Below are 72,089 nucleotides of genomic sequence, written 5' to 3'. Positions count from 1 at the left end.
GTCTGGTGCGGTGATTAAGATGCTGCTTGGGATGCCTGCATACCATATTGGGTTGCCTTGTTAGAGTCCTGGCCTTTCTACTTTCCAACTTCCTGCTGATTAATGTGCTCCCTGGGAGGCAGCAGGTGATTGCCCAAGTACTTGGATCTCTGCCAACCATGTAGGAGACCCAGATTAAGTTCCTCATTTCTGGTTTTGACCTGGTCCAGCTCAGCTTTGTGGGCATCTGAGGAATGAACCAGTAGATGAAAGATCTCTTTATCTTTTAAATACAATTAAAATAAAGTAGGTTAAAACATACCAACAACATATGTCTGGAGTTAGCACTATGTGTGTGTGTGTGTGTGTATGTATGTGTTAAAGATTTATTTATTTGAAAGAGTCACACAGAGAAGGAGAGGCAGAGAGAAAGAGGTCTTCCATCTGCTGGTTCATTCCCCAGTTGGCCGCAATGGCCGGAGCTGCACCAATCCGGAGCCAGGAGCTTCCTCTGGGTCTCCCACATGGGTCTTTGGACCATCTTCTGCTTTCCCAGGCCATAGCAGAGAGCTGGGTTGGAAGTGGAGCAGCCAGGACTCAAACTAGCGTCTGTATTGGATGCTGGCTCTGCAAGTGGTGGCTTTATCTGCTACGCCACAGTGCCGGCCCAGCACTGTGTTCAAATGTTGGCTGCTTCTTTGCATTTGTGACTTTGGAAAGTTAGTAAACTTAAGTTTGTTGTGCTTGTGTGCTCATTCTTGTTCGTGCTCTCGCTTATTTGAGAGTGACAGAGGAAGTTACACAGAAGGAAAGGTCTTCCAATGACTGGCTCACTCCTCAAATGGATGGGCTGGGTCAAAGCCAGGAGCCTGGAACTCCATCAGGGTCTTGCATGTGGGTGGCAGGGACCCAAGCACTTGGGCCATCTTTTCCTGCTTTCCTAGATGCATTAGCAGAGAACTGGATTGGAAGTGCAGCAGCTGGGACTCGAACTGGTGCTCTGATATGGAATGCTGGTGTATAATAATCTGTTGAACCACAACCCCAGCCCCAACTTTCTGATTTCTAAAAAGATGATGACAAAGAACTCTTCTGATAGACTCATAATTAGGGAGTGACTGAATATGTGTGAAACTCTTAACACCATTCTTGGCTTTTAGAAAGTTCTCAGTAAATGTTAGTCCTGGTTATTTCCCCATGTTACTACGTTTTTTAATGTATCATATGTCTGTGTAATAACCTGTCCTGTACTTGAACTCTGGTTTGCATAACCATTACCCTTCTGTTGAACATCCAGGCAGAATCCTATTTTTCTCTCAATACAAAATGTTATAGTTAACATTCTTGTGCAAAAAAAAAAAAAATGACTAATTCTATAATTCTTTAGGCTAGAATCCCAGAAATAGAATTATTAGGTCAAAGGGTAGGCTGTTGATTCTGTATATATCTTATTGTAAATCCAATTTTTATATTCAAAGTTTTATTTAATTATAGTAAAGGTTATGAAATATTACTAGTTAATTTGTTGCATATGGTTCTTAAAAGCGTAATAAAATATTTTGCCTTAATTTTGTGGAAGTACCTTGGGATGGTATTGTGGTGCTGTGAATTAAGCTACCATGTGTGGGACCATATCGCATACTTGGAGCACCAGTTGGAATCTGAGGTGGTTTTTCTTCTGATCCAGCTGCCTGCTGGCGAGTCTGAGAAAGCAGCAAAAGATGATCCAAGTGGTTGGATCCCTGCTATTCACGGGAGAGATCAGGATGGAGTTTTAGGCTCCTAGCTTAGCTCTTTGTGGCCATTTGGGGAGTGAACCAGTGGATGGAAGATTTCTTTGTCATTCTGCCTTTCAAATACACAAAATGAAAATTTTTTTTTTGAGGCAGAGTGGACAGTGAGAGAGAGAGAGAGAGAGAGGTCTTCCTTTAATGTTGATTCACCCTCCAATGGCCTCTGCGGCAGCATGCTGTGGCTGGCGCACCGCCCTGATCCGAAGTCAGGAGCCAGGTGCTTCTCCTGGTCTCCCATGGGGTGCAGGGCCCAAGGACTTGGGCCATCCTCCACTGCACTCCCTGGCCACAGCAGAGAGCTGGCCTGGAAGAGGGGCAACCGGGACAGAATCCGGTGCCCCAACTGGGACTAGAACCCGGTGTGCCAGGGCCGCAAGGCGGAGGATTAGCCTATTGAGCCGTGGTGCCAGCCCACAAAATGAAATTTTAAAAAATGTTTCTACTGTTGATTGGCTTGAACTTCAGAATACAATTTTTAGATAGTAATGTCTAACACACTTAGGTTCATTCATCCGGGTATTTCCCCAGTAGTTTACATCAACTTACACCAAGCAGCACTGAACTGAGAGCAAAGGTACCTGAATGCTGGTCCCACACCATCATTTTTAGCTGAATGCCTTGGAGCAAGACATTGGCTATATCTCTGGCTCTGCTTTCTCTCTTTTCTTTCCTCTTAGATTTATTTTGTTCTCATTTGAAAGGCAGAGTTTGGGAGAGACAGAGCAAGATCTTTCATCTGCTAGTTCACTCCCCAAATAGCTGCAATGGCTGGGCTGGGCCAGGCTGAAGCCTGGAGCCAGGAATTCTTCCTGGTCTTCCATGTGGGTGCAGGAGCCCAAGCCCTTGGGCCAGCATCTGATGTTTTCCCAGGCACATTAGCAGGGAGCTAGTTTGGAAGTGGAAGGGCCAGGACTCAAACTAGTGCAGTTATGGGCCATGGCTTAACTTGCTCCATCACAGTACTGGCCTGGCTCTGCTTTCTTAAAAATAAAAGGATTGGATGAGATCAATGGTTCTCATGCTTTTTCAGAGGCAGAAACATTTTATCCATCCAAATGACAAAGATGATAAAACATGATTAATCATTCATTAGAAATTAGTTTTGCCCTTTAGTTGAAATAATCACTATTACAAAGAGCTTTTGGGGCTGGTATCATGGGTAAAGCTACTGCCTGCAATGTCAGCACCCATATGGGTGCTAGTTTGTGTCCTGGCTGCTCTACTTCAGATCTAGCTCCCTGCTAATGGCCTTGGAAAGCAATGGAGGATGGCTCAAGAATTTGGGTCCCTGCTACTCAGAAGGAAGACCTGGAAGAAGCTCCTAGCTTTGGTCTAGCACAGCGCAGGTTACTGCGGCCATCCAGGAAATGAGCCAGTGGATGGCAGCTCTCTCTCTCTCTCTCTCTCTCTCTCTCGGATCATCTTCCATTGCTTTTCCCAGGCTTTACCTGCTATGTCACAACACCAGCCCCTTAAAGTCTTTAAAGATTTACTTTATTTGGGCCTGGCACTGTGGCACAGCGGCACAGCGGCACAGCGGGTAAAGCCACTGCCTTCAGTGCCGGCATCCCATATGGGCACCAGTCCTGGCTGCTCCACTTCCAATCCAGCTCTCTGCTATGGCCTGGGAAAGCAGTAGAAGATGGCCCAAGTCCTTGGCCCCTGCACCTGCACGGGAGACCCGGAAGAAGCTCCTGGCTTTAGATCGGCGCAGCTCTGGCCATTGCGGCCATCTGGGGAGTGAACCAGTGGATGGAAGACCTCTCTCTCTCTCTCTGCCTCTCCTCTCTCTGTGTAACTCTGACTTTCAAGTAAAATAAATAAATCTTTAAAAAAAGATTTACTTTATTTGAAAAGCAGACTGAAAGAAGGATAGAGAGAAAGATCTTGTACTGCTGGTTCACTTCCCAAATGGTCACGATGGCCGGGGTTGGGCCACAAACCAGCAGTTTGCTGTGGGATGCTGGCATGGCAGGCAGCAGCTTATCCTCCCACTCACAGCTCTGGCTCCCTCAGTGTACTTTAAATCCCTTGTTAGATGCATATATTGGGAATTTTGCCCCCCGATTCTTGTCTGCTGTCTTCATTTCCTGAATGTTTTCAAAACTTTTTTCTATCTACGTCTTATTTGAAAGGCAGAGAAGCAGAGTGGCAGAAATCTTCCATTGCTGATTCTCAGTGCAAATGCCCACAATGGCCAGAATTGGCTTAGGCTGAAACCAAGAGCCAAGAACTCCTTGTGGGTCTCCCACGTGGGTGAAAGGGGCCCTAGAGCTTGAGCCATCACTAACGCCTCCAAGGATGCATATTAGCAGGAAGCTGCATCAAAAGTGAAGCAACTGTGACTTGAACAAACACTCTGATATTATATGCAGGTATTTGAAGCAGTGAATTAACTGCTACACTAAACACTTACCCCCGAATGTTATCTCTTGATGAGATGTTTAAACATTTTTTAAAGACTTATTTGAAAGAATTAGAGGGGACACACACACACACACACACACACACTGTGAGGGGGGATCTTCCAACTGCTGGTTCATTTCCCAGATGGCAACAATGGCCAGGGCTGGGCCAAGCCAAAGCCAGTAGCTTCATCCAGGTCTCCAATGTGAGTGCAGAGGCCCAAGTACTTGGGTCATCTTCTGCTTTCCCAGGCATTTTAGCGGGGAGCTGGATTAGAATTGGGGCAGTCAGAACTGGAACCAGCACACGTGTGGGATGCTGGTGAGGTGGGCAGTAAACTAACCCACTATACCACAGCCCCAGACCCACAGAAATTTTAAATTTGAAAAAGACTGATTTATTTGAAAGCAGAGAAGTGTATCTTCCACTTGCTGATTCACTCCTCAAATGCCCGCAATGGCTGGGGCTGGTCCAGGCTGAAGCTGGGAGCCACAAACTCGAGTGAGGTCTTCCACATGGGTACAGGGGCCCAAGGACTTGGACCATCATCTGTTGCTTTTGCAGGTGCATTAGCAGAGAGCTGGATTGGAAGGAGAACAGCCAGGACTCAGGTTGTTTTGGGAGGTGGGTCTTGCAAGTTGCAGCTTAACCTGCTGCACTTTAACCTGCTACATCACAACACTGACCTGTTCTGCCTCTGATTCAGCTAATGCATCCTGGCTCATGGCTTCAGCCTGGCCCAGCCATGGATGTTGCAGGCATTCAGAGAGTGAACCAGCAGATGGAAAATCTGTCATTCTGCCTTGCAAGTACATAAAAATAAATATGAACACTAAAAAAATTCCATTTTTATTTTCCAACCTGTACGCCTTTTTTGGTTTTAATAAAAAGTTTGAATATAATATTGAGTCAGTGTGGTAAGAGTTGACAGCTGTCTCGTTCTCTGCTCCTAGAGGGAAAACATGCAGTGTTTCACCATCATGTATGACAGTAGCTGTAAGTTTTGTCATAGGAGCTCTTTATCCTATTTTCCTGGGCATTGTTATATCATACATGGTTATTGAATTTTGCCAAATTCTTTATCTGCATCTGTTGAAATAACTATATAATATTTTCTCTTTGTTACTATAGTGACTTAGTAACTTATGAGATTTTGAATGCTGAAATCTTGTACTGCCAAGATGATGTATTATATGCATTTAATGTGCTCATCTTTAAAGAAGGTACTTGTGATCTTCAAGGTTTTTTTTGTACAAGACCACATCATTTTTTTTCCTTTTTTAAAAAACTTATTTATTTGAAAGGCAAAGTTACAGAGAAACAGAAGGGGAGAGAGAAGAAAAAGAGACAGACATCTTTCATTCACTGGTTCACTCCCCAGAGGGCTGCAACAGCCAGAGCTGGGATTTTATTCTTTATTGTATGTACATCACAATTTCTTTGCTCATCTATCCATCCACAGTGCCGGCCCCAATATTTCTATTTTTTAAGAGCACGAGGGAGAGCTCTTTGATCTGCTGGTTCACTCCCCAGATGGATGCAACAACTGGGGCTGGGCCAGGCTGAAGCCAGGAACTTTTTCTGGGTCTCCCACATGGATGCAGGGGCCTGAACACTTGGGTCATTCGCTGCTGCTTTCCCAGGCACATTAGCAGGGCACTGGATCAGAAGTGGAATGGCCAGAACTAGAACCGGCACCCACATGGGATATGGGCACTGAACCTTAACCTTCAATGCCATAGTGCCAGGCTTGGCATAAATATTTTTATTGTAGTGCTTATTTTCCTCTAGTATTTAGCTTTTTAATACTGACCCAGTAATGCTGATACTGATAATAATTTGTGTTTCATCTCTCCCATCCCGCTGTGCTCAATCTGGCTACATATTTATCAGTTCTATTTATCTTTCAGCCATTGTGTTAGACCTAAATGCCAATCTTTTCCTCCGCCCAGCAGGACTTGTAGTCCTGGCCTCCCTTCACTGTGCTAGTCTAGATAGTGCCTCTAGGCAGAATGTTGGGCCAATCCTGGCCCTTAATGCAATGGTTTCTCTTCTCTATGATTACTCTCTGGCATTGCCCATTAATCAATGCCTGAAAACATCATTTCAAATGGTTTGTATGGGTTAGCAGTTGTTTATTGTGAAGGTTTATGCAATAGCAGTCATTCTATCAGGGCTGCAAGTGGAAATAGATGAATTAACATTTTTATGGACAAAAATCTATAGCTGGCATGCCCCACTTTTCAATTTACTGCATACTGTATCTTGACATGGTGAGGGTACATTATCCATTGCTGTGTTGACTACACCCGAAAATGTTGATTGAAACTTACACATTAAAAAAAAAAAAACTCACAGTAATTGTGAGTAAGGAATTCATGATTGGCTTAGGCGGGGGTGGGGGTTCTGGCTCAGGGTCTCTCCTGTGGCTGTAATGGAGTGTAGTGAGTGCCAGCAGGTGCTGTCATCTGAATGCCTGGCTGAGGGGTGAGGTATATTTCCAAAATGACTTGCTTATATAAGCTTATTGGCAGGACACCCCAGTGTGCGCAGTCCCAAAGAGGGAAGAGGCAGCTGCCCTCCAAAGTCACTCCAGCAACCGCAGGAGTCTGAAGCTGGGCGGTTCCACTGACCTCGGCTGGCTTCCTGCGTGTGCCGCAGGATGGCTTTATTTAACCAGGGTCCACCTGCTAAAATCCTCTGGAATAACTCCCCATACCTAGTTAGCTGTGATTTGAAATTTATATCACCAGTACATGATCACTATTTTAAATAATATATTACTGAAAACATATGATCAGACTAAATGTATCAAAATTGTCACTCATCTCAGAATTAAATGATTTCATTGGCTGGCGCTGTGGCATAGTGGTTAAGCTGCCGCCTGCAGTGCTGGCATCCCATATGGGGGCCAGTTCAAGACCTGACTGCTCCACTTCTGATCTAGCTCTCTGCTGTGGCCTGGGAAAGCAGTAGAAGATGGCCCAAGTCCTTGGGCCCCTGCAGCTGCATGGGAGATCGGGAAGAAGCTCCTGGCTTCTGGCTTCAGATTAGTGCGACTCTGGCCATTGCAACCAGCTGGAGTGGGCCAGCGGATGGAAGACCTCTCTCTCTCTGAGCCTCTCCTTCCCTCTCTGTGTAACTCTGACCTTCAAATAAATAAATCTTTAAAAAATTAAGTGATTTCATATGTGACTTATAAAATCAGTTCTGTCCACATTTAAAGTCTTCCTTCAATGGGATTATGCTGGTGATAGGTGGTGTTTTATGTGACTAATCCACATATATCCCATTTTCTAGTATATATTTACAACCAATCTGAATATATTCATTGCTAGGGCTTAATATTTTTTGTTAAGTATATATTTTTTGCATCACATTCAATTTATGTATGCCTTTTCCATATCCTCTATTTAAATTTGTTTTCATTGATAGTTTGAAAAATATCACTCAGGAATCAGTTTGAATCCAAAATTCACTGAATTATTACAGGAATGGCTTTATTTTCCTACATTGTCGGATTTTGTTATGGCAAACATAGAACTTGTTAGTTTTATTCAATTTAAAAATACTGGTGAAATGCTATGTTACTTTATTGTTTTAAATAACTAGTTGAATTGAATGAGGCATGCAAAATGTAACACCCATATCACAAGGATCAACATATGTCACTGTTTGTTCTTTAGGTCCCTGGCTTCCCTCCTCCTCACAGCACAGTCCTTAGGAACGCAGCTGCTAGGTGTCTACCAGCAGGTTTCTAATTGTGCCTCCTCATCTTTAGCTGTATGCGTTGTTGGTCAAGTTCTTTATCTATCCATACCTCAGTTATCTCGTCTGTAAAGTGGGAATAACAAGATTACTTACTTCGGTGTTTTGATGAACAAATGAGATAATTTTGTAAAACTGAATGATTGCCATACAATAGGTGCTTAATAATTCTCAATACAACTACTAAATTTGCAAAGTATAAGAAAACAGAGATTTACTTTCTGCAGCAACTCAATTAGCCTATGTATAATTTGGATTAAAAATAACCCAAGGATGGGCATTTGGCACAGCCATTTGGGCACTGCTCAGGTCACCCATATCCCATGTTGCAGGGCTTGGGTCCTGGTCTAGTTCTGTTCCCTGTTCCAGCTTCCTGCTAATGTGCACCGCAGGAGGCAGCTGGTAATGGCACAAGAACCTGGGTCACTGCTATGCAAGTGGGAGACCCTGATGGAGTTCTGGACTCCAGGCTTCTGCCTGACTCAGCCGTGTCTGTTGAGGGCATTTGGGGAGTGAATCATTGGGTAGAAAGATCTGTCTCTTTCTCCTTCCCTTTCTCTTCGTCTCTCTGCCTTACAAATTAAGAATGAACAGTTAGAAATTATCAGAAAAATTTTCATAGTGAAGATGGAACACAAATGTTAACTTTTTCCCAAGAGATTCAGTAGACATAAATAATTGTCAAATTGCTATAAGTTTCTCAATTTCTTAGTTTGTCATAGATGAGCATTAACGAATAGTTGATAGTTTGGCTCTGGATTTAGGTAACCTCTTATAGTTCTAACATATTTAGGAAAATCTTCACCTATATATGAACTAAACAAACATTATTAAACATAGACTCATTTACAATCTGTCATACAGACTAAAAACCTGCTATATATGGAGTTCAATTATAGGGGCGGGTTTGGCACAGGGATTAAGATATCACTTCAGACACCCATATCCCTTGCTGGAGTTGCTGGGTTTGAATCTCAGCTGCACTTCCCATGCAACTTCCTGCTAACACACACTCAGGGAGATAGAAGGTGATGGCTCAAGTACTTGGGTCCCTGCCACCTGACTGCAGGCTTGGCTGGCCTGGCCCTGGCTGTTGTGTGCATTTAGTGAATGAACCAGTAGGTGGAAGATCTCTTGTTGGCCTTGGTTTCTTTGCCTTTTTTAAAAAGATTTATTTATTTATTTGAAAGACAGAGTTACAGAGAGAGGTAGAGCCAGAGAGAGGTCTTCCATCCAGTGGTTCACTCCTCATGTGGCTGCAATGACCAGAGCTGAGATGACCAGGAGCCAGGAGCTTCTTCTGGGTCCTGTGTGGGTGCAGGGGCCCAAGGAGTTGGGCCATCTTCTACTGCGTTCCCAGGCCATAGCAGAGAGCTGGATCAGAAGTAGAGCAGCCAGGACTCAAACTGCACCCATATGGGATGTTGGCGCTGCAGGCCTAGGGCTTTAACCTACTGTGCTACAGCGCCGTGCCCCTCTTTTTTTTTTTTTTTTTTTTTTAAGTTTTATTTTATTTGAAAGGCAAAGTTGAAGATCTTCCACCCCTTGGTTCTCTCCCCAGATGTCCAGAAAAGCCAGGGCTGGGCCAGGCCAAAGCCAGGAGCTTAATCTAGGTTGTGAGTGCAGGGGCCCAAGCACTTGGGCCATCCTCTGCTGCTTTCCCAGACACTTTAGCAGGGAGCTGGATCGAAGCGGAACAGCTGGGACTTGAACTGGCACCCATATGGCAGGTGCTGTAGGTGGTAACTTTCCCTCCTATACTACAGTGCCAGCCCCCACTTATCCCTTTGTAAAACTATGTGTTTGCTGAAGGAACCTGGTCATTTGTCTTGGAGAATCTTCCACATTCTGGATTTAGCTGGTGTCATTGAAAGGGCTCCTTGATTCCTGCACGTTGCTAATAATGGGGTCTCTGGGTTTGATTTGCTTCTGGTTCAGTCATTATTGCTTTCATGGACAAGAATATATGAAAGTATGTCAAAATGCTTATAGAATATGGAATTAAAATACAGTTTCTTGTGGTGCAAAACATTCTGGAAATCCACACGTAATTTTTCAACAAATACATTTTGCAGAAGCTTTCTGAAGACCTCCCCAGAGGTGGGCCGAGCTCCTTCCCGTTGCATCTCGTCTAGACGCAGGGAGTGCAGCCGTCCACTGATCTGCGTCTCTCAGCGAGTCTCAGAGCTGCAGTTACAGGTTTCTGTGTCCCGTTCTGGGAGGCTGGGGGCTGGGCTGGTGGACAAAGGGGATTCACAGGAGCATGCTGCCTCACATTCTCCCTGCCTCTGGGACCAGGCGAACGCTGTCACTGGGCCAAGCTGACGTCTGACCTTTGAGAGGGTCCCTTGAGAGGCAGAGTTTCCCAGGAAGCTTTTTCAGGCCCAGAGGCGAGTGCCCCGCTGCCCTGTCCGAGGAAGCTGAGCGCTTGAGTGAAGCCAGGAAAGTTGGGAGAGTTGCCGAGACAAGTGGTATTAGATTTCTTTAGTAAGAATGCTTGTCATTTTTTGCTACTTCCAAGTGGAAAAAATTCCACTGATTGTGTCTTTAAAAAAATGCAAAATAAAATGGAGAATCAAGCCCTTTTCACACAGCTGTGAAGCAATGGAGACTTAATGCTGAGCAACAGGAGTGCTTTTCTTTGGCTTTATGGCCTTGAGTTATACAACTTGCCCTTTGAACCCGGCCATTTGAGTGTTCAGTCAGCTTCCTTGGGCCATTTAGATCTGCCCCCCTGGATTCCTGCAACCCTCCCACCCTTGGATAAGAAGATGATTGTGCCAGCTTTAGGGTTGCGAATTACAGTAGAACTTGGATGACTGTAGGCTTTCTACAGAGGCAAGCGTTTTATGCAGGCCCGTCGGTGAGTATGGTAATTTGAATTCTGATTCATTTGACTCAATGGATAAAGACCGTTCAGCTTCAAACACTAAGACCTAACTCTTTTCACTTTGTATGTGAGTTTTTGCACATGTTCTGCCGCCCTTGCTCTCTTACTAGCTTGTGTTTTGAATGTTTCCTTCCATGTCTTCCTGGGACCTGGTTCTGGGTCGGGTGATAGCCTGACCTCCTAGCTTCATTTCTACATTCATGAAGGGTTCTTCTTGTTTTCCACAAAACATATTTCGTTCATAGATAATACTAAAGTATTGATGTATTATGATACATTTTACATATTTTTGTACATTAGCTTATAAAGCTGGGTTCTCATTTACTCTACCTTGGGCCTTTTCTGTTTTTCTTATTCATGGAAAGCCTTTTGGGGAACTCGGTCTTTTTTTTTGTTTTCTTTGAAGGGCAGAATTAGAGAGATCCTCTATCTGCTGGCTCATTCCCCAAATGGTTGCAACAGCCAGGGCCTGAACTTCTTCAGGTCCTCCACATGGGTAGAAAGGACCCAAGCACTTGGGCCATCCTCTGTTACTTTCCCAGGCTCATTAATAGGGAGCTGGATTGGAAGTGGAGCAACCAGGACTTGAACTTGTGCTTAAACTGCTGATCCACAATGTCAGCCCCTGGGTCTTTGCCTTAGACATTGTTTCCCCAACAGTTAGGCTAGTGCCCGGTCTATGGCATGTTCCCAGTGAATATTACTGAAGGAGTTAGTGAAAATGAACTTGGGAGTTTTCCTCCTTCATTGCAACCCCATATTCCACAAATAGGGCATCCTTTGTACTGTTATTAAGTATTCTGAATGTTGATTATAATATATTTTTCTCAAGCAAGGGCTCAGCTAGATTTAAATCACTAACTCCAATTTATAGGTCAAATTAAAATCAAGCTGGAACATTCTGGCCAGGGACTATGGCTTAAAAAAAGGAAAAGCCTGGGGGCTAGTGCCATGTTGCAGTAGGTTAATTCTCCGCTTGCGGTGCCTGCATTCCATATGGGCGCCAGTTCTAGTCCTGGCTGCTCCTCTTTTGATCCAGCTCTCTGTTGTGGCCTGGAAAAGCAGAAGATGGCCCAAGTGTTTGGGCCCTGCACCCGCATGGGAGACCAGGAAGAAGCACCTGGCTCCTGGCTTCGGATCGGTGCAGCTCCGGTGTTGAGGCCATTTGGGGACTGAACCAACAGAAGGAAGACCTTTCTCTGCCTCTTCCTCTCACTGTCTGTAACTCTACCTCTCAAATAAATAAATAAAATCTTAAAAAAAAGTCAAAGCCTAAAGTTAGTGCCACTGTTATTAATTTCCTGTGGCTGCCTTAACAAATTCTCTTACGACTGCACAAATTTATTCTCTCAGCATTCTGGAGGCTAGAAGTCCAAAGTCAGCCTCACTAGGCTGGAAGTCAAGGTGCTGAGGCTCTCGGGCATCATCCATTTTCTCCTCTCTCGACTTCTGGTGGCTGCTGGTATTGCTTGGTTGGTGCAACTGAATTATTTATCAGTCCTGTTTTGAAAGTATGTGCACAGAAAATAATGCAATATTGAAAGTTTTTAGTTACAAGAACAAGAGGCCTCTCATCCATTGGTTTATTCCTCAAACACCCACAGTAGCTATGGTTATGTCATAGCCCGTGCCAGGAGTTGGCATCTTAATCTGGGTTTCCCACTTGAGAAGTCAGTTCTACAAAGGTGAGAAGCTGGAATTATGAGTTGCTGCTGGGAATCAAATCCAGCTGCTCTAATATGGGACATGGGCATCTCTGTCGGTGTCTTAACTGCTAGGCCAAAGGCCTGCACTGGAGTGTGTGAATGTTAAGATAGAAATATGCCTTAAAAACGGGTCTTTGTAGCAGGAACTGTATCAACCTCTGCCTTTGTCCAGTGTGTACACGCTGTCCATGAGGGTCGGCAGTAAAGGCCAGATAGGCTATTACACTCAGGCTCTTCTGTAGCAGGCGGGGCTAGCTGTGTAAGTCTCATGGCTGGGTTGTGATTCAAAGTGAGATATGACTTTCTCATCACTTTCTTAAAGAGAAATAGCTGCTGCTCCTTTTCTATTCCTTTGGGAAGGGATACAGACACATGGGGGGACCAGTCGACCAGGTAAAGATACCACTTGCTGGAATTTGGTTTAAATAGGACATTTCCCCCAGAACTCATACAGAAAGTTAAATCTCAAAATCTATTTTTTTTTTTTTACAGGCAGAGTGGACAGTGAGAGAGAGAGAGACAGAGAGAAAGTCTTCCTTTTGCCATTGGTTCACCCTCCAATGGCTGCCGCGGCCGACGCAGCGCGCTGATCCGATGGCAGGAGCCAAGTACTTATCCTGGTCTCCCATGGGGTGCAGGGCCCAAGGACTTGGGCCATCCTCCACTGCACTTCCTGGCCACAGCAGAGAGCTGGCCTGGAAGAGGGGCAACTGGGCCAGAATCCAGCGCCCCAACCGGGACTAGAACCTGGTGTGCCGGTGCCGCAAGGCGGAGGATTAGCCTATTTAGCCATGGCGCCGGCTTGATGTCTTGGTTTTAACTACTCTTGTTTGTCTACTTAGTAAGACCTGTTGGATGATGGATATTAACACTACTTTGTATTGTTAGGTAGTTTTTAAAAAATTCTTCAATATTGTCTAAAATATAATAGCTTAAGTTGAGTCCTTGCAAGCTGATTATTTTTGCCTCCTCTACATTGCACTCACTTTGCATGCTTAGGAAGCCTTGTTTTACTGAGTGACTAGAGCAAGCCCATCATTAGTGTGAACAGATATCTGTGTCCTGCAGCAGTTGGTAGGGGGAAGTACTGAATTAATGCCTGCTGAGTGTGTGTAATTTGTAAAAATTACCTCTGGGGGCTGGTGCCTGCAGCACCAGCATCCCACATGGGCACCAGTTCAAGTCCCAACTGCTCCCCTTACCATCTAGCTCTGTGTTTATGGCCTTGGAAAGCAGTGGAGGATGTGCTTAGGCCCCTGCACCCACATGGAAGACCCAGATAGATACCAGGTTCTAGTCCCGGTCGGGGCACCAGATTCTGTCCCGGTTGCCCCTCTTCCAGGCCAGCTCTCTGCTGTGGCCAGGGAGTGCAGTGGAGGATGGCCTAAATGCTTGGACCCTGCACCCCATGGGAGACCAGGATAAGTACCTGGCTCCTGCCATTGGATCAGCGCGGTGCGCTGGCCGCAGCGTGCCAGCCGCAGCGGCGGCCATTGTAGGGTGAACCAACGGCAAAGGAAGACCTTTCTCTCTGTCTCTCTCACTGTCCACTCTGCCTGTCCAAAAAAAAAAAAAAAAAAAAAAAAAACAAAAAACAAAAACAAAAAAACAACAACAAAAACAAAACAAAAAACAGATAGAGCTCCAGGTTCCTGACTTTGATCTGGCCCAGCCCTGGCCATTGTGGCCATTTGGGGGAGTGACCCAGCAGATGGAAGAGTGCACCCTTTCTGCCTCTGCCTCTCTCTCTGCCTCTCTCTCTATGTCTCTGCCCCCCAACCTCTCTGTCCCACCTGCCTCTCTGTCTGTCTGTCTCTGCCTCTCTCTCTGTCTCTGCCCCTCTCTCTGTCTGCCTCCCCCTTTGCTTCTCTCTCTCTCTCTCTCTCTGCTTCTCTCTCTCTTCCTCTGTCTGCTTCTCTCTCTACCTCTCACCCTTTCTCCCTCTCTCTCTCTGCCTTTCAGACTTTTTTTTTTAAATGGGATGCCTCTGGTGCTGGCATCCCATATGGGCACCGGTTCAAGTCTTGGCCACTTGACTTCCAATCTAGCTCTCTGCTATGGGCTGGGAAAACAGTGGAAGATGGCCAAGTTCCTGGGCCCCTGCCCTTGCGTACAAGATCCAGAAGAAGCTCCTGGCTTTGGATTGGTCCAGTTCTGGCCACTGCGAGTGGCCAGTGGATGGAAGACCTTTCTGTCTCTCTCTTCCTCTTTAACTCTGCTTCTCAAATGAATAAAATCTTAAAAAAAAAAAAAATAGAAAAATCCGGGCCGGCGCCGCGGCTCACTAGGCTAATCCTCCGCCTTGCGGCGCCGGCACACCGGGTTCTAGTCCCGGTCCGGGCGCTGGATTCTGTCCCGGTTGCCCCTCTTCCAGGCCAGCTCTCTGCTGTGGCCAGAGAGTACAGTGGAGGATGGCCCAGGTGCTTGGGCCCTGCACCCCATGGGAGACCAGGAAAAGCACCTGGCTCCTGGCTCCTGCCATCGGATCAGCGTGGTGCGCCGGCCGCGGCGGCCATTGGAGGGTGAACCAATGGCAAAGGAAGACCTTTCTCTCTGTCTCTCTCTCTCACTGTCCACTCTGCCTGTCAAAAAAAAAAAAAAAAAAAAAAAAGAAAAAAAAAAAGAAAAATCCAACCTCTGGCACACTGGCTGTCAGAAATCTCTCCTAAATCATATTGAAAATGTATAAAATTTTTGAGTACTTTTTATTTCATAAAATAAAAACTTATTTGAAAGGCAGGATGACATAGAGAGGGACAGAGAGCTTCCATTTGCTGATTCACTCTCCAGATGGCTGCAATGGCCAGAGCTGGACCAAGCTGAAGCCAAGAGCTTTCGAGTCTCCTATTTGGGTGGCAGGGACCTGAGTACTTTGGCCATCTTCCACTGCTTTCCCAGGAGCATTAGCAGGGGGCTGGTTCAGAAATGGAACACTGCGATTTGAACTGGCATTCACGAGATGGCAGCACTGCAGGCAGTGCCTTAACCCACTGTGCCACAACGCCAGCCCCAAGGTTATATTTTGCAAAACCAATTCATCTCAGTTATTGACACACTGAAAGTGAAAAGAAGAAAAAAGCTTTAAAAACTTACTATCTAGTTAGTGACTTGTCATTTATCCAATGAATTATTTTTCTATGAATATATGCATGTTTATTAAAATCCAACTGCATCATATGTAGTTTTATAACTTCTCCCTTAAAAGAAAAAAAAAACAAGCCATTTGGTAAATAATCTGAATTCTGACTGACTATAGTATGCTTGGAAGGTGTAGGAGACAGATGGGATGGTCTTAGGGAAGTGGGTATCATACTGGGTGAATTGGGGCTTAATGCATAACGCATACTCTGCACATCTCTTAGTGGTGTGAGGTAGGGAAGAAGGAACAGCATTGACTGGTATCTTCTGTAGCAACTTTCTTAATATTTACAAGCCTGAGGATTTGCTTAGGTAATTTTATGACCCTATTCAACTCTGAATTACAGGCTGTTTATTTTTTTCTCTCTTTGATGGCAGTGATGAGAGAATTGTTTGTGTAGGGCAGTCAAAGTAAGAATCCAACTGCTCTTTTGCTTACAGCTGTTCTTTGGAAAAGGCAAGAGGACTGGAGTGCTGAGCTCTTACATGGCCAGGCATTATTTTAAGCAAATTCCTGTGGGGTAGACACTGCTAGCTCCTTAGTCTAATTTTTCATGTTAGAAATGGAGCCTGTGAGAGATTAGGCAATTTTTCCTAGTTATTAGAGCTAGTCAGTGTCAGAGTTGAAATTTAAACCCAGTCTGAGTTCTAAGCCTGCCTTTTAATCACTGTGCTTATTGTCTTCCAGAATGAAACTAATTTACATTTAAAAAACATACTTTTTAAAATTGACAAATCAAAACTGTATATATTGATTGTGAACAACATGATGTTTTGAAATATTTATACACTGGAATGGCTCATTTGCACTCATTAACATGGTGTATTACCTCACATACTTATTTTTCCTTCTCAAAATCTATTGTGATTTTGAAAATATATTAACTCTAGTCACCATGTTTTACAATAGATGAAACTAATTTGCTTTTGTGTCTTATTCTTCAAATACCCAAATTCCCTGAAATTTGTGCCACTGTGGATTAGAAGACACACCATTATTTTATACGCCAATAACAATGAAAAGTGTAGCTGTTGGTAATTGTAAGGTACATCTTCATTTCCGAGAAGTTATAATGTGAGAAGCATGTAAGCCTTACAATGTACGACATACGATTGTGGGACTAATTGAAGCAAGAGGCTGATGCCACTCGTATGGCGGCGCCGATGATGTGGATTCTTGTTGGTCTAGTACATTCTCAGGGGTGAATTCTAGCAGGCAGGCAGGGCCATACATAATTTTCAACTCGCTTTGCAGAAAGAGTGGTTGTGGAGCTGGATTTGTGGCTGCAGTTGGGTAAGTCATTATTATTCCTGCCGATGGTCCCAGAAGCTTACAAGCACACAGCTGCCCAGAGCTACTAGAAAATAATAATGGAAAAAGGGAATGGGGGAATAACGGATGAGGCGTGTGCAGCACTTTGTATCTGCAACTCCCAGCATTGGACACATACACCTGGCGGTTCTTTGCCTGTGATGATGGATTGAATGGCGGCAGCAGCAACACTGTATGATTTCTAGGAAACATCAGCCACAAAATTATAGCCGAAGAAGGAAATTAAATCAGTTCAGCAGAATTCTTCCAGGAGGGTAGAACAAGACCAGCAGAGGACCGAACACAGGGCCTTGCGAAAGTCCTGCAGTGAGGGGGCAAGGAGGAGAAGCAAGGACAGAAATGCATGAGGGGAGGAGGAGAGAGGACTACATCACAGAAGGCAAAGATGTAAAGGAGAGACTGATCTTCCACCTAATGGTTTACTCCCCAAATGGCTATGACTGTGTCTGGCTAAAGCCAGGAGCTTCATCTGGGTCTCCCACGTGGGTGCAGGGGCCCAAGTACTTGGGTTGTCTTCTGCTTTCCCAGGCACATTAACAGGGAGTTGGATTGGAAGTGGAGCAGCTGATATTCAAACCAGCACCCATATGGGATGCTGGCACTGCAGGCGCTGCAGGCCTGGACTTTAACTCATTGTGCCACAGTACCAGCTCTTTGTATTTTCTAACAGATATATTTATTTGAAAGGGAGAGTTAGATTGATCTTCCATCTGCTAGTTCACTCCCCAAATGGCTCCAATGGCTGGGGCTGGACATACTCAAGATAGGAGCCAGGTACTCCATCTGGGTCTCCCATGGGGGTATCAGGAGCCCAAACACTTGGACCATCATCCTCTGCTTTCCCAGGTGCATTGGCAGGGAGCTAGTTTGGAAGTGGAGCATGTGGGACTTGAACTGGTGCTCTTATGGGACACAGGCCATGGCATCACTTGCTAAGCCACAATGCCAGGGAGAGTTTCTTAAAGGCAGAGGGGTGGTCAGTAGGAATCTAATGATGGCAAGGGCTCTGATGAAAGACTGCTTGCTGGTCAAGGTGTTTCATGGGTCTTGGGTGTAGGAGATGAGAAGGCAATCTGAGAGCAGACTTCTTTCCCTTAGCTGTTTATGCAAGTGTTACAGATCTAATGGTGGTGTCATCTTCCCAATCCCACCGAACAAGCAGTGACATGCTCACTCTTGTCATGCTCTCTCCAGCCCCACAGCTCACTTCTCCCAGCTGATCACCTGTCGCCTTGTGTTTCAGGATTACTGCCTGTGTCTCAGCCTCAGCTTTCACCATCACCTTGACCTCATTCCTCCACTCCATGTACATTCATGGGTGACTTTACTCCTGACTGTATCCTTAGCCCTAATCTTCTCTACCCTCAACATGCTTTTTGGAACAAAAGCTCATTTAAACCTATGGTTTCAAAAATTAACATCTATTTCTTTAAAGATTTATTATTTGAAAGGCAGAGCTACAGAGAGGCAGAGGCAGAGAGAGAGAGAGAAAGCGAAGTCTTCCATCCACTGGTTCACTCCCCAGATGGCGCAATGGCTGGAGCTGTGCCAGTCCAAAGCCAGGAGCTGCCTCTGTGTCTTCCAAGTGGTGCAGGGGCCTAAGGACTTGGGCCATCTTCTACTGCTTTCCCAGGCCATAGCAGAGAGCTGGATTGTAAGTGGAACAACTTGAACTGGCACATCCCACGTGGGATGCTGGCACTGCAGGTGTCAGCTTCACCCACTACACTACTGTGCCGGTCCCCTATTTGTTCTTTTTTTTTTTTTTTTTTTTTTTTTGACAGGTAGAGTTTTAGACAGAGAGAGAGACAGAGAGAAAGGTCTTCCTTCTGTTGGTTCACCCCCCAAATGGCTGCTACGGCCGGCGTGCTATGCCGATCTGAAGCCAGGAGCCGGGTGTTTCCTCCTGGTCTCCCATGCAGGTGCAGGGCCCAAGCACTTGGGCCATCCTCCACTGCACTCCTGGGCCACAGCAGAGAGCTGGACTGGAAGAGAAGCAACCGGGACAGAATCCAGCGCCCTGACCAGGACTAGAACCCGGGGTGCCGGCGCCGCAGGCAGAGGATTAGCCTAGTGAGCAGTGAAGCTGGCCAACCCTATTTGTTCTTTTTTTTTTTTTTTTGACAGGCAGAATGGACAGTGAGAGAGAGAGAGAGACAGAGAGAAAGGTCTTCCTTTGCTGTTGGTTTGCCCTCCAATGGCCGCCGCGGCCGGTGCGCTGGGGCCGGCGCACCGTGCTGATCCGAAGGAAGGAGCCAGGTACTTCTCCTGGTCTCCCATGGGGTGCAGGGCCCAAGCATTTAGGCCATCCTCCACTGCACTTCCGGGCCACAGCAGAGAGCTGGCCTGGAAGAGGGGCAACCGGGACAGAATCCGGTGTGCTGGTGCTGCTAGGCGGAGGATTAGTCTATTGAGCCGCGGTACCGGCCCCTATTTGTTCTTAATACCTAAACACTTCTGTAGTTCAAGCTTCTCACCTCAATTTCTGACTCAGTTTCCCTCTTTTCCCTCCCTCCTTCCTTCTTTCCTTGCTTCCTTCCATTGTGTTTGATAAATATTCTTTTCTAAAGACTTAATTGAAAGGTAGAGTGCCAGGAAGAGAGGGAGAGATGGGTCTTGCATCACTGGTTCACTCCTAAATGCCTGCAAAGGTTGGGCTGAGCATGCTGAAGCCATAGGTCAAGAACTCAGTGCAGATCTCCCACAAAGGGTGACAGGAACCTAAGCGCTTGGGCCATCATCTGCTGCCTCCCAGGTGCAGGAAATTAGATTGGGAGCTGAGTAGCTTGAACTCAAATGAGGCACTCGGAGATGGAATGTAGGTACCCCCAACTGCACATTAACCTGCTGGGCCACAATATTTAGCCCCTGACCAATAAAAATGTTGACTGCCTTTTAAATATTTCATGTGTCTGGCTGTTAAGTCCTCTTACATGTTTAATTCTTTTAAATATGATAATTAAACATGATCATATGGCCAGCTTAACTTTTTAGTGACAATATAATATATAAACTTAGAAAACTTTAAACTTAAAATATTTTTAAAAAAAAGTTGTTTGAAAGGTAGAATGAGGAGAAACAGAGCTCTTCCATCCACTGATTCACTACCCAAATGCCCGCAACAGCTAAAGCTAGGCCAGGCCAAAGCTAGGAACCAAGAATTCCATCAAGGTCTACCATGGGGTGTCAGGAGCTCAACACTTCAGCCATCTTCTACTGCTTCCAAAAAATCAATTGGAAGTGGGGTACCTGAGACTTGAACTTGGATGCAGACATTCCAAGCAATGGCTGAACCTGTTAGACCAGAATGCCTGCCCTTCAACTTAAAATCTTAAGTCTCAATTTCTCAGTTATACATGTTAAGTAGGAATGGCCAGATTGATAAGCAACTCTGACCAAATTCTTTAAAATGTTATCTTAGCTCAGGCTGCTGTAACAAAATACAATAAACTTGGAGGCATGTCTACAATAGAGATCTATATCTGTCAGCTGTAGAGGCTGGAGGTCTGAGATTAAGATACCAGAAGGGTAGGGTTCCAGGGAGAGCACTCCTCTGTTGCCCACTGCCTACTACCTGTGTAGTCTCACATGGTGGGGAGAGGGGAAAATACTGTTTCTTTTATTTATTTTTTAGATTTTTTAAAATTTTTATTTATTTGAAAGAGTTACAGAGAGATAGAGGCAGAGAGAAAGGTCTTCCATCTGCTGGTTCACTCCCCAAATGGCTGCAATGGCCGGAGCTGCACCAATCTGAAGCCAGGAGCCAGCAGCTTCTTCCAGGTCTCCCATGTGGGTTCAGGGTCCCAAGGACTTGGGCCATCTTATTCTGCTTTCCCAGGCCATAGCAGAGAGCTGGATTGGAAGAGGAACAGCTGGGACTAGAACTGGTACCCATATGGGATGCTGGTGCTTCAGGCCAGGGCTTTATCTTGCTGACCACAGCGCTGGACCCTGTTTCTTCTTTTATAAGAGCACCATCTCACTCATGAGAGTAGAGCCCTCATGATTTAATTGCCTTCTAAAAACTCCATTTCCAAATACTACCACATGGGATTAGATTTTAACATGAATCTTAGGGGGCACAGATATACAGTGTGTAACAAGTATTATGAGTACTACACTAGTGTGTATGGATTCCTTAATATCAAGATATTGGTAATAACTATTTTATTATTTTAAACATTTCTGTACTTCATTCTGTATCCTGGGGTAGACACTTAACATAATGGTTAAGACACTAGGATGCCTGTGTATCATATCAAAGTGCCTAGGTTCATGTTCTAGCTCTGTCCCTGATTCCAGCTTCCTGCTAATGCACACTTTGGCACACCTGCAGCAGGCCATGGCTTAAGTAGCTCCATCCCTGCCTTTCACATGGGAAACACAGATTGAGTTCCAGGATCCTGGCTTTAACCTGGGCAGGCCCTGGATATTGTAGGCATTTGGGCAGTGAACCAGTGGGTGGGAGATGTCTGTCTCTCTTTAGTTCTATGCCATTCAAATAAGTTAAATAAGTAAAAATTTATTTAAAGATTTATTTATTCACTTGAAAGAGAGAGAGAGAGAGAGAGAGAGAGAGAGAGAGAGAGAGAGAGAGCCGGCGCCGCGGCTCACTAGGCTAATCCTCCGCCTAGCGGCGCCGGCAGACCGGGTTCTAGTCCCGGTTGGGGCGCCGGATTCTGTCCCGGTTGCCCCTCTTCCAGGCCAGCCCTCTGCTGTGGCCAGGGAGTGCAGTGGAGGATGGCCCAGGTGCTTGGGCCCTGCACCCCATGGGAGACCAGGAAAAGCACCTGGCTCCTGGCTCCTGCCATCGGATCAGCGCGGTGCGCCGGCCGCAGCGCGCCGGCCGCGGCGGCCATTGGAGGGTGAACCAACGGCAAAGGAAGACCTTTCTCTCTGTCTCTCTCTCTCACTGTCCACTCTGCCTGTCAAAAAAAAAAAAAAAAAAAAAAAAGAGAGAGAGAGAGAATATCTTCCACTTTCTGGTTCACTCCTCAGATGGCCACCATGGCTGGAGTTGTGCTAATGTGAAGCCAGGAGCCAGGGCTTCTTCCAGGTCTCCCATGCAGTTGCATGGGAGTTGGACCATCCATGCAGTTGGGCCATCTTCTACTGCTTTCCCAGGTCATAGCAGAGAGCTGGATTGGAAGTGGAGCAGCCAGGACTTGAACTGGCGCCCATTTGGGATGCTGGCACTGTAGGCGGTGCCTTTATCTGCTACGCCACATTTTTACAATACGTAAAAATTTAAGAACTTCGAAGCTGAATCCTCCCAAGAGTAAATACATGTCCACTAAAGAACAATTACATCCAGAGAATGAAGTGGAACCTATGTCTGCAACATAATAATATCCTAAATCTGATCTAATTGCTGTCAGTGACTCTATAGCTTAAAGAAGTGGCTACGCAATTCTGTGTCATTTAGAGTCAAGTTGTATATTCCCATGCCTTCTGTCTCCTTACTCCGTGCATGGAGTCTCACCCATTGATTGGATTTTGCATACTGTTTTTTTGTTGTTGTTGTTGTTGTTGTTCTAAAGGTTCCTGAACTTTGCATAGATTTCCTGTCTAGGAGAACCAAGTAATTCTTAGATACTGAAATTATTTCTGGGGCTGGTGTTGTGGTGCAGCAGGTTAAGGCAGCAGCTGTGTTATGAGCATCCCATATAGTCACTGGGTGAAGTTCCAGCTGTTTCACTTCCCATCTAGCTCCCTCCTAATGTGCCTGGGAAAGCAGCATAGGATGGCCCAAGTACTTGGGCCCCTGCTACCTATGTGGGAGACAGGATGGAGTTCCAGGCTCCTGGCTTTGGCATGGCCAATTGCGGAATGAACCAGTGGATGGAAGATCTGTCTCTCTTCTCTCTCTAACTCTACCTTTCAAATAAATCTTAAAAAAAATTTATTTCCATTGCCTATGTCACCAGCATCCCATATGAATGCCAATTTGAGTTCCAACTGTTCCATTTCCTATCTAGTTCCCTGCTAATGTGCCTGGGAAAGTAGCAGATGATGGCCTAAGTACTTAGGCCCCTGGGACACCAGGATGGAGTTCCAGGCTCCTGGCTTCAGCCTAGCCCAGCCCTGGCCATTGCAGCCATCTGGGGAGTGATACAGGAGAAGGAAGATTCTCTCTCTCTCTCTCTCTCTTAATTCTTCCTTTTAAAGTTTAAATTATTTCTGACTTAATTCTGAGGATTTCTCATGGAACAGTCAAAACTTCCACTCTTGAAAGAAACCTCACAAATATACAATCAATGTTAGGTCCATTAATGGCTTGGCTGAGTGTGCAAATGGGTACCAAGTAACACAAAGGAATTTTCATAACTAGTGCTTACTTTTTCTCTTCAAAGTGTAGCGTAGTGGTTTAAAGCATGGGTATGCATTCAGACAGTCCTGGATTTCTAGTTTCTCACAGTTAACTCTGACACTGAGCTAATTATTAACTTGAGCTGCAGTAACTTGTCCATAAAATGGAATAGCAGCACCATTGTAGAGTTTTTGGATACAAGATTGTATATGTAAATATAGCAAAGTATATGGTGAATATGCGTACATATACTATACATTTGTGTGCTCCACAAATTCATTTTTTGAAGCCCTGTCCCCCAAGACTTAGAGTGTGACTATATTTGGAGATAAAGCCTTTAGCGATCTTTAAGGAGTAGGCATTTAGCCTGGTAGTTGATGTCCACGTCGGGACCAGCGTAGTGACACAGCAGGTTAAGCCGCTGCCGTGGTGCCAGCATTTCCTATTGAAGCACCTGTTTGAGTCCCGCTACTCTGCTTCTGATCTAGTTCACGGCTAATGTGCCTGGGAAAGCAGCAGATTATAATGGCCCAAGTGTTTGAACCCCTGCCACCCATGTGGACCCAGATGGAGTTCTGGCTCCTGGCTTCAGCTTGATTTGCCATCATTTTGGCCATTTGGAGAATGAACCAACAGGTGGAAGATTTGTCTATCCATCTCTCACTCTGCCTGTAAGATGAATGCAACTTTTTTTTTTTTTTTCTTAAAAGGCTGCTAATGTCCCATGTTCAGCTTAGTTGTTAAGATGCCATGCCCTATGTTGAAATACCTGGGTTCTGTTCCTGCCTCTGGCTCCTGACTCAGATTTCTTGCCAATGAAGACCCGAGAGGCATCAGTGATGGATCAAGAACTAGGATGTCATCACTCACGTGGGAGACCCAGGTTGTGTGCCTGGCTTTGAATCCCACAGACACTGCAGTCATCTAGCAGAGTGAACCAGTGGAAAGGAGCTTCTCTTTCTGCCTGTGTCTCTACCTCTCAAATAAAATAATCAGGAGGTAATTAAGTTAAAATTAAGGGTGGGTCCAATCCAAAGGGGCTGGTGTCCTGATAAGAAGAGGAGGTTAGGAACAGACACTGGGGCCTATATGGCACGTAGTGATGGCCCTGGGAAAAGCAGCCAGAGGATGGTCTCACAGGCCAAGGAGAGAAGTCTCAGCATCAAGCAATGCTGCCAGCACCTTGATCTTGCACTTCCAGCCTCCAGAACTACAAGAAAATACATTACTGTTGTTTGAGCCCTCCAGTGCGTGGTGTTTTGCTGTGGTGCTCCAGGAAATTCTGTTATAGATGTAGTCATCACTCAATATCTGGGGGGAACTGGTTCCTATAGCACCTTGGGTGCCCAGAACCACAGATGCTCAAGCCCTTTGTATAAAATGAGTAGGATTTGTGTGTAACCTCCACCTATCTTCCTGTATATTTTAAGTCATCTTTAGATTACTTGCAAAACCTCCTATAAGTATATTCTCTGAAAATAGTTGTTATATACTGTGTTGCTTAGGGAATAATGACAACAAAAAAATTACATGCTTAAGACAGATGCAGTTTCCCCCCAGTATTTTCTTTCTGTAGTTGGGTGAATCCATGTATGCAGAACCAGGGGACTGGAGGGCTCTTGGCCCAGCGTCCCAGCTCAATATAATGGTAGTCTTTATAACTGCTATTCATCTTTCCCATGAAACTGCAAAGAATGATTATCCTGCTCATAACTTGCCACCTGTTCATTGCAGTCCAGGATAAGGCAAGCTGGAGGAAGTCCCTGGCTTGCTGGGCTGCCAGAGTGCCACAGCCGGGCTAGGAGCTGTACCTGAACTTCAGGCAGGTGTCCTGGCTTCTCCTGGGGCTCTGTTCCCAGGTCTGTCATCTTCTATATGATGTGTCTCTCACTGAACTGTGCATTGTGCATCTTCATATCACGGACACCTAGCTGAGAAATAAGTTCCCTGAGAGTTTAGGTTTATTTATCTTGTTAACAACTGCAAAGATAACATTGCAGATTGGGCAGCAGCTTTTGTGTTTAGTCTCAAACCTCTTCCCGGAATCTGTGCCAGGGCTGCCTAGCATTGTGGTCAGCTGGGGCTTTCTTAGCTGCTTCAAAGGGTAAAACACAGTCTGTTTAACTTGCCAGGGATCATATAACACAGAGGCCTGGTTACATCAGAGGCCTGTAGCATGCTTGCTTCACTCACCTGTAAACTGCAAATATCTCTTCTCATGATAAGGTTTCTGATACCTTTGTTCTTTCAGAAACTCAAGCAATTAGCCAAGTAGGGCCTGGCAGTAACCCTTAGCCAGTGGCAAAGGGTCAGATATTACCTGGGTTGTTGTTTCTGTTTATAACAGGATGATACAATTTACTGAGAGAAAAAGGTTTTAACTGTCACTCTAGATTTTATTCCCTTGTGTGTGACTTGGCAGGATGCTGACGCTGTGTCCATCTTGAAGGTCATTGCTGACCACATATGTGCCCCGAACTCTCCAACTAAGTGACAACAGCACAGCTTCTTGGCTATATCTTACTGCTTTTTCACAATGACAGGTTGTAAGCCATTCCTGCATGGAAAAAACTGCAATGCCTTTGGCTTCTTTGGCAACAGTTTACATCTTGACTTTTTTTTTTTTTTCCTTTTTAAAGAGTGATTCAATTTACTTGAAAGAGGGACGGAAAGAAAGATTTTCCATCCATTTATTCACTCCCTAATGACTGCAACAGCCAGGTCTTGGCCAACTTGATGCCAGGAGCCAGGAACTCCATCCTGGTCTCCCATATGGATGGCAGAGGCCAAGCACCTGGACCATCTGCGGCCTTCCTAGGGATATTAGGAGGGAGCTGGATCAGAAGCTGAGGAGCTGGGACTCAAACTAGCACTCTATGTAGTGCTGGTGTTACAGACTGTGGCTTAGCCTGCTGCACCACAACGCTAGATAGCCCCTATATCTTCACCTTTTTTATTTGACAAAATAAAAAATAGAGAAAATAAAAAGTAGAGAATGTTGTTGATGATCTCGCACTGGATGTAGATATTTTATAAAGTAATGTCACACTTTTGTTCTAGTAGGTACCTTTAATGTATTCTAAACAACTTTAGAATATACTAGAAAACTATAAAACTATAAGGAAAAGGAAAGAGAATTATTGCAAGAAAATGTGAAATACCAGGGCAGACTTTTAGCTCAACATTTAAGGTGCCTGCATCCCATATGAGAGTAACTCTTTTCCATTCCTGGCTTGGGCTCCTGATTCTAGCTTCCCACCCGGGCAAACCCTGGGAGGCAGCACTTATGGCTCAAGTAACTGTGCTCCTTCCACCTATGTAGGAGACTTGGGTTGAGTTCCTGGCTCCTGGCTTCTGACCTGGTCCAGCCTTGGTCATGTGGGCCTTTGTGAAATGAAGTAGCCAGGGAGTCTTGCTCTTTCTCTATTTGCCTGCCTCTCAAATAAAAATTTTTAAAGAGAAAATGTAAAATGCCATAATTTCTTTAAGAGAAAAATTTACAATAGAATTAAATGAGTCAATATCAATGTATTGCTTTAGATTTAAACTGTCTTAAATGTTCACATAAAACATTGTTTTATAGCTAGTAATGTGTTTTCAATAGCAGTATAATATAATTTTTTTGTTTTGCTTACATATAATCATATTAACCTCCTACCATTTTGCTTCCTATACTCATACACACTTTTAAAATAATTATCCTAAAAGAAAAGAAAAACATGTCAAATCCTCACACTGCCTGTTAATGTCTATTTATTTCAATATTAACATATCTATAAACAGAACATTCTAACAAAGTAGTGATAATTCTCATTATACATGGAAAACACTTAATTCTTACATCTTTATCACAATTATTTAAACATTAACCTAATCTAGCAATAAACTGGCATTTATTTATTTTTTAAAGATTTATTTGTTTATTTGAAAGGCAGAGTTACAGAGAGGCGGAGGGAAGTCTTCCATCCATTGGTTCACTCCCCAGATAGCCACAATGGCCAGAGCTTCACCAATCCTAAGCCAGGAACCTGGAGCTTCTTCTGGGTCTCCAACGTGGGCCTAAGGAGTTGGGCCATCTTCTATTGTTTCCCCAGGCCGTAGCAGGGAGCTGGATCGGAAGTGGAGCAGCTGGGACTTGAATTGGTGGCCATACGGGATGCGGGCACACAGCTGGTGGCTTTACCCGCTATGTCACAGCGCCATCCCCTGGCACTTCTTTTTTTTTTAAAGTAAACACAGCAAAACAAAACTGTAGATGTTCTCTATAAAAACATGGACCAGGTAAAGAAAGCAGTAGTGGAGCCGACTCATTGCCCACCAGACTTGGTTGTCTCATTCTTCCTTAGTGTTTGAAAGGTCAGGGGAGCTTGGCTACATCTCCAGGGCCGTTTTGCCCTGGCTGAGCACCCCTCTTGTAGCCAAGGTGTGGCTGTGTGACTTGGCTCTCACTGGTAGAAAGCAGGCAGAGATGTTGAGAACAACTCGTGGTTCATTTGAGAGGAAATCTGAGATCCCGGCCACAACTCTTGCCCCTTCCCATGCAGTCTGCTTGGCTGTGACATGGGCAACTTTGGGAGTCACGTGTTAAAGAACTGCCGTTAGTCAGCCTGAGTAGGGACAAACCCACATGAAATTTCTCACACTGGACTGTTAGATGAGCAAAACTTTAAGATTTGTTTATTTGAAAGGCAGAATGTGAGAGAGATTGATCAATCTTCTATGCACTGGTTTACTTCCCCAGTGGGGCCAGGCCAAAGCCCGGAGCCTGGAACTTCATCTGGGTATTACGCATGGGTGACAGGGGTCCAAGCAGTCAGGCCATATTCTGCTGCCTTCCCAGGGACATTAGTAGAGAGCTGGATCAGAAGTGGAGCAGCCAGAACTCTGCAACTGTTACCCATGTGGATGCAGGCGACACAGGCCATGGCTGAACCCGCTGTGCCACAAGGCCAGGCCCCGAAGCTTTCATTTTGTTTGAGCCCTTTTGGGCCTCTGTGTCACTGCCTAACACATGCAGCACACCCTCATGCAAGGCAGTGCCTTTGGGTACCCAGGTGCTCCTCCCTCCTGCTTCCCTGGGCCCTGCCCTTCTCCTATTGGCTTCAGTATCTGTCTGTAAACTCACGTTTCTCCTCCTTGCCCCCGTCTTCCCCCTGTTCCCTTCCTCCCTCCCTCCCTTTCCCCTTTCTGCCTCCTCCTTGCCTTTTTCCCTCTCCCCTTCCCCTCCTCCCAGGAAAAAAGCACTTTCTAGAAAAAGCTCTTCTCCCTGTTGCGCCCGAGACATGCTGCTTCTGTGGCTGTTGCAAAATTTGGGCCTTTACTGACCCCCGTGTCCTCCCCACTTGGGGACGTACACACACACTAGGCAGTCTGAGCAGGACACCCAGAGGACAAGGGCGTGAAGCTGTGAGGCCAATGGAGCCACACCACCACTATGAAGCAGGTGCCGCTTCACCAAGTCATGTCATTCTTCCCCAGGCTCCCCTGGCCTCTTCCCTCCCTCGCTTCTTGTGAGTCCCCATTCACCCCGCCCAGCACATGCCCTCACATTCCTCTGTAGTGAAAATCGAGACCATGGAGAAACGGGTTCCCGCGCGTTACTCTTCTCACCTGCAATTCTATGTGCACTCACAGCCACCCAACTTTCTTTCTTCCAAGCTCAGAGGTTGAAGTCGTTCTCCTTTTGCTAAAGGCCTAGCCCCTGCACATGACAGAATGAAGGGGATAGCAGGCAGCTACCTGAGCAGTAATTATCCCAGGTCTTGCATAATTGTAAGCAGCATCCAGGAACACGATGCTGGTCAGTTCTCTCCTTGAATGTACGCTAGCCCCGCTCTGGCTGAAGTTGACAGCATTCTGGAGACTTAAAAATATCATTCTGGGGCTGGTGCTGTGGTGTAGCAAGTAAAGCCGCTGCCTGCAGTGCCGGCATCCCTTATGGGTGCCGGTTCAAGACCCAGCTGTTCCACTTTCGATTCAGCTCTCTGCTATGGCCTAGGAAAGCAGTGGAAGATGGCCCAAGTCCTTGGGCTTCTGAACCCACGTGGAAGACCCAGAAGAAGCTCCTGGCTTCAGATAGGCCCAGCTCCAGCCATTTGGGAGTGGAAGACCTCCCTCTCTCCCCCTCTCTCTCGCTATCCCCTCCATCCCCGCCTCTGCATCTCTGTAACTCTGCCTTTCAGATAAATCTTAAGAAAAATCCCCAGGGCTCCTCCTATTGCAGCCCTCTTCAGTCAAGCAGTGCTAGAGGGTCTTATGCCTGAGTGCCTTGCCTTTTCACAGTTCTCACTCTGCCTGGGCAATCTCGCTCCATCCCACGGATGTCACCATGTTCTGTGTTTCGTTTTCCCGAGCCTGACATCCATAGTGGCGTAGTTTGCGAAGCACGACTCTCTGAATGCCCATCCCCCGCAGGTTGTTGGGAAGACTTTTCAGTGTTATTTATGGATGAGAAAACCGATTCACAGACTGAGGTAACTGACCCAGCTAGTGCATCGCAGAGCTGAGATCTGACCCTGCCTACAGCCTCACTCTCCTCCCATCAATCAATCGAGTCCCTTGCATTTTTCCTCTCAGAGTACTTTGCCTTTCCTCATTTTCTCTGTGTAGTATTCCCTCATAATACCACTGCCTGACTTCTTTTTTAATCTGGACTCTTGTTAAAGGTTCCTAACTGGTTCCACCTCTTTGGCACCTTTATCTTCAAATTTACCTTCTGGCTAGCAGCTGAGGGAGCCCCTCAGTGTCAGTCAGATGTTGTAACTTCCAAGCTAATAACTGTTGTCCCCTCAGCCTGCAGGTGTGCTAGGTGCTTGGTGTCCTGCCCTCTTCTCCTTCAGTGAGGGCAAATTGCTTCTAGTGAAGTGCTTGTAGGTAAGGAACTGATCTTAAAGAAAAGCCCTGGGGGCCAGCACTGTGACATAGTGGATAAAGCCACTGCCTGCAGTGCCAGCATCCTATATGGGCGCCGGTTCGAGTCCTGGCTTCTCCACTTCCGATGAGGCTCTCTGCTATGGCCTGGGAAAGCAATAGAAGATGGCCCAAGTCCTTGGGGCCATGTACCCACATGGGAGACCTGGAAGAAGCTCCTGGCTTCAGATCGGCACAGCTCCGTAGGATGGGGCCAACTGGAGAGCGAACCAGTGGATGAAAGTCCTCTTGCTTTCTGCCTCTCCTCTCTCTGTATAACTCTGACTTTCAAATAAATTAAACAACAACAACAACAAAACTCTGGCAGGGAGTAGTGTAGAGAAGCTGGTGAAAGGCTGTAAGGGTTCAACGGGAGGATTGGATTCTAGAGATTTGTTGTGCAGTGTGCCGACAACAGTTAGCAACAGCAGACTGTGAAAATAGCTGAAGTAGACTGTAAGTGTTCTCACCACAAAAAAATGTGTGTGAGGCATCTGTCAATCGGCTCAACTGAGCCATTCTACTATGTACACATAATTCAAAATGTCATGTTGTACACATAAATGGGATTTTATTGGCCAATTAAAAGAGAAATGAAAAGCCCTGCCATCATATCATTATACTTCAGCAATTAAAGACCTTAAAGAACTGTAATGCCGTTGTCACACCTAATAAAATTAGTAATAACTTCTTAATATTTTCTACATTAAATCCATTTTCAGATTTTCTGGATAATTCCTAAATTGTATTTTTTTTTAAAATCTTTTTAACTTATTTAATTTTACTTAAGTTATACAAGTTTTATGTGTTACATATATACAGATTCAGTTTTTTTCAAATTAATATCAAAACAAAGACCTCACATTGCATTTGATTTTTGTATCTCTTAAATGCCTTTTTTCCTTCTACCAGTGGTTACTTTGGTTGCTTTGTTGACAAAACCAGTTCATTTGTCTTATCAAATGAAGATACCCTGCCTTTGTCTGGTTTCTTTGTTGTGGTGTCAGTGTCGATTTATTCCTTGGTGTCAGATCTTTTAGCAGCGCTCTGAGTTGGCCTAGAGAGCAGGTTGTGAATTCTGGTTCCGGGCAGGCCACGGAAGTTCTTTATATGGTAATGTTTCCTCCCTGCTGCATGCCTTCATTTTCCTACCCCGAAATAGAGGTGATAATAGTTTGTTCTGTCTTTAGGATGAGTGCATTGAGAATGAGATGAGGTAATTTATGTGGTGTGTATTAGGTTCTTAGGAAGGAGGCACTTAAGAATGGTTAGAAAAACTTTGCTTAGAATGGGAATAAGGCGAATTTAGAAATAGAAAAGCTTTAGAGGGGCAGTGGGGAGAAGGATTCATTGGCTATAGAGATCGATAGTGTTCCTTTCCTGTCTGCATATATATCAAGGTGTCTGGACATAAATGGTAAAGGGGGTGCTAAAAAAGCAATACAATTCAATTAGAAGTGTCACATCACATTAAGCGTATTCTGTTCGTCTTCTTCATTACTACCTCCAATAACTGAGTACCAGGGAGGGATTTAGCTGTTTCTTTTCTCTTGATGGTGTGATAATAGCAAAATGGAATAAAAGAACACCGTGATGTGGAAAACAGCCCTGCAGAGGGGCTGGTATGGCGATGTCTGGGTAGGTGACTGGAGACCTTGTGGTTCATGAAGTGCCATCCAATCTACTGGTGCAGCCTTTTTCCTCTCCTTGCCATCTGATTGCCCACTGTGTTGCTGAACAGCACCCCAAACTAGTTGGAGGTACTGCTGTAGAACCTCTGAAGTGGGTCCATTCACCTGACGTGCAGAAAGCCTATTGCTAACATCAGGGTAGTATACAAAAGTAGGTAATTATTGCAAAGTACAGAGCAAGGAGTTGGGCTACTGTTGCTTAATTTCCAGCTCTCCAAGGGAATTCAGGGGTGAAAGTTCTTCTAGATTGAAATTGGGGATGAGAGGTGTATGCTCAGTTTGTGTCCAAGTTCTTGGCTGGTCTGTGGTGCTCGTGACCTTCCTTGGATTGGTCGGTGGTGCCATGCTCTTTAGGGAATTCATAATGACCAGTGGGCTCTAGCTGGTCTGGGGGTTATGTGAAGGTGACAGATTTCGCTCAAACCTGGAATTGCCCTACACGAACCACCACAGGACAATTCTGGCCATTAATGTTCTTATCTATTGGAGTAGCAAATGACTCCTCAAGTCCAGTGATTACAACCTTGTAGGGCCAGCTGGATCACTCCCTCAAATCAGTGAGCTTTCGATAAAGGATAGGCAAGTACACTTGAGCTAAGGGAGACAAGAGGCTGGGTCCTGCTTTTACATTATAGGCGTTTGGTTTCAATTTCTTTATGAACCAGGATTCCCTAGCTACTCTGGTGCAGGTCTGCCTCTCCTGTTCCTCCAGACCTTAATGTCAGTAGTTCCTGCCCTAAGAGGGTGTGGAAGCTATTGGTTACAAAAAAGTTGCTTGTCAGGCCGGTGCCGTGGCTCACTAGGCTAATCCTCCGCCTAGCGGCGCTGGCACACCGGGTTCTAGTCCCGGTCGGGGCGCCGGATTCTGTCCCGGTTGCCCCTCTTCCAGGCCAGCTCTCTGCTGTGACCCGGGAGTGCAGTGGAGGATGGCCCAGGTCCTTGGGCCCTGCACCCCATGGGAGACCAAGATAAGCACCTGGCTCCCGGCTCCGGATCAGTGTGGCCGCGCTCCGTCCACGGTGGCCATTGGAGGGTGAACCAACGGCAAAGGAAGACCTTTCTCTCTCTCTCTCTCTCACTGTCCACTCTGCCTGTAAAAAAAAAAAAAAAAAAAAAAAAAAAAAAAAAAGTTGCTTGTCACGTACTCTGTTGGAATTTGACACCATAGCAAAATACAAAAGTTGAGGGTATCCTTGTAGATTTGGGGAGACTGAAAAATAGCTGAAACATTGAGAAGTTCAAGAAAAGCAATTTGGACTTGAAGCCTGCCCTGTGTTCTGGCAGGACTGCTTGCACATCTTAGCCATCAGCCCCCAAATAGCACCATGTAAACCTGAAACCCTGGCTCACATCATTAGCATCTGCCAAGGGCCCATCTGAATGGGACATGATATTGGGCAGGAAGCTGTTGACTTGGCACAGTGGGTTGCGTGGTGCCCCTGCTACAGTCTGGGTGTTTAGGAAACTTGATCCCTGAAGTCATATGCTAATGGGATTTGCAGATGGGGCCTTTGGGAAGTAACTAGGATTGGATGGGGTCATGAGGGTGGGCCCTCATAATTGTGTAGGTGGCTTTACAAGAGAAGGAAGTGAGCAAGCTTGCTCTGCCTCACTAGTGAAGTTCTTCACCACTCCAGGACTCTGCAAAGTCTCCCCCAGCAAGAAGGCCTTCAAGCATGTGGCCCCTCCCCTCCTGCCCTGTGATCTCGCTGGGTCCGTGGGAGGAGTTGCCCCCACTGGAAAGTGAGCAAACGTGATGTACGTGTGTTCCTTTGGGACTGAAAATCTCAAGAGTGGGTGTGCTTTCTCTACTGCCTCTCATTCCCCATCCACCAGCAGGATGAGCAGTTGTCCAAGGACCCAGGAGAAGATGCCTACTTAGTCTAGATGGCCCTGAGTCCCTGAATGGCTGCGTGGAGCACAGGTTACTCTTGCCCCAGTCCTCCTTGGAATGTGACATGACAGAGACATATGGCTTTAAGCCAATGAGATTGCAGGGTTAATATCTTCTGCAGCTGTGAACATAACTTACCCTGAGTAATATACTTGGCCGGCATGAAATCGGAGCAAAGGGATTTGGAGAGTCTCCAAGCAGCTCCAACAAGACGGTGGTAAATCTGATGAATTGCTCCTCCCCGCAAATGGAGCCGAGCTTCTCAGACACCAGCCTGTTTGTGTTGTCCCAGCTAGTGCCTCTCTACTTGGACAGTGAGGGGCAGACACCAACAAGTCTTGCTTTTTAGGGCTCCTCTATATCTGGTCTCCGTGATGAGGGTCCTTTTGCTGAAAACATCCTGTCTTCAAACAAGGGTCATTGCAGCGGTCTAGGCTGCAGGTTTCTTGGTTTAAGTTACATCCTGCTATGCTATCTTTGCCTGGTCACCTGCATTAATTTTGGAGATTCTCCTTTTCTTTTTCTTTATTTATTGGAAAGGTAGAGTGACAGGGAGGGAGAGAGAGAGAGAGAAAGATAGAGAGATCTTTCATTGGATGGTTCATTTCAAGTGGTTGCAATAGCAAGGGCTGGGCCAGACGGAAGCAGGTCTCCCATGTGGGTGGCTGAGGCCCAAGTCTTTGGGCCATCTTCTGCTTTCCCAGGCACCTTACTAGGAAGCTGGATTGGAAGCGGAGCACCCGGGACTTGCAACTGGCCCTTGGATATGGGATGTAGTGTGGCAAGTGGTGGCTTAGCCTGTTCCTGCACAGTGCTGGCCCTGTTGAGTCATTTTGAGAAGACTGATTTAAATATTTACATATCATCATATGTATGGCTTCATATTCTCCTTTTTAATTTTAAAATAAATAAATAGTAAAAAAAGGAAAAAGCAAATAATGAAAAGTTAAGTCTCTCCCTCTTCCTCCCCCGTTCCCAGGGATAAATCCCGTTAATAGTCTCTGATTCGTCTTTCTAAAAATTTGAATGCATATACACATACGTGTATGTGTATATGATTTAAAGACCAATGATTTTTCTCTATACACATACACATTTACTTTGCTGTTTGGGCTTTTCATTTAATGATATGCTTGGGGTCAGAGATGTATAACGATGCTGCTTGCCTGTGGGGATGTGTCAGGCAGACAAATTGGTAGCATAAATAAGTACACTATTCTTACTATTTGAGAAGCCCAATGTGCTATGTGGATGCTATAAGGATGAAACAGGGCAAGCAGGTGACACAGCTGGTTATGCTGCTGCTTGGGACACTGGCATCCCATATCGGAGTGATTACTGAGTCCCGGCTACTCTGCTTCCTGTTCAGCTTCCTGCTCATGCACCTGGAAGGCAACAGGTAACGGCCCTAGGACTTGGGTCCCTGCCACCCAGCTGGAAGGAAGGCCCAAAAAGAATTCTGGGCTGTTGGCGTTGGCCTAGTCTAACCCTAGCTGTTGTGGGCATTTGGGAAATGAACCAAGGGATTGAAGATCTCTTAGTCTATCTCACTCTCTTAATCTGTTATTCTCCCATTCAAATGAATGTTTCCTAAAAATATTTTTTTAAAAGAATTATATAAGACTTTGGGGGGAACTTGTGTGAAAACCGTCAGATTCAAAGTGGAGTCGCTGGTTTCAAACTCTGAGAAAAATGGAGCGAGGAGGCAGCCACTGAGGGAGGATGCTTATCCACAAGGTGCCTGTCCTAGAACTGTCCCAGAAGACCCTGCCGGAGCCACAAGCTTGTGCCAGTGTACTGAGAGAGACTTCTGTGAGGACGTCTGTCCAAACATGGACTAGCACCGTCCTTGTTATTGATTGTTGTAGCCAAGGATAAGTAACTCAAAACAATGTATGTAATTTATGTGACCCTCTTCATTTTTGCCTTTAAAAACTTCCCCTGCTGCAGCAACATGGAAGCTGAATGAAGTGAAATAAGCCAGACACACAGAGACAATACCGCACAGGGTTCACTCACACATGGGCTCGAAAAAAGCCCAGTCCGTAGGAGTAGAGGGCAGGTGGCGGTTACCAGAAGGTACAGGTGGGGGCGGGGGAGAGACAGGGATGGGGAGTGCTGGGTAAAGGGCACAGAGTCACAGCCAGCTGGGAGGAGCAGGTTATGGTGTTCCGTTACACAGACAGGGATTATCGTCAACGATTCAGTACTGGATAATTCACGATAGCTAAGGAGGATTTTTGAATGGTTTTATCACAAGGAAATGATACGTTTGAGATGACAGCCTAAATACCCTGAGTTGTTCACTGTATTACTCACAAACACACCAAAACCTCACCGTGAGCTCAGAGTAGAACCATCGCGAGTGAGCACCTGTCAGCCATCCATCTGAGCAGGGCAGCCCTTCCGTGGTTTTGAGAATTGGCAGCTGTACCACCTCTGGCAAGATCCCGACCACCTGTGTGCTTCAGTTTCCTGAAGAAGAGAAAATGGTAGTGTTCCCCAAAGGGGCGTGGTGAAGATTCGGGGAGTCAGATGCTGAACCCTGAAGAGAGTGCCAGGCATGTGGGAAGTGTGGTAAGGTATGGGCCACTGTGGCTGTGACCCAAGGTATCTGCAGATTGGAGAACAGGAAGCAGAACAAATAACAGGGGAGGCAACCCAGCTGCGACCAGAAGAGAAGAGTCCAGCTCCAGTGGGCTTCTAGGCAGCTCTGGTGGAAGGCAGAAGTTAAGGTAGTCGTCTGGAAGGTAAGTGGCAAGTAGGGAACAAGCATCGCCCCACGCCTCCAGCCTGCACCCTCTCTCCCAGGTCCCTGAGGACTGCAGGTGAAGAGAAAGTCAAAGGGTGTACAGCAAGCAGGGGGGCCCTCCTCAGTCTGGGGATCAGACTTGAAGGGCCAGGCTGCTCTGGGCATCATCTGGAAGGTGTGTGATGGGAGCAGGAAGTGCACCACCGGCCTCTCCAAGTCATCAGTGCCTGCAGGGAAGAGGGAGCGTTCACTCCACACACAGATGGACTTCAAGAGTTCACGGGCCGGCGCCGCGGCTCAATAGGCTAATCCTCCGCCTTGTGGCGCCGGCACACCGGGTTCCAGTCCAAGTCGGGGCGCCAGATTCTGTCCCGGTTGCTCCTCTTCCAGGCCAGCTCTCTGCTGTGGCCCAGGAAGGCAGTGGAGGATGGCCCAAGTGCTTGGGCCCTGCACCCACATGGGAGACCAGGAGAAGCACCTGGCTCCTGGCTCCAGATCAGCACGATGCGCTAGCCGCAGCGTGCCGGCCACGGCGGCCATTGGAGGGTGAACCAACGGCAAAGGAAGACCTTTCTCTCTGTCTCTCTCTCTCACTGTCCACTCTGCCTGTCAAAAATAAATAAATAAATAAATAAATAAAGTTCACAGAAGAGGAGAATTAAAAGATAAGCTTGTTTGGGGAAAATAATCCTTTAGTGTTTTTCATGACACATTTTCCCCAACTTTTTGAAGACATCCTCACACATGTGGATGTCAAAATTTTGCACCAAAATGAACTAATCTTTTAATTCTATTTTCTGTGATGCCTTCGAGGAGGTATGGTTGTGTGCTTCCCTATTCCAAATTTCTCCACCATGTTAGACTTGAGGTTGGGTGGGCATTGAAGAGGGTCTCACACAGAAGGTGTCACAATCCTGTGAAGACAGGAGAGTTAGCCTTGTACCACTAAGTGGGGAGGGGGCTGATTTGTGGTGAGACCCCTTAGAATCTACAGTCTTGACAATTTGCAAGTATACAGGACATTGGTAACTACAGGCCTCACGTTGTAGAGATGTGATCCCTTTCAACAGCATCTTGATGAGGAGCTTGCCACAGGAGCTCAGTGGCGAGGGCTGGGTATTGTCTGGCTCATCCCCAAGGGGGCTGAGAATGTTTCATTTCCTTGAAGAAAACTCTTCAGAGTTGAGAGTGGTCCATAGACTCAAGGGCACAGAAAACTAATTTGTCAACCCACAGATTGTGGAGAGTGAAATATTTCCATGGATAAATAAACGTGACTATGGTTTTTCTTAGTTTTAATAAGAATATGCCCTGAATATGGCAGCCTTTGATCAAAAGCAAAGACAGGGTACCCAAGAGGTCCAGTTGTGTAAGAAGTTGCTTATAGGGCTGGTGTTGAGGCATAGCCAGTAAAGCTGTCACCCGTGACACCAGCTATCAGCACCAGTTTGAGTCCCGGCTGCTCCACTTCTGATCCAGCTCCTGCTAATGGCTTGGGAAAGCAGTGGAAGATGGCCCTTGCCACCCACATGGGAGACCCAGAAGAAGCTCCTGGCCATTTTGGCCATCTGAGGAATGATGATGGAAGAGCTCTCTGTTTCTAATTCTTTTTTTTTTTTTTTTTTTTTTGACAGGCAGAGTGGACAGTGAGAGAGAGACAGAAAGAAAGGTCTTCCTTTGCCGCTGGTTCACTCTCCAATGGCTGCGGCGGCCGGCGCACCGGGCTGATCCGATGGCAGGAGCCAGCTACTTCTCCTGGTCTTCCATGGGGTGCAGGGCCCAAGCACTTGGGCCATCCTCCACTGCACTCCCTGGCCACAGCAGAGAGCTGGCCTGGAAGAGGGGCAACCGGGACAGAATCTGGCGTCCCGACTTGGACTAGAACCCGGTGTGCCGGCGCCTCAAGGTGGAGGATTAGCCTATTGAGCCGCGGCGCCGGCCTGTTTCTAATTCTGTAGCTCTGACTTTCAAATGGATGAGTAAATCTTTATTTAAAAAATACTACTGAAATTAAAGTTGCTGAGTGCTCTCAAGAATCAAATAAGGGGAGACAGTTTTTTAATTCAAATGTTTAGTGATGGTAGACTAAGACACTAAGATGCATCCATCTTCACAGTGGCCCATAGCTGCCATCCGGCCCTGCCAGGGTGAGCTGTTGGGGGTGAAGTTAGATTGTGGCTTCTCTCTTGTGCTGAGGAGGGGAGGCCACGGCCCAAGGCTGCCTCTGATGTTGTACTGTTTGCGAAAGTTCCCGCACCTCCCCTCAAGCTTTGGGGTCCAGGAATCGCTATACTCTTTCACAGCAGTGTTTCTTCCAGAGTGAGCTTTTGAACACAGGCAGTAGAGTCACATATGTACACGTGGGCTTGCATGTGTGTGTTGGCTAAAGATGCAGAATTCCAGATCTTGTGTCCTGTGGTCTGAAGGAGTGTGTCTGGGACTGGGACCTATGAGTCTGAGCGTTAAGCCAACGCACCAGTGGGCTCTAACGTATACACAGTTTATTTGTTTTGGGATGGCCCTGTGATCCATCATGAGTTGCTGTTGGAGTGGACCATCTCACATCCAGATGTTTATGGAGACCTTTGGTACCATTGTCATTTTTGCTGTCATCCTTATGACAAAAGGCTAAAAACCTAATTGAGTGTTGTTAAAAGTAAATAGATTCTTGAATAGAGGTAATCCTGTCAATGAATACAGCTATGATTTTGGTGGGCAGAACAGGCAAAATAGTGTGTATAACTCCCCCTTGAATTTTGTCTTAATGGGACTAATTTTTGTCTGATATTTACCCTCAGTCAATATAGTTTCCTAAATTTTTTTTGCAGCTTTATTGAGGTTTAATTGACCAATAAAACTTGTGTGTAATTAGATACACAGTGTGATGATTTGATATATGTACACATTGTGTAATGATTTGCACAAAGTAATTAACACATCCTTCACCATTTGAATGGGTAGTGAGGACTTAATTAACTCTCCTAATAAAGGTCTAGATTCTTTTGAATTTTCATTTTATTTATTGAGAAAGAAAGAGACAAAGGGAGGTCTCTCATCTGCTGGATCACTCCCTGAATGCCTGCAATGAACCCAGAAGCCAGGAGCTCAATCCAGAGGACCCAAATACTTGAACCATCACTGCTGCCTCCTTGCGTATGCATTAACAGGAGGCTGGAATCTGAATTGGAGCTTGCACTCAAACCCAGGCACTCTGAAATGAGATGCAAGCATCCAGCAGAATTTTAAATGCTGTGCTAAATGCCTATCCCAAGATATAAACTCCTGAACTAATGATTAGCATTTCAAATTGTGCTACACACAGGGCTGGTATTTTCTTATTATTAAATGTTAGTGACTATTTGAGGTATGCATAGGAAAGTGCTACTCAAAGGGCTTTTACAAAACTGCTAATAGTTTGCTAAAGCAAGTTTACCCTGTGGGGAGCAACTGTGAGCAACTCGGACTAGACTAAGTTACTGGAATTAAGACTTATTCTATGCATCTGCTTTCCCACAATATGGCGCTGAGAAGGGAAACAGCTTCTACACAGCTGCCTCCAGTTCAACCAATAAACTGTGGGACCTGCTCCTGATTGGAGGAGAGCAGCGTACTCGGCGTGTGGGTAGCAGAGTTGGGATTGGTGGAAGAGGACTATAAAGGAGGAGAGAGACGGCATGCACGAGGAACATCTAAGGGGAACACCTGTGCAGCCCCCCAGAGAACCGGCCGGCGGTGTGCCGCTCCCCTGTGGAAGTGGGGAAAGCAGCCAGGGGGAACTGCCCTTCCACGGAGGTGGAAGGGATGGTAGCCAACCCGGGAAGAACCGGCAGCAAACCTGGGGAGGGCCGAGCAGACGAAAGAACAGCGCAGGGTCCTGTGTCGTTCCTCCACGAAGACGGGGAGCGACATACCCTAACTTGCAGGAGGGGCCATTCAACAGGAACCAAACTTAGGAAACACTGCTCTGGTTTTCATGAGGGTAATGAAGTTTAACACTTGCCTAGAAAGGAGGGGTGGCTTTATCTATAGGCAGGTTTTTTTTTTTTTAAAGATTTATTTACTTATTTGAATGTCAGAGTTAGATATCTTCTATCTGTTGGTTCACTCCCTAGATGGTCACAGCAGCCAGGGCTGAGCCAAGCTGATGCCAGGAGCCAGGAGCTGCTTCTAGGTCTCGCACATGGGTGCAGGGACCCAAATACTTGAGCCATGTTCTGCTTTTCCCAGGCCTTTAGCAGGGAGCAGAATGGGAAGTGGAGCAGCTGGGACTTGAACCTGGGTCCATATGGGATGCCTGCATCGGAGGTGTTGGCTTTACCCACTAATGCCACAACGCCAGCCCCATCGTGGTCTTCCTGACTCAACGTTTGCCCAGTCTCGCAGAGGTAGTAGGCAGGTCCTAACCACCCATTATCACTGCTCCATATATTCAGCCATGGGTCCAGGCATGCAAAGGGTCACGCTGGCTTTTCCTGCTGACATCAGTTCATCCCCAGGCACGTGAAGAAGCATGTATGCTCCATGTACCCTGGTCTTTTCCAACAGGCAACTTTATGTTAGATTGAAACTGAATTGCATAACTAATGAGGATTCCTAGGAAATTCTGCCTGTAACCTGAGAGAAAATGCAGACCCCAGAATGTTCTATTTTTGACCTCATATAAAAATAATGGGACTTCAGAAGGGAGGGAAAAGCATGAGAATTCATTTTCAGGCCAAATAACGTGGAACTTTGCACACTGATTATGTCTGCGGCATAAAAGAAGCAACAAAAAAAAATTGCTGATATTATGTAACTCAGTGAAAATGAAGTCCTAGATTCTGTATTTTGTACAGAAGTTTTTCAGAATCTGTTCCCTTTACAGTGAGTTTTCGGATGCAGATTCTAAGTGTGCTTCCGTATCTGTTAGGTTCAACTGGTGCTTTTTTTTTTTCTTTTTAAAAGATTTACTTTATTTATTCCAAAGGTAGAAAGGCAGAGAGAAAGAGCGAGAGCGAGAGCGAGAGAGAGAGAGAGAGAGAGAAAGAAAGAAAATTTTCATCTACTTGTTCATGTCCCAAATGGCCACAATAGCCATGGCTGGGGCTGGCTTTGTAGCCAGGAGCCAGTAACTCTATCCAGGCCTCCCATGTGGGTAGCAGGGACTCATGTAACATGCAGCATCATCCTCTGCTTTCCCACATGCACTAACGGGAACCTGGATGGGAAGTGGAGCAGCCAGGACTCAAGCCAGCACTCTGATGTGGGATGCCTGTGTCCCAGGTGGTGTCTTACCCCACCCACCAGGCCACATTCTTAAAGCTTATGGCTGTGTTATGGTTGTTCTTTTATGGGAACATGGGGAAGGAAGTCAGACACTGACATCTTCCAGAAAATTCCCTCACCTGATGCTTAATTTCTTATTTCTAATTGATCATCCTGATTCTTCTCAGAGAGTCCTGCCTAATCCCAAGCCTGTAGATTTTCTGGACAAAGAATGACAGCTGACAAAATGTTTGAGATTAATAATTAATTGGAGAGGCAGAGTGGAAGAGAGAGCTCCTATCAACTGGTTTGCTTTCCAGATGCCCACAAATTCAAATATCTGGTCTCCCATATGGGAGCAAAAATCAATTATTTGAGTCATCAAATTATAAAGTTTAGATTTTTTTAAAAAAAGATTTATTTACTTATTTGAAAGAATTACACACAGAGAAAGAGAGGCAGAGAAAGAGAGGCAGAGAAAGAGAGAAGTCTTCTATCCACTGGTTCACTCCCCAGGAGCCAGGAGCTTCTTCCAGGTCTCCTACCTGGGTGCAGGGGCTCAAGGCTTGGGCCATCTTCCGCTGCTTTCCCAGGCCATAGCAGAGAGCTGGATTGGAAGTGGAGCAGCCAAGACTTAAATGGCCTCCATATGGGATTCTGGCACTGCAGGTGGTCGCTTTACCGGCTATGCCACAGCACTGGCCCCGAAGTTTAGATTTTTTTTTTTTTTTGACAGGCAGAGTGGACAGAGAGAGAGAGAGACAGAAAGAAAGGTCTTCCTTTGCCATTGGTTCACCATCCAATGGCCGCCGCTGTTGGTGCGCTGAGGCCGGCGCACCGCGCTGATCTGATGGCAGGAGCCAGGTACTTATCCTGGTCTCCCATGGTGTGCAGGGCCCAAGCACTTGGGCCATCCTCCACTGTACTCTCGGGCCACAGCAGAGAGCTGGCCTGGAAGAGGGGCAACCGGGACAGAATCCGGCACCCCGACCGGGACTAGAACCCAGTGTGCTGGCGCCACAAGGCGGAGGATTAGCCTAGTGAGCCTCGGTGCCGGCCAGAAGTTTAGATTTTTTAAGGTGACTCAAGGAACTTTTGTTTGTCTTCCAGTAGACTCACAGTAGACTATGAGATTTATATTGATTTGATTCATCACTGCAGAAATGCTTTCATGGGTCATTGGATTTCCTTTGAAGTTTTTTTTTTTTTTTTTTACTGATAAATGAATGTTGATGCTTTTTTTAATATTTGGAGAAATATGGTGATAGTTATCCCTCGATTTTTCCACACATAGCCCATACACATTGTAAATTTATTTGTGGCAATTTTTTATAGCATGAGGGTACCTCACAAAGTTTATGGAAAATGGAATCAAAATATGCTAATTTTGTTGCAAAAATTAGAAATCTATGTATAACTTTTTAATATGCATTTCCATGAACTTTTTGAAAACTATGTACCTTGTGGACATTGGTACATACTATTACAGGAATCAACATTTTGGTGCAGCAGGTTAAGCTGATGTTTTCGATGCCAGTATCCTGTATCAGAGCTCTGGTTTGAGTCCCAGCTGCTCCACTTCCAATCCAACTTCCTGCCAGTGCATCTGGGGAAGCAGTGGATGATGGCCCAAGTATTTGGACCACTATCACCCCCATTGGAGACCTGGATGGAGTTCCAAGCTCCTGGCTTTGACCTGGACCAGCCCTGGCTGATGCTGCCATTTGGGGAGCGAACTGGAGGATGGAAGGTCTTTTCCAGGTTTATTAGCAGGGAGCTGGATTGGAAGTAGAGCAGCTGTGACTTGAACTGGTGCCCATATGGGATGCTGGCACTGTAAACAGCAGTTTAACTCATTGTATCATAGCGCCAGCCCTCAGAAGAGCTCTTTCTCACCTTCTCTGTCATGCTGTTTTTCAAATAAGAAAAACAAATCTTTAAGATAGTATTACATTTTCCTTAAAAGAATGTTTAAAGATTAACATATGCCTTCCTTTTCTTGGGATCCTTTTTCAACCTGAGTCTTTGGACTTATGGTTTCTCTCTCTCTCTCAAATCAGACGCACAGTGATGCAGGACGTTCATACCCCTTAGGATAGCTATTATGAAAAACAGAAGAGAACTAGCAAGTGTTGGGAATGTGGAGAAATAGGACCCCTTATATGTTGCTGAGAGAAGTGCCATAGCTGCTGTGGAAAACAATAAGGCACCTCGTCCAAAAAGCAAATACAGGATTACCATGTGGTCCCACCTCTGAGTACCTACCCAGAGAACTGAAGAAGGGTCTTGAAGAGGTAATCGCATACCCATATTTTTCATGATCACTAAAAGACGGAAGCAATCCAAGTGTCCATCAGTGAATGGATGGATAAAGAGCATGGTATAGATATGTAATGGAATACGCTTCAGACTTGAAGAAGATTAGCATACTGCAAAGTGGATGAATCTTGAAGATGTTATCCTGAGTGAAATAAGGCAGTCACAGAGAGGCATTTGTGTCATTCCATTTGTTTGCAGTCTCCAGCTTAGTCAAATTCAGAGACACAGGAAGTAGGCTGGTGGTGGTCAGGTGTCCTGGGGTATGGGCAGGAATGGGAAGTTAGTGTTTAATGGGCACAAACTCCAGTTGGGGGAGATGAAAAAGTTCTGGAGGTGAATGGTGGTGATGGCTGCACAACTATGGTAATATATGTAACACCCCAAAATGGTACATCTGAAAATGGTTAACATGGTAAATCTGTGTTACATACAAATGGACTTCAAAAAGCTGATGGGAAACATGTAAAAGACAAATTCATTTGGGTGCAAAAATTTTCTGAAATCTGTGCATGGTTTTCTTAATACACATCTCATGAACCTTTTGTAGACTGTTCACAAGCTATTTTGTTCCTGGAAATTCAGAGACAAAGAATGGAAAAAAATCAAGTTTTTATTTTTCCATCTCAGCCAGGCCTCAAACTTCTAGTGTTGTTGTCATCTTCTTCTTTTTAAGATTTTATTTATTTATTTGAAGGGCAGAGTGACAGGGAGAGACAGAACTTCCATCTTCTGGTTCACTCCCCAGATTGCATCAACAGCCAGGTCTGGACAGACTGAAACCAGGAGCTGGGAACTCTACCCTGGTCTCCCACATGGGTGCAGGGACCTAAGCACTTGGGCCATCTTCCAGTATCCTCCCAGGTGCATTAGCAGGGGGCTGGGTTGGAAGCACAGCATCCAGGACTTGATTGGCCCTCTGATATGGGATACCAGTGGCACCAGTGGGAGTTTAACCTGCTGTACAACAGCAGTCCCTTCTAGCATCTTTTTTTTTTTTTTAAAGATTTATTTATTTACTTGAAAGAGTTACACAACGAGAAGGAGAGGCAGAGAGAGGTCCTCCATCCGCTGGTTCACTCCCCAGTTGGCCGCAACAGGCGGAGAGATGTGCCGATCAGAATTCAGGAGCCAGGAGCCTCCTCTGGGTTTCCCACATGGGTACAGAGGCCCAAGGACCTGGGCCATCTTCTACTGCCTTCCCAGGGCACAGCAGAGAGCTGGATCAGAAGCGGAGCAGCTGGGTCTCGAACTAGCACCCATATGGGATGCCGGCACTACAGGCTGCGGCTCTACTCGATATGCCGCAGTGCCGGCCCCTTTAGTGTCTTTTGTAAGTGAACGTAGACTCTGGATTACTATTAAGATTTTTCAGTTTTGTTACATTCAAATATTACTTGTTCTGATTGATCCAGCATTTGAGTTTATACTGTTTCTATTTTTTAGGCTGTTTTCCCCCCTATTTTCGATCTACAGAAATTGCCACCTTTTGGGAAAAATTGTTTTCCAGTAAAGACTTGGGTAAATCATTCAGGCTATGCTAGCTTTGCCTTTGGAAAAGTTCCTACTCAAAGTTAATTTTTTTCCTCACATAGCTGTATAGCTTCTCAGTTATTAAAGACACAACTTTTTGTCTGACAGACCAGGCAAACAAATGAATGCATTCACTCAAATAAAAACAGTTTGCTTCTGGGGGTATAGTAACCAGACAGGTGAGCTATGCACCTAAATGTGCATTTAAAAAAATTACCAAATATATTTTCATGTCTCATCAGGTAGTAAATTATATCCCTCAGGAAACCAGGCATCTCAGAGCATGGTCCTTGTCCAGAGCTGGTACCAACTGATAAAATAGATTGTGCTCTTTTGTGCTTTTTGGGTGAATGAGGCAAAAGTTCATAAATTTTCACTTGTATGTTCAATTTCTGGAGCTGTTTATCAGTAACCTACCAAGTGAACAATTAACATTAGTTATGTTAGCTATTAAGCAAATAAATTCATGTCAGTTCTAACATTCACTGGTGATGCTACAGATTGAGCATCCTGATTCTGGGCCTCCAAAATACTCTAAGTCGGGAATGCTCTGGAATCTGAAACACTTGAGTGCTGGCATGAGGCTCAAGAGCTTTCTGATTTTAGATTTTTCTGATTAGGATGTCCAGCCGGAAAAGTCTGTACAATGATATAATGTGCAACTGATGAATTTGTGTTCTTTAGATAACTTGTAAACCACTAACAAGATTGTAAGATTTCTGTGTTACCTTTTAAAAAATCTTAATTAGGGGGGCTGGCACCGTGGCTCACTTGGTTAATCCTCCGCCTGCAGCGCCGGCATCCCATATGGGTGCCGAGTTCTAGTCCTGGTTGCCCCTCTTCCAGTCCAGCTCTCTGCTGTGGCCCAGGGGGGCAGTGGAGGGTGGCCCAAGTGCTTGGGCCCTGCACCCGCATGGGAGACCAGGAGGAAGCACCTGGCTCCTTGGCTTTGGATCAGTGCAGCGTCAGTTTTGCGGCCATTTGGGGAGTGAACCAGCAGAGGGAAGACCTTTCTGTCTGTCTCTCTCTCTCACTGTCTAAGTCTGCCTGTCAAATTAAAAAAAAAAAAATCTTAATTAGAGCAGCAGGAAAAGAGAGAAATGTTTCATTCTCTGGTTTACTCCCTAAGTACTCACACAGCCAGATGTGGGTTGAGGTCAAAGCCAGGGACCAGAAGCTCCATCCGGGTTTCCCATGTGGGTGGAAGAGACCCAAGAGCCATCACTTGCTGCCTCTCGGGTGTACATTAGCAGGAAGCCGGATCAGAATGGAGGTAACCGGGATCTGAACCAGGCGCTCCCATTTGGGATGAAGCCATCCTAGGCAGTGGTTTAATCCACTATACCACAACAGTTGCTTCAAATTGAATTTGTTTATTTTCATTTTATTTGAAAGGCAGAGAGAGAGAGAAGGATCTTCTGGTTCACCCCCTGCATGCCTACAATATCTGGGGCTGGGTCAGGCCAGAACCAGGAGCCTGGAAGTCTATCTGGGTTTCCTATATGGTGACAGGGGTCCAGATATTTGAGCTAACATCTGCTGCCTCCCTGGGTGTGTGTTAACAGGAAGCCGGATCAGAAGCAGAGAAACTGGAATATGAGCCAGGATCTCTGATATGGGATGTGGACATCCCAAGTGGAAGACTTAACTATTGTGCAAAAAAATACCCCTGACTCATCTTTAAAGTACACAACCTCCCTTTAGAGTGTGCAATCATATGTATGTTGCCATTCAGTTCCTGTCCTAGAGCTTTCTTCCTTATAATTGGGGGTGGATGAAGTCGGGTGGGTCTTAAGATCTTTTGCCTGAAAAGGATTTTACTGGGAGCCACTGCTTTTATTTATTTATTTTTAAGCTTTATTTTATTTATTTGAAAGGCAGCGTTACAGAGACAGGCAGGCTACTTTAAATCAAGATTTCTTGGAATAAAATACTTAAATACACTTCTATTCTGAATGACTTTCCTTATAGTTCAGTGGCTCTCAAGCCTGGTTGCACATTAGCATCTCCTGGGAAGTATATTAAAAGTACTGATGCACAGCCCAACTTCAGACCAATTAAATGGAAGTGTCTGAAGGTGGAGCCCAGGCATTGTGAAAGCATCCCAGGTAATGATGAGGCATCGTGCAGTGAGGAGTCCTGTGAGTGAACACCCACTAACTCCCTGGCTCCCTAAAAGAAGCAGTGTGTGCATTGCTGTCAGGGAGCACTCGTCACAGAGATGAAAGCGAAAAGGACGCTGCTTCAGGGGAAATCCTTGGTTAAAAGGGCGCTTGATTGCACAGCAGTCCTGGTGAAAAAGCAAGCCTGTTATACATAAAACCCGCTAGGTGTATCTTTTTACATTGTGGCTTATAGTATCACATGCTCCCTTTAGAGATAGAATAGTTGGGGGAGGTTGGAGAAGAGGACAGGGTAGATGAAGGGGAAGGTAGGAAATGAAACGGGCAGCATAGCATCAGCAGACGTGGGCATCACGGGACAGTGACATTTCCAAGGGCAGGTGGTGAGGATCGTGGACAGTCGGCAACAGGCAGGGTGTGGCCAGCAGGGGAGAGCAGTGGCAGGGGAGTGGGCAGTAGCCCATTGGTGAAGTCTTGCAGTGCATTCGAGGCTGAGGCAGGCTTCAGGGTCTGGACAGAGAGGGAGAGAAGCCAAGACCCCACTGCAGAAGGATCCGGATTCAGGGGCAGGTGGCAACATGACTCCCAGAAGGCAGTGGATCCTCGGCTTCTCAGACTCGATCGCGGGGTATCAGTCCAGACCTCAGCTTAATGAGCAGACCCTGGAGAGGCCCCAGGCCAGCCAAGCAGAGAAATGGAGAAAACTACACCCAGACTCCTTCAGTGTCTACTCACCCAGGACCTGCTTCAGGTCAGAGCCTGCAGGTGTCACGTCGGGAGACTCCTCCTCAGCTTCTGTGAGCACACCCTCCCAGAGCTCAGTCCCACAAAGACAGCTGCCCGGGGAGCAGGGGAGCAGCTGGTCACACCCACTTTCTCCTGCTCCCTCCTGTGTCACTCAGGAGGCATGTGGCCTGTTCACCTTTGCTACCGTCTCCGAGACAGAGAAGGTGCTAGGATTCCTTGGTCTGAATACGTAAATGTTTGCATTTGCCTTCCATCTGCTGACACGTAAGGGAGGAGGAATCAAGGTCACTCACGTGGGAGAGTTCTCAGCTCTGCAGAGTCTCTGGCTGGCTTCAGGATGTCACTCCCCACTGGAATTGGAACAGAAGTCGTAATGATGCTGGCAGTCAGCTGGTGTAACTCCATGAGCCAAATCCTTCCCAATGGGGAGAAAGAGTTGTAGAAAAAGGGGAGGGAACGCTGGTCCACCAGCCAGTCAGTGGGTCAGTTATTCCCCAGCTGGATTGTCTGTTGGATTCACTCAGCACTCAGTTTTTTTTTTTTTTTTAAGAGCACAGTGCCTGCCCTGTGTGATTCTTTTGCAGCTGGAATATTTGGAGACGGAGTAAATCTACTGTTCAGCCGGGATCAGGTGCTGGTGCCAACCACAGCCTGTTGCTTTCTGCCTCAGACAAACTCAGTAGCACAACCTGGCTCCCAGGAGGAGGACTTGCTGGCCATGAGCTGTGCCAGGGTCCCCTGGGGCCCTGCGTGTCACCGTCTTGTTCCAGATCCTTGTACAATGCTGGCTTGCTCTGCTGAGCGAGGCGATGTGGGTTCCTGGGTCAGCCAGCAGAGTCTATCCCTGGCAGGTGCGTGAAACCCTAATCCCGGCGGGCCCTGCCCCACCTGGATCTTTCTTGGCAGCCGCTCAAGAATTCAGGTGGGTGGAGGAGGAGCCTGCTTTCTGTTCTGCATCTAGGCAGGCCCAGCCAATGGAGGGCCCCCAGGGCTAAGAAGGGCTAACAGGAGGTTAGCTGCAGAGGGTAGCCCTGGACCAGAGATGAGGGACTGTCTTAACCCATTAGCACCCATTGACTGGTTGGCATGGACTAATTAGTACTTAAGGAGTACTTATTTCTGGTGGAGCTGACAGGTCTCCAAGGGTCACAAAGAGCCTAGGAAAGGCCCGGTGCTGGATGTCCTGTCTGGAACAAGAGGTGGGAACGGATGGTCTCCAAGCCTTTTCCTGCTCTGGCATTTGTTTGTTCTAGGGATGAATACTTCTCCCTGGCTGTGTGCCAGTCCCTGTTCTCGGCCCCAGAGATACACACAGTGACCAGGCCAGACGAGGCCCAGCTCCTGTGGGATTCACAGCCTGGTGTTTGCGATTGCAGAGGCCTGAGGGAGGTGGTCCTGAGGGCAGGTGGTTCTGGGGGTTGTCCCTGGGTCCTTGAAGAGACCAAGACAGGTTCCCTTGCGTCTCATCACTCCCAGGGCAGATGGCTTCTCTGTCCCACACGTGAGTGCAGCCACTGTTGGCCAGGTCCTGGACAGCAAGCTGGGGGGTGGCTGTCCCTGAATGCCTGCGTGCTTCCAAGTCACCAGCTCTGGGGACCTGTGAGGCCACCTTTGGTGCTAGGCCTCCTATCAAAGGCCAGAGGCTGGAGAGGCGGGGAGAGACGTCCGAGGACCTTGAGTTACTATAAATAAGAAAAAAAGCATAGGGGTTGGGACTGGGTGTGAGTTGACTAGATGGGGAATGCTATGCTAAAGATTTTGGCTTTGGATTTGTGCAAGGTTGGATTCAATAAGGGACTTTGGCTTTTGTGGAAAACTGGATAGGCTTGAAGTAGGCATGCATATAGGTTAAAATCGATTAGGTTTGTGAGCTGGACGACCACGCCTTGGCCACGCCCCTGTGTGACCTCATCCCCCTACCTGGCCACACCTGGGTGCCCACCAGCCAATCAGGTTAATTAACCACTCCCCTTTGGAAGTGGGTTAAAAGTCTGGTACACGGTGTGTCCCGGCCCTTCTCTTCAGCCCTGGCCTCTTGCCAGTAAGGGGCTTGCTGTAGCCCTGTGCCTCCAGGGCGCGTGCCCTAGGCTTGCTGGCCTAGATGCTCCTCCATGTGGCTGGTTACTGGTGCTGGGTGTGAACCCAGATTTACCTTTCTCTCTCTCCTATGCATCTTTCACACTAAATAAAAGCCTAAAATGTACTATGCTGCCTCGTTTATCTGTGCTGGTATTTAGAATTCTTCTCTAAATATTAGGCAAGAACCCTCTCGGACTTATTCATATTGGGGATTTATTAATAAGCATATGGTGAAATCGTATGGCACCCCAAATTCCGGTAGCGTATGTGGCACCCCAGATAGCGCTTCTGGGGAACTTTAAGGGGCCGCATTTTAGTATAAATTTTAGGGGATCATCTCTGATTTCCCTGAGTTGAAGGCAGAAAGGGAACAGACAAAGGACTCAAAGGGAGGCCGGGACACCTGGAAAGAAAACAAAAGCAGGGCCAATTAGTGTGCCTAGGGGGAAGCTCATTTCCACAGCAGAGAGTGAGAGATTCCTACTTTAGGAACCACTAAACTAACCAGAGTTCCTGAAGCTCTTGCAGTTCCTCCTCCCTCTGCCGTGGAAAATTCATCAATTTCTCCTCCGCTTTCTCATTCCCCGCATGCCTTGTCTTTTGCCTCCCCTTGACTCAATTCTGAGAATGCTGCTGAACAAGGGTGTGGACGGGTCCCCGGCTGTGATGTGATCAGAGCCTAGCGTTGTGCAGCCTCCTCTTCTCTGCCTGTGCTAGCAGTACCTGCCCTGCCCGGGCCTGTGGGCCTCTGCCTGGTTAAGCGATCCAGAGGAGAGCCCCGGAGCTCCCTGGACACCTCTGCAGGCCCGTGTCCTCCTTGGTGGACGTTATTTTCTCACTTAAATTGCTTGCGTGGAAGCCGAGGTTCTTTTTGCTTTGCTCTGCCTTCCCCGGATTCCAGCCACAGCTACTCTCCACCCTCCTGGGGCTGTGGCTTTATAAACCTTGCAGGTCACAGTTCCGCGGCCTCTGGGCTTTCTCCGCCTCGCACTAAGAATCCTAGTTGCTTTCCTCATTCCTCATGAGTCCTATTTCCCAGCCCCTTTCACATCTTTATTCTTTGATTGTTCTTGGATTTTTGCAAGATATGCCCCTTTGGAAGGTGTGTTTGAAGGAAAACAGCCTTACAGGTCTTTAGGCTGCTGCTCCTCTCCTCGCCACCAACCTTGCTGTTGCCACTGGTTGAGTGGCTTCTGGGGGTCCCTGGGACCCTCCCTCTATGGGGTGGGGGAAGCTCCTTGAGCTCAGCTGCTGGTTCATCTGAGCTGCTGGCTGTGTTTGACATTGACCTGGCTCTGAATGACTTCTCTGGGACACAATGGGCCATCTAAGCCCTGGTGGCTTATGGGGGGAATTCCTTTTTTAAGGTGGGGAGACAAAATAGATGGTTATGTTGAAACGACTTGTGTGCTTTTCCTTGTTGGGTGGGTAAGGGGCAGAGGAGGCTGAGGGGACTGGGCATCCCAGCACAGGTGCTAAGCCTCAGGGGATGACTGAGGATGCACAAGCATGGAGGCTGGGAGGGCAGTGATGGGGACAGATGTTCACACGGAGACCCAGGAAGCTGCTCCCTGGACTTCAGGGAAGGAGTGGAAAGAAGCAGAAGTAAATGGGAAGTGGGTCGTTAAAGAGAATGGGAGGTATGGGCAAGGTTTTTGGCTTAGCCATGAAGACTCCCACATTAGAGTACCAGGGTTCAGCGCCTGGCTCTGGCTCCAGCTTCCTGGAGGTAGCAGTGATGACTTAAGTAATTGAGTTCCCACTGCCAACATGGGAGGCCTGGATTGGTTTTCCTGCTCCCTGCTTGAACCTTGGACTACTCCTAGCCATTGTGGCCATTTGGGGAGCAAACCAGTAGATGGAAGTGCTTGATCTGTTTGTATGTCTCTTTTTCTCTGCCTTTGCCTCTCAAATAAATGTTGGAAAACGTTTATTTACTTTTATTTATTTGAAGAATAGATTGGCAGGAAAACAGAGATGTAGCTTCCATCTTCTGGTTCACTCCCCCAAAATGCACACAATAGCCAGGGTTGGGTCAGGCTCACACTGGGAGCCAGACACACTCTATCCAGGTCTCCCACGTGGATGCCAAGGATCCAAATACTTGATCCACCATCTCCCTGCTGATCTGTGCTCCCAGGGTGCAGCTTAGCAGGAAGCTGACTCAGAAGAGAGGAAGGACTTGATCCCAGGCACTCTGATATGGGATGCGGGAATCCCAAGCATTGGCTTTAACCAGCTATGCCACAACACTGGTCCCTGATTCTGAGCAACAGCGGCACTGTCATGTGCCATGTAACAATGTTTTGGTCAGTGTGGATTGAATATATGATGGTGGCAGGGGTAGACCGTACATATGCTGGTAGTCCTGTAAGATTGTATTGCCTGGTGACATCATAGCCATTTTGATTGGTGCAAGTTTACTCCATAATGTTTATACAATGATGACATCATCTTACTGCATTCCTCAGAACGTACCCTTGCTGTTAAGCCACAAAGGAAGCACGTGGGAGGCAAGACTGGGAAATAGGTGAATTACCAGGTTGGGAAGTGGTAAAGAAACCTGAGCTAGACAGATGTTAAAATGGTGAAACAGATTTTAATCAGAAACCATTGCAATAGGAGGAGCAAGACCTCAGTGTGGAACTGGGTTCAATTTCAAATGCAGAATGGGAGAGAGGAGATTTATATCCAAGGAACAGGGTGGAGTCAGTGGATGAAAAATTACTCAGAGGAAACATCAGGGATAAGGGAGGATTCTGTTGAAACCAACTTGACAGGCTCCTCACCAGGCAGATCAGAGTAATCAGACAACATCTGGGGGTGTGGGCTATGTCTCAGTCTGTTTTCTGTTACTGTACAAAGTCCTTGAGACCAGATAATTTATACAGAATGGAAGTGCACTTGGCTCACAGTTCTGGAGGCTGGGAAGTCCAAGAGCCGGCACCGGCATCTGCTCAGCACCTGGGGAGGGCCTTGGTGCTGCGTCATAGCGTGGCAGAGGGCGGTACATGGTGAGACAGCACGCCTGCTTGCCTGGTCTCTTACGAAGCCACTAAGGCCATCACGGGGCCCCTACCCTCATGAGCTCATCTAATCCTAATTACCTCTCAAAGGCCTACCTCCAAATACCATTATGAATTTGGAGAATTGCTTTTCAGCACATGAGGGGGGACATTGAAACCACAGTGGGGCAAGGGAGGAGGTATGAGGAATCTGATCAGGTATTGAGGTGGGGATTCTGCATCAACCGACTATTTGTCTTAAGGAATGAATTCTGCGTGAGTAGTGCCAATGACTTCAAAGAAGCACATCCACTCAGCTTTCACTCATGACTTTGATGCATTGGCTTTATGGGAAGCTCCCCGGTAGACACTGACTCTTGTTTCCCAGGCCATACTGGAGACAACATGGTTCATGAACACTTACTCTATTCCTCAAGAATGTACCATTTGTTCATCTTCTCTTATACTCTGAGGACAAAAGAGACAGGCATTGTTGCTGTTTTGATCTGTCACTCAAGAATGTGTGGCGCGATCTTTCCGTCCAAGCTCTCTCTAAAGCGGAATCTGTTTCTTGTTCTACACTTAGCTCCTCAGCCTTCTTTGTCCCAGGCAATCACCCACATAAATTAGCAGAGTTGCTGACTGCACCAGCATTTTTATTGACCCTGTGGGTGAATGCCTACTACATATCCATCAAGGGAGCCCTTCCTACTTTTTGAGCCTATTGTTTTTGCTTAAAATGATTGTTCCCCGCCGGTGCCGCGGCTCACTAGGCTAATCCTCCGCCTAGCGGCGCCGGCACACCGGGTTCTAGTCCCGGTCGGGGCACTGGATTCTGTCCCGGTTGCCCCTCTTCCAGGCCAGCCCTCTGCTGTGGCCAGGGAGTGCAGTGGAGGATGGCCCAGGTGCTTGGGCCCTGCACCCCATGGGAGACCAGGAAAAGCACCTGGCTCCTGGCTCCTGCCATCGGATCAGCGCGGTGCGCCGGCTGCGGCGGCCATTGGAGGGTGAACCAACGGCAAAGGAAGACCTTTCTCTCTGTCTCTCTCTCTCACTGTCCACTCTGCCTGTAAAAAAAAAAAAAAAAAGATTGTTCCAGAATGAATTCCATTTTCCTTCCAAATGTATCATTGGTAGATTAATTTTATGTAGGATATAGTACGCTTTGCACTGAGTGATTTTCTACATATTTATGTAGAAATATATTTCATTAAAATATTTAAAAAATCGGTTACTTTGTTTTTATCTGAGAGGTAGAGACAGAGATCTCCTCTCTGGTAGTTCATACCCCAAATGTCCACAAGAGCCAGGGCTGGGCCAGGCTGAAGTCAGGAGCCAGGAACTCAATCTGGGTCTCCATTGTGGATGCTGAGGTCTTAGTTACTTGAGCCATTATAGCTGCATCCAGAAAGCTAGAACTTGAAGTGCAAATATGGCTTGACTCCAGGGACTCCAATATGGGATGTGGGTATCCCAAACAGTGCCTTAAGCACGCCACCAAATATTTGCCATTAAAATGTATTTTTTTAAGGATTTATTTATTTGGAAGTCAGAGTTACACAGAGGGGGGTAAGAGAGAGAGAAGTCTTCCATCTGTTGGTTCACTTCCCAGATGGCCGCAGCAGCCAGAGATGCGCCGATTCGAAGCCAGGAGCCAGGAGCCAGGAGCTTCTTCCAGGTCTCCCATGTGGGTGCAGGGGCCCAAGGACTTGGGCCATCTTCCACTGCTTTCCCAGGCCATAGCAGAGAGCTGGATCAGAAATGGAGCAGCCGGGACTCAAACCGGTGCCCATCTGGGATGCTGGCACCGCATCCCATATGGTGAATGCCTTTAACCCTAATGGCACTATATCACTGATTTATATCTGCACACATATGTGTGCACACAGAAACATAGACTGTGCATGTATGTGGCCAGCCCCTGCCCCCATATATTTTCCCAATAAGTCTTGTTCTTGGACTGAGAGGTGAAGGGTAAGTATAAGGCAACCAGGAAAGAGAAGGCTGAAAGTGTAGAAACTGTGGTTGGTTGCAGGGGAGGAGACGCCCAGTTGGTGTTGAAGAGGCTGGCAGGTACAGAACTAGTTGAAGCACTTTATATCAATGAATCCATTTGATTCTCAGAACCAATCTAAAAAGTAGGTGTTGCTATTATCTCCTTTTTACTTATGTGGATACTGATCATGCACACACACAACTGATTAGAGACCCAAAATGTTAAATAACTTTCCTAAAGCACTTGTTTAATAAGAATTTTTAGATGAAAAAAGTAAAAAGCATTTTATGATTTTTAGAATTAGGGAAATTTAAAAAAAGATTATTATTTGAAAGGCAGAATTAGAGAAAGAGGCAGAATTTCCATTTGCTGGTTCACTCCCCAAACGGCCACAACAGCTGGGGTTGGGCCAGACCAAAATCACAAGCCCAGAGCTCTAACCAGGTCTCCCCTGTGGGTATCAGGGGCCCAAGCACTTGGGCCATCTTCCATTCCTTTCCCAGGCACATTAACAGAGCTGAATGGGAAGTGGAGCAGCTGGAACTCCAATTGGCTCTCATATGGGATGCCAACATCACACACTATGCCACAGCACCAGCCCTAGAATTTGGGGGGATTTTTATCCCTTAGCATGGGCTGATTTCTGCATCTGTGCATGAATACTTTAAATTACCTTTAAATCCCTTAAAGTTTAACATATTTCTGGTGGAAGTGGTTAACACTTTCATCTTTTGCATCTGTGAGCCGTTGGCATTCCAATAAATTTTTGCTCTTTTACCGCTTTTCTGTAAGCTGATACTGTTAACTTTTAGATTTTGGAAGTAGGGATGCCCTAATTTTCTAAGTCATGATGTCTCAATTGCTACCTCTTTGTGTCTTTAGTAGTAAATCATGGCTCTGTCATCACTCTGGGCCAGTTAAACACTGAGTGCATAAAGAACTGATCAGGTATGACACGGTTAAGCCTCAAGATAAGCAAGATACAGTCACAGACACTCTGTAAGCTGTCAAGACTGGAGCACTTCCCAGGCTCGAGTCAGAGAATTTAGCCATGGCACCCAAAAACTTGCTTTTGTGGGGCAGAATGGGGATTAGTCATGAAACCTGACACCTGTTTGATATGTTTATCTATTTTAAGTGAATATCATTAACGTCCCAAATCTCCTTTTAGATATGGCACCTTGACACCTCCCCCTTCCATATGTCCCACGTCCAGGCCATCATTTAGTTCTATGGTCTTTAACTCCCTCCTGTTTTTGGAGCCCCCCCTGTAGGAGTGGGAGAAGTGTGCTACCTCTCCTCACGGTTCATTAGGGTTGTGCTGACACCCACATAACAAAAGACAGGTTAGCAAGAGAAAAGCCCAACAGTTCTACTCAATCAAAATTTTACATGACACAGGAGCCTTCGGAAGACCCCAAGACTATGGGAAAACTTCTTCTATGCTTAGATTCAGTGGAGAGTGGACAGCTGTGTAGACATGTGATGGCACAAAGGGTGTGATCTAATAGTGGGAGGGACCCCTGGGATCCTTCTCAGCCTCTCTGTGTAGCCTCCTTTCCTCCTGGGTACAGGGCAGGACCCTTGTGGAAGGGGGTCTTAGCACCTCCTGTCCTGTGAACTAGGTGACAGCCAGCTCTTCTCACACAGGAGCGCTGGGGATGGTTAGCGAAGTATTTGTAGGTTTACACTGGCGTTTGGGGGAGAAAGGTTCTCGTTTCTCTGAAGAAGGCTGGCATGGGAAGGTGAGAGAGTCCCCCGGAGGCCCCTCTGGTGCCCTTTGGTTTAAAGCCATTGGCATCATGCCAAGTGTCGTCCTTTACCGTGTCATTTTCCAAGGCCCACATCCCCATCTCTGCCCTCTCTGTCCCACTGATCATCATCTCTCATGCACGCTGCTTCCCCGGCATCCGAGCTCCACCCTTCCCAGTCGGGCTCCCTCACTCTCACAAGCCTACAGTGCACTGTCACTGAGGCTGCCCCCGCGGTGGCTTGCTGCTCCCCTGAGGGTGAGGACCCAGCTCTGGAACCCATCCTGCAGCTCTGGGCTCCCTGGGACTCTGCCCCATCACGCCGGCCTTCCTGGGGCCCTTCTACCATAGTTGCTCCTCACCTGACACCCCCAGGCCTTTGCATCTCAGCACCAAGCCACTTCCTCAGGGCAGCTTTCCCTAAGTCAGCATCCTGTTTTCTTGGAAGTTGGAAGGAGCGAGTGCAGTGGCCCAGGCCTGGCAGCCATTCCGTGGAAGTTAGCAGTACGCTGGTGGAGGGTATGGAAGCTTAGGGGTGCTGCTTGCGGCTGGCCCACTGTGGCAGCTGAGGCATCTGATGGCCATGTCTGTACAGAAAGCTGCTGAACTAGTTTTGGAGAAGCTAAAGATTGAGCCTCGGATGCAGGAGGAGCAAAAGCAGAGGGACATAAAGGCAAGACAGTCTCAAACAGAGGCATTCCCCTAAGGGCAAAGTGGTTAATCTCTGGTGCGGGTAATAACATTGACATTTAAATGGCAAAGGAGAAAAGAGAGGGGTAGGGTGGTGACCCAGGGTCTCAGGTTTACGTGGTCATTGTGGGGTTCTGGGCAGTTTTCTGCAAGGCTGCATGAACACAAAGCCCTTGGCAGGGAGGAGGTCAGAAGACTAATTAAAGTAATAAGAAGTGAGGCTTTTGTAGCAAACAGGTGGAGGTGGATAGGGCTGCAGGTGTATCATATTTCTTTGATCCCATGATGCCCTGGAGAATCATCTACTTATGAGTTGGTTATGGAGGCTTTTTCCTGGGATGCTTTGCTTTTCTGAGATTTGTTTTATTCTTGAACTTTCAAGAAACTCTAGGAAGGGGCCAGTGTGGTGGTGCAGCAGGTTAAGCTGATTGCAATGCTGCATCCCATATCCATTTTAAGTTTTGGCTGCTTTTGTTTTTCTAAAGATCCATTTTATTTATTTGAAAGGCAGAGCTACAGAGGGAGAGCGACCTTTCACCTCCTGGTTCACTCCACAGATGGCTACAATGGCCAGGGCTGGGCCAGGCCGAAGCCAGGAGCCCAGAGCTTCTTTTGGGTCTCCTGCATGGGTACAGGGACCCAAGCACTTGGGTCATCTTCTGCTGCTTTCCCAGATGCATTAGCAGGGAACTGGATCAGAAGTGGAGCATCCAGTTCTGGAACTGGCGCCCATATGGGATGCTGATGTTGCATCTGGTTTTACCTGTTAGGCCATAATGCCAGGCCCTGCTTTCCTTCTGATGCAGCTGCCTGCTAATACACCTAGGCAAATGGGGGTGGGGAGGAGGTGGCTCAGGTGTTTGGGCCCCTACCACTCACGTGGGAGACCAAGAAGGAGTTCCAGGCACCTGGAGGCTTTTGCCTGGCTGTTGGAGTCATTTAGGGGGCTGAACCAGGGAATGGAAAATCTGTCTCTCCCTCTCTCTGTATGGCAGTCTGTCTTCCAAATAAGACAAAATTTTTACTCTCTCTCTCTGTCTTTTTAAAAGATGTATCTATTTATTTGAATGTCAGAGTTGCAGAGAGAGAGAGAGAGAGAGAGTTCTTCCATCTACTGGTTCACTCTCCAGATGGCTGCAGCTGTGCCAATCCAAAGCCAAGAGCTTCTTCTCGGTCTCTCATGTGGGTGCAGGGCCCAAGGACCTGGGCCATCTTCTACTGCTTTCCCAGGCCATAGTAGAGAGCTGGATCAGAAGTGGAGCAGCCGGAACTTGAACCATATGGGATACCGGCACTACAGGCGGTGGCTTTACCCTGTACACCACAGCCCCAGCCCCTTTTTTCTGATATTTTTTTTCTTCTCCCAAAGAAACCTTTTATTTAATGAGTGCAAATTTTGTAAGTACAACTTTAGGAATATAGTGATTTTTCCCACCATACCCATCCCCTACCCCCACTCCCACCCCATCTCCTCCTCCCTCTCCCATTCATAGTCCAATTCTCTATTAAGAAAAAAAAACCCAAACTGTTCAACAATCAAGACAAGAGATGTTCATGTCATTGCTTCTCAAAGTCTCAATTTCAATTCTACTTCCTTTTAGGTGCCTTATTAGTTATCACAGATAAGGGAGAACATATGGTATTTGTCCCTCTGGGACTGGCTTATTTCACTAAGTATGTTTTCCAGATTCATCCATTTTGTTGGGAATGACTGGATTTAATTTTTTATTTTTACTGCTGTGTAGTATTCTATAGTGTACATATCCCATAATTTCTTTATCCAGTCTTCTGTTGACAGGCATATAGGTTGATTACATGTCTCAGCTATTGTGAATTGAGCTATAATAAACATGGGGGTGAAGATAACACTTCTATTTGCTGATTTCATTTCCCTTGGATAAATTCCCAGGAGTAGGATGGCTGGGTCATATGGTAGGTCTATATTCAGATTTCTGAGGTATCTCCAAACTGACTTCCATAGTGGTTTTACCAGTTTACATTCTCACCAACAGTGGATAAGTGTATTTTTTCCCCACATTCTCACCAGCATTTGTTGTTTGTTGATTTCTGTATAAAAGCCATTCTAAGGAGGGTGAGGTGGAACCTCATTGTGGTTTTGATTTGCATTTTCCTGATGGCTAGTGATCCTGAACATTTTTTTGTGTGTTTCTTGGCCATTTGGATTTTCTCTTTTGAAAAATGTCTGTTTAAGTCCTTTGTCTATTTCTTCACTGGGTTGTTTGTGTTGTTGTTGTGGACTTTCTTGATCTCTTTGTAGATTCTGGTTATTAATCCTGTATCAGTTGCATAGTTAGCAAATAATTTCTCCCATTCTGTCAGTTGCCTCTTCACCTTGCTGAGTGTTTCTTTTGCGGTACAGAAACTTCTCAATTTGATGTAATCCCATTTGTTAATTTTGGCTTTGATTGCCTTGTCTCCATGGTTTTTCCAAGAACTCTTTGCCAGTGCCAATATCTTGTAGGGTTTCCCAAATGTTCCCAAATGGTATCAGGTTGTAGATTTAGGTCTTTAATCCATTTTCAATGAATTTTTATGTAAGGTATAAGATAGGGGTCCTGCTTCATACTTCTGCATGTAGAAACCCAGTTTTCTCAGCGCCATTTTTTGAAGAGACTGTCCTTGATCCAGGGAGTGGTTTTGGCTCCTCTGTCAAATATAAGTTGGTTGTGGATGCTTGGATTGATTTTTGGCATTTCTATTCTGTTCCATTGGTTTTTCTGTCTACTTTTGTACAAGTACCAGGCTGTTTTGATAATAACTGCCCTGTAGTATGTCTTGAAATCTGATATTATTATGCCTTTGGCTTTGTTTTTGTTGTATAAGATTGCTTTAGCTATTCAAGCTTTCCTGTGTTTCCATATGAATTTCAGCATTATTTTTTTCTAGATCTGAGAAGAATGTCTTTGGTATTTTGATTGGTATCACATTGAATCTTTTTTTTTTTTAATCTTTTATTTAATGAATATAAATTTCCAAAGTACGACTCATGTGTTACAATGGCTTCCCCCCCATACCGTCCCTCCCACCCACAACCCTCCCCTCACATTGAATCTTAAATTGCTTTTGGAAGAATGGGCATTTTGATGATATTGATTATTCCAATCCATGAGCATGGGAGATTTTTCCAATTTTTGGTATCTCCTCCTAATTCTCATCATAGAGATCTTTGACATCCTTGGTTAAATTTATCCCAAGGTATTTGGTTTATTTTTGCAGCTATTGTGAATGGGATTGATCTTAGAAGTTCTCTCTCAGCCTTGACATTGTCCATATATATAAAGACTGTTGATTTTTGTGTATTGATTTTGTATCCTGCTACTTTACCAATCTCTTCTATGAGTCCCAATAGTTTCTTGGTGGAGTCTTTTGGATTCCTTATATACAGAATCATGTCATTTGCAAATAAGGATAATTTGACTTATTCTTCCCAAATTTGTATTCCTTTGATTTTTTTCTTGCCTAATAGCTCTGGTTAAAACTTCCAGGACTATATTGAATAGCAATGGAAATAATGGGCATCTTTGGTTCTGGATCTCAGTGGGAATGCTTCCAAATTTTCCCCATTCAATAGGACACTGATGGGTTTGTCATAAATTGCCTTGATTGTGTTGAGGAATGCTCCTTCTATACCCAGTTTGCTTAGAGTTTTCATCATGAAACGGTGTTGTATTTTATCAAATGCTTTCTTCGCATCTATTGAGATAATTGTATGGTTTTTGTTCTTCAGTTTGTTAATGTGATGTATCACGTTGATTGATTTGTGAATGTTGAACCATCCTTGCATACAAGGGAAAAATACCACTTGGTCCCCAGTGAATGAGCTTTCTGATGTGTTATTGGACTTGATTAGAGAGAATTTTGTTGAGGATTTTTGGGTCTATCTTCTTTAGGGAAATTGGTTTGTAGTTCTCTTTCTCTGTTGCCCCTTTCCCGAGTTTAGGAGTTAAGGTGATGCTGGCTTCATAGAAAGAATTTGGGAGGATTCCCTCCATTTCAATTGCTATAAATAACTTAATAATTGGAGTTAGTTCTTCTTTAAATGTCTGGTAGAATTCAACGGTGAAGCCATCTGGTCCTGGGCCTTTCTTTGTTGGGAGGGTCATTATTACTGATTCAATTTCCATCTTGGTGATGGGTCTGTTTAGGTTTTCTGCATCTTTATGGCTCAATTTAGGTAAGCTGTATGTGTTCAGGAGTTTATCCATTTCTTCTAGGCTTCCCAGTTTGTTGGCATACAGCTCTTTGTAGTAATTTCTGATTCTTTTTTGTTTGTTTCTGTGGTGTCTGTTGTTACATTCCCTTTTTCATCTCTGATTTTATTGATTTAGGTCTTCTCTCTCCTTTTTTTGGTTAGTTGGGCCAAAGGTGTGTCAATTTTGTTTACTTTTTCAAAAAAACAGCTCTTCATTTTGCTGATCCTTTTTTTTGCATTAAATTTTGCTGATTTCTTGTCTAATTTTAATTATTTCTTTTCTCATAATAGTTTTGGATTTGGGTTGCTGTTGTTTTTCTAGATTCTTGAGATGATTAATAGCTCATTTATTTGATGCCTTTCCAATTTCTTGATGTAGGCACCAATTGCCATAAACTTTACTCTTAACACTGCTTTTGCTGTATCCCATAAGTTTTGATATGTTGTATTGTCATCTTCATTTGTTTCCAGAAATTTTTTGATTTTTCCTATGACCCACTGTTCATTTAGGAGCAAGTTGTTCAGTCTCCATGTGTTTGCATATGTTCTAGAGATTCCTGAGTTGCTGATTTCCAACTTCATTCCACTGTGGTTTGAGAAGATGCATGGAATGATTTTGATTTTATTTTTGAATGTGCTGAGACTTGCTTTATAGCCTAGCATGTGGTCAATCCTAGAGAAGGTTCCATGCACTGGTGAGAAGAATGTGTATTCTGTAACTGTAGCATGTAAAGTTCTGTAGATATCTGTTAGGTCCATTTGGTCTATAGTGTTGATTAACACTGCTGTTTCATTGCTGATTTTCTTTTTCTTTTTTTTTTTTATCTGTCCATTGCTGAAAATTGGGGTATTGAAATCCCCCATTACTATTGTATTTGAGTCTATGTCTCCCTTTAGATCCCTTCACATTTCTTTTAAATAGCCAGGTGCCCTGTAATTATATGCATATACAATTTTTTTTTGACAGGCAGAGTTAGACAGTGAGAGAGAGAGAGACAGAGAGAAAGGTCTTCCTTTTTTCATTGGTTCACCCCCAAAGTGGCCACTATGGTTGGTGTGCTGCAGCCAGCACACTATGCCGATCTGAAGCCAGGAACCAGGTGCTTCTCCTGGTCTCCCATGCAGGTGCAGGGCCCAAGGACCTGGGCCATCCTCCACTGCACTCCCGGGCCACAGCTGAAAGCTGGACTGGAAGAGGAGCAACTGGGACAGAATCCAGCACCCCAACTGGGACTAGAACCCAGGTGCCAGCGCTGTAGGTGGACGATTAGCCTAGTGAGCTGTGGTGCTGGCCTGCATATACATATATAATAGTTACATCTTCCAGTTGAATTGATCCCTTAATCACTGCATGGTGCCCTTGTCTCTTTTAACAGTTTTTGTGTTAAAGTCTATTTTGTCTGGTATTAGGATGGCTACACCAGCTCTTTTTTGGTTTATGCTAGCATGGAATATCTTTTTCCATCCTTTAACTTTCAGTCTGCATGCTTCTTTGTTGGTGAGATGTGTTTCTTGCAGGCAGCAAATAGATGTTTTGAAATCCATTCAGCCGGTCTGTGTCTTTTAACTGGAGAGCCGAGGTCATTTACATTCAAGATGACTATTGATAAGTAACCATTTTACCCTGCTATTTTCCCATAAATATTCCTATTTTTTACTTCGGATTTCCTTTGTACTTTTACTGGGAGATTTCCTTCTTTTACCTTCTTTTGTAGTGATGACCATGTATTTGTATATCTGTGCAGTACATCCTTAAGTATCTTCTGCAGGGCTGAACAGGTGGTGACAAATTCTTTCAGTTTCTGTTTATCATGGAAGGTTTTTATTTCACCTTCATTCATAAATGAGAGCTTTGCAGGGTATAGTATTCTGGGTTGACAGTATTTTTCTCTTAAAACTTGGACTATATCTTGCCATTCTCTCCTAGCTTATAGGGTTTCTGATGAGAAGTTCGCTGTGACTCTAATTGGAGATCCTCTGAAAGTAATCTGGCATTTCTCTCATAAACATTTTAGAATCTTTTCTTTATGTTTTACTGTGGAGAGCTTGATTACAATGTGTCATGAAGATTTTTTCTGTTCATGTCTATTAGGAGTTCTATGTGCTTCCTGTACTTGGATGTCCCTTTCTTTCTCCAAATTAGGGAAATTATCTGTTATTACTTTACTAAAAAGCCCTTCTAATCCTTTCTCTTTCCTTGCCTTCAGGAACTCCTAGAACCCATATGTTGGGTCATTTGATAGTATCCTTTATATTCCCAACAATTTTTTTTTTAGTTTTCTAATTTCTTCTGTTTGATCTGAGTATATAATTTCCTGTGCTTTGTCTTCTAAGTTGGATATTGTTTCTTCTGCTTCACCAATTCTGTTGATAATGCTTTCCACTGTTTTTTTTTTCTATTGAATTCTTCATTTCCAAATATTTCATTTTTGTTTCTCTTTAAGATCTCAATTTCGTGGGTGAGATTTTCTTTCATATCATGTATGGATTTCATTAGTTTGTGCATTTGCTTCTGATTACTTCTAAGTAATCCTATGACCAATTTTTTGAATTCCATTTTTGGCATTTCTTCAATCTGATCTTCACAATCTAGTATTGAAATGTGTGTTCTTTTGGGGCTGTCACGTTGTCTTCCTTATTCTTATTTCTTGAATTGGTGCTTTTGTTATTTGGCATTTGTGGAGATACTCATTGGTTTCTTATTTGCTTTTCCACTGTGGTGGCTTTTATCTTTGGACTATGACTGGTTGGATCAGTGGAGTGTCTGCTTTCAGGGAATACCTAGAGGCATGTGGTGAGAGTGTCAGGGAGCTCTGTTCAGTGCTCCAGGGTGGAGGGCGTTTCTGAGGTGACACACCAGGTAAATCTCTCTCTTTTTTTTTCCTTTTAAATCAGAGGGGAGGTCTTCTTGGCTATTGGTATAGATTCAACTGAGCTCCTCTCCTTGAAGGGGACCAGTGCCTGAGCACTAGCCCCAGTGAGTATATTATTCGTCCGCTCTGCCACAAGGACCACACAAAGGTTCTGTGCAGTCCTTAGTGTAAGCACAGATTCCCTAGCAATGTCCCTCACACCAGGTAACCAGGAAGCCTTGATTGTGTGGAGCCTCCCACAGTGACTACCCAGAGTCCCAGACATACCCTGAGTCCTCTCACGAAGTCTCAGTGTTTTCACAGTTCCGGCACACAAGCCTCCCATAGTCTCTAGCACCCAGGGCCCTGTCTGTTCTCTCCAGCAGACTTAGGAGTCCCTGTTTGGCTTGTTGCTGGCTGCAGTTGTTATATATGCCCAAAATGGCACCTGCTCTCTGCCAGCTTGTTACAGGATGCCATTGCATTGTGATTGGGAGAGAGAAAATGTGCCTCTCCCACCCCTGCTTTGTTCTTCCTCCTCTAGTTTGGCAGGTACACTATCCCCCATGGGGGGATTCCCTCTAGGCTTCCTGCAGCTTTTTTGGCCAATGCCTTGGGCTGCTTCAGTCTTGTCTTACCTCACTGTCCAATCCTGGTATGGAGGCTGTCCGCTGCTGGGGTCCTAAGTTGTGCACATCCTCGCTCTCCATGTAGGTCCACTGTGTTCCTCCAATTTGTATAGAGTTTCCTCTGCTGTTTTCTCCCTAATTTTTCCTGAGACTGCACTCTTTCCATTTTTAAATTATCTTCTCCCAGACTTGAACAGCAAGTTCCCTCCCTACTCCACCATCTTAATGCAATCTCTTTTTTTCTCCCCTCCCTCCCTCCCTCCCTCCCTCCCTCCCTCCCTCCTTCCTTCCTTCCTTCCTTCCTTCCTTCAAAAAAAAAAAAAAAAAAACTCTGGGTACTTTATGGTGTTGGGAGACTTGGCTCTGGGTTCTGGGCATTGAGCTTTAAATTCAGGCAAGTCAGATGTACTGAAGTTATTAAAATGATCACTTCATAAGTAGTGTGAGGGCTATGACCAAAAGAGTATGCAGTTTTGCTTGACCAGTAATAGAGATGCAGCAGAACTTAGATGAGAGAGCTGTGATTGATGGGAGCCAGGCTCAAGGCACTGCCTTCCAAGACCCCTTGTCCTACCTATGGCTGACCTGAGTATCTCAGGCAAGCACTTAACTTCTCTGAGTTTCCATCCACTTATTTTCCCAGTGCACCTCTGGATTTCTGTTCAATATTGGGAGACTGTAAGCATCACTACAAGAGTGATGTCTGCCTGGAAAGTGACAGTGACCCTGCCTATCTATAGCTACAGGATTGCAAACTTTCTCTCCACAATTCTTTATTGCAAGGAGAAAAATCTCCACCCTAGACGTCTCACAGGACCATTGAGCTCTGGGCCATTCCTTCACTCTCCTCCATGGCTGTACCCAACAAGCACCTGGTTCCCCTGTCTCTGAGGAAAGAACTACTGAGAGGGTGCATTGAGTGCTTCTGAGGATAGAACCCAGGAAGACCCATCAGAGATCTGAAAGGCTCAGAAGGGGATCGGAGATTCATGTGCACTGGGCTGTTTCATAAACTTTTTTTTTTTTTTTTTTTGACAGGCAGAGTGGACAGTGAGAGAGAGAGGCAGAGAGAAAGGTCTTCCTTTGCCGTTGGTTCACCCTCCAATGGCCGCCGCGGCCGGCGCGCTGCGGCTGGCGCACTGCGCTGATCCAATGGCAGGAGCCAGGAGCCAGGTGCTTTTCCTGGTCTCCCATGGGGTGCAGGGCCCAAGCACCTGGGCCATCCTCCACTGCACTCCCTGGCCACAGCAGAGGGCTGGCCTGGAAGAGGGGCAACCGGGACAGAATCCGGTGCCCTGACCGGGACTAGAACCCGGTGTGCCGGCGCCGCTAGGCGGAGGATTAGCCTAGTGAGCCGCGGCGCCGGCTGTTTCATAAACTTTTTAAAGAAAGATTTATTTACTAGGGCTGGTGCTGTGCTATAGCAGGTAAGGCCACTGCCTGCAGTGCCAGCATCCCATAAGGGTGCCAGTTCGTGTCCCGGCTGCTCCTCTTCCAATCCAGCTCTGTGCTATGGCTTGGGAAAGCAGCAGAAGATGGCCCAAGTCCTTGGGCCCCTGCACCCACGTGGGAGACCCAGAAGAGGCTCCTAGCTTTGGACTGGCACAGCTCTGGCCGTTCAGGGTAGGCCAATGGTGGAAGAGATGGTATCCTGAACACTCACACCAAAATCTCTCTGTTCAAAATCCTGCAGTGGGGCTTTCCCAGCCCTCTGTACCTCATTCCCTGCTCCAGTGGAGGGGCACCTGCCTCTAAGCCTTGGAGCTGGCAGTGCTGCAGTGCCCACTCCTCCATAGCCCAGGTCTCCTGCAGCACAGCGGAGTTGTCCCCAGCCCTGTCCCTAAGTTCGCACTCCGGTCTTTCCTCTTGCCCTGCTCTGCTTTCCTTCTCGGTGTCCCCACAGCTGACTCTGTGCCCCCGCATGCCCACTCCAGGAGACACAGAGCCTTTGGTTCACTTCTCTGACCTCACTTGGTACATAGTAGGCACTCAGGACACTCACAGTGAGCAGGGCAGAGAGGGTGGCCACCCCCAGGAGCGTACTGGTTAGAGAGACAGAGGGGACCAGGGACTGCCAGGCGGGGCAGCCGTCATTCCTCAGGGAACAGGCCTGGGGGAGCAGCTCGCCCAGCACCAGCCCCACTGCTGCTCCTTCCACTTCTCACCTCTCCGAGTGTCCTGGGCTTCAGGAACGAGCGAAGTGAAAGCACTGACGTTTGGTTCTCTTTGGAGGATCAATTAGGGTGCAAGTTTTGTCTGCTTTCAGTCATTTTTTGAGAATGCAAATTTTATCAATTTAGAAAAGAATTTCTTGTTTGTGTGACTCATATGAAGCATGACGAAGCTGCTGTCTTTCAGGGTGCAGTGGGCTGTCTCAGCCTCTAAACGCCTCTTGTTCCTCCCAGGAGAGCTTCCCCTTCTCTCTCTTCCTCTCCTTCCTCTGCCACTGCAGGGAAACACAAACGCAAGGGTTCTTCTGAAGTCGCCTCAACCGGGAGTCTGTCCATGGCAAATGACACACTCACACAGGGTCTGTTGTTTTGACAGTAAGTTCATAGACGGAATTAAGATCGCATTTTCTTTTTTCTTTTTTTTTTTTCTCAAAGACTTATTTTATTTACTTGAAGGACAGAGTTACAGAGAGAGAGAGAGAGAGAGAGAGAGAGAGAGAGGTCTTCCATCCACTGATTCACTCCCCAAATGGCTGCAGGGGCCAGGGCTGGGCCAGGCCAAAGCCAGGAGCTTCTTCTGGGTTTCCCACATGGGTGCAGGGGCCCAAAGACTTGAGTTATCTTCTGCAGCTTTCCCAGGCACATGAGCAGGGAAGTGGAGCAGCCAGGACTTGAACTGGTGCCCATATGGGATGCTGGCATTGCAGACTGTAGCTTTACTTGTTATACCACAATGCCAATGCTGGCCCCAAGATCACGTTTTCTAACATTTGTCTATGCCAGCACTTCGGGTGGCATTTTACACAGAGTACGTGCTCAAAACACTAGATAACCTGAAATCCTCTGCACGCAAAAGGAAACAGAACTCATTTTTGCCAGCAGCTGCCATGGTGTAGGAGTATGGTGTAGTGTTTCCCTGGGCGATAGGACATTGCCATTAAGTCCAGGGGTGGCTGGCTCTGTATTCCAGGAAGGGCTGCTTCTCCTCTCAGATGGGCTAATATTCTTCAGCTGTTTGCAAGCGACTTTCTTTCACAAAGACAAGGACATGCGAGTGCACCATGAGCTCCCAGGCAGTGGTAAGGAGATGAGGTCCTCAGTGGCTACCATGCTGCCGGTCTCTTGGTCACTACAGCACAGCAGGGCACCCTTGGTTTCGGTTTTCAAGTCTTCACGACAATGGTGATGTTGAAATGCAGGAGTGATTATTCCCATTTTGTGGAAGAGGAAACAGAGGCTTAGAGTGATTACTTGTGAGTTAAATGAAAATTAGAGCAGAGGTCAGAAGAGAGCCTGGAGCGCCCGCTGGGCCCCCCTGGGAATTGTCCCATTCGCTGGGAAAATCATTAAGCCCTTGAGGCCTCCTGCGGAGGTTTGGGATTGCTCTGCCCTCTCACAGCCAGGCTGAAAGGCTTAAGGAGATTTATTGCTTATTTGTCTTCCAACTTTCTAAGCTCAGAGTGCCTGTGCAGAAAGTCAGGGGGCTTGATTCTTTCAACTCCAAGCGGCAGAACAGCTTTCCAAATCAGATTCCAAAAGTGTGCATGTGGGCTGGAGCTGCTCACGTCAGGCAGCTCTTTGGCGTGGAAATGTGGGATCTAGTTCTTTGGCCGTGAAGTGATTGCTTCTTAGGAAGAGCCATTCATGATGTGAGATGGGGATGTTATAGCTGCTAGGCTAAATGTTCACCCCAGGAAGAGCTGTGTAAATGGAGCCAGGTGGTCCCTGCTGCTAGGAAGGGGAGGAGCCCAGGGGCAGGTGCGTCTTACCCCAGCATCACAGAAAAAGCTGTTCCAGACCCACAGCCTGGCAACCAGGCTCGCAAGCTGTAGGAGCTCTCTTTAAAGCTATTTGCCTCCTAATTGCACTGGAGCTAGGCTCTGAGCTTGGGGTCATGTGGTGGCCATGAACAGGCACTGGGGCAGGGCCCATGGGTGGCATCATACCGCAGCCTAAAGAGATGTTTGGGCAAAGCATAGCTGCCTGGCCATGATTCTGGCTCTACTTAGTGTGACTTTTGTCTGAGGCAAAAGAGGGACCCTGTGGACATTCACCCTGGCAGCCATTGGTAGTGAAAAACCCTCTTCCAGTCCACTGGAAGGAGGAGGGAGAGATGGAGGGAAGGGGTAAGGAGTGCAAAGGGTGGCTTCACCCAGGTTGGGGCAGTAGAGGCATTGGCAGAGGTGGAGGGTGTTGTTAGTGTCCTGGTACTCTGGGCAACCCCAACCCCACTCCTGTGTGTGTTCCCTCCCCCTCATCACTGCGTATTTGATCTCCAGTACAGAACTGTGCAACTGTCCATGAACCATGTGATCAGAATTGTGCTGATGGATCTGTCCGAACTGGTTGTGTGACACAGGGGGACTCACACGTGTACTTTTGCCTCCCAGTTCCGTGTCATCCAGCGGCTGGAAGGACTTGGGAAAGTAAATGCAATGTTTTTCTTGCTTTGTTGGTAAATGATTGTTTCCTTTCAAAGATGTAAGCAGTGATTTTCTTAAAAAAAGTCAACATTAAACCATGTAGCACCGTGTAGAAGGAACTCTGGGAGGTGGGTGCTGGTGGGCTGTGTTTGGTGATTCATTCGTGTGCAGCTCTGCTTCCTACCGGGACTGCTAGCTATGGGGAATGGTCCCACTTTTAACCTCACTGCAAGTCACAGGTTCACCCTGAGCTCCACTGCAAAGGACAAAGCCATTCTGCTCTGAGCATTCCCGCTCCTGGTGGGAAGCAGAGCCCGTGTGCCCACGTCAGGTACCAGATCATAGAACACAGAACATAGAACTCCACTTTCTTTTACTCATCAGAAAACCCATCAAGGGGCAGGCATTGTGGCACAGTCATATAAGCCTCCACCTGCAATGCTGGCGTCCCATATCTAAGTACAAGTTGGAATCCCTGCTGCTCTGCTTCTGATCCAGCTCACTGTTAATGTGCCTCGGAAGGCTGTGGAAGCTCACCCAAGTGTTTGGGTCCCTGCACCCATGGGGAAGCAAGGATGGAGTTCCTACACCTGGCTTCGGTGTAGCCCAGTCTGGGCTATTGCAGGCACTTGGGGAGTGAACTAGCAGGTGGAAGATCTGTCTCTGACTTTCCTTCTCTTTGCGATACTGTGCCTTTCAAATAAATAAATCTTAGGAAAAAAATGCATCACTTTTTTTTTTAACCTCTTCAAAGGCCCTGATAGCAACAAACCCATAGATGCCAAATGGACTTGTAATGTAGTTCTGTAGCCAAAACCAGCCCTGTCTGATGCTGTGGTCCATGGACACTTCCAGACTTGTCCTGATTTCTACTTCCTTTTGTGAAAACTGCCCACCTGTTCTCGCAGCCCACACCAGGCGTGAATTCCGTGATCCCCGAGGGAAGCACCACGCCGGGTAAGTTTCACTTTCCTCTCCCTGAACTGTGAAAGAATCCCATGCTCCTGGATCCGCGGCCTCTGTGGAAAGCCCCCTCGAGCTGGTGATTGTTCCTGAGAAGAACCAAGGTAACCTGCTCTCCTCCTGGGTAACCTAATAGGTCTTTGGGGCCATTGACCCATGACCACTTAGAATTCGGGGTTATCGTAAAGCTACCATCTGGCTGACTTGCAGGCAAGTCCTTCCCAGGGGAAGTCATGAAGATTCTGGGACAAACATCCATGATGAGCATCTAGTGACTGTCGGGTTCCTGGACAATATTGGTGCAGCCACAGCATCAAAGAAATCCCCACTTCTGAGCACAAGTGGGGGAGTGCGATTTGCAAAGGAGCTGAATGTGTGGCAGACTGGGTGTCAGTCTCTGCCGATGGAGCATGACCACAGGGACCCTTTCTGTCCCTTTCATCTTCACCCTGAAGTTTCCCTAATGAAAATGGGCTGGGGGCTGGAGGGAAGAGATGGGATAATAATTTCCTTTCTTTGCCTCGCGTTGGCTTTGCCTGGCAAGTCCTCCTTTAATGAAAAGCACGATGGGCAAGTGTGAGAGTGTCTACCTTGATGTTGGAGACAAAGTCCTCTCTGCGAATGCCAGACTCCTAAGAGGGGAAATTGAAAACTGCTTCCCTTCCCCACCCAGCGAGGCACCAGCTCTTTGCTGCACTCTCTTGGAAGCAGAAGACTTTCAAAGAAGTAGGGTGTGTCGCTGCAGCTGTGGCATCAAACAAAAGCAAACAGATTAAATTAATTTA

This window comes from Oryctolagus cuniculus, chromosome 13 (genome assembly GCF_964237555.1).
Source record: "Oryctolagus cuniculus chromosome 13, mOryCun1.1, whole genome shotgun sequence".
Lineage (NCBI taxonomy): Eukaryota > Metazoa > Chordata > Mammalia > Lagomorpha > Leporidae > Oryctolagus > Oryctolagus cuniculus.
The sequence above is the reverse complement of the archived record's forward strand: the minus strand, read 5'-3'. Positions refer to the sequence as shown.